The sequence below is a fragment of the Centroberyx gerrardi genome, chromosome 2 (assembly GCF_048128805.1).
Source record: "Centroberyx gerrardi isolate f3 chromosome 2, fCenGer3.hap1.cur.20231027, whole genome shotgun sequence".
NCBI lineage: Eukaryota > Metazoa > Chordata > Actinopteri > Beryciformes > Berycidae > Centroberyx > Centroberyx gerrardi.
The window spans coordinates 28,237,903-28,298,850 of NC_135998.1; the positions used below are offsets into that span (position 1 = coordinate 28,237,903).

The 60,948-nt window shown below is 41.7% G+C and overlaps 3 protein-coding genes across 5 annotated transcripts; 1 reads left to right on the top strand and 2 right to left on the bottom strand.

Annotated features, from left to right (window-relative positions):
* Positions 1–13,380: 13,380 nt before the first annotated feature.
* LOC139911161 (arrestin domain-containing protein 3) lies at positions 13,381–22,048 on the top strand. Its single transcript, XM_071898679.2, has 8 exons — positions 13,381–13,885; positions 16,375–16,456; positions 16,564–16,711; positions 16,821–16,923; positions 17,068–17,324; positions 18,386–18,539; positions 18,642–18,796; positions 20,938–22,048. The coding sequence occupies exons 1-8, from the start codon at positions 13,606–13,608 to the stop codon at positions 21,013–21,015; spliced, it is 1,257 nt and encodes a 418-aa protein (XP_071754780.1). The 5' UTR covers positions 13,381–13,605; the 3' UTR covers positions 21,016–22,048.
* A 5,818-nt stretch (positions 22,049–27,866) lies between these two features.
* Positions 27,867–39,702, bottom strand: LOC139911131 (myocyte-specific enhancer factor 2C). Of its 3 annotated transcripts, none has more exons than XM_071898643.2 (9): positions 39,549–39,702; positions 38,494–38,697; positions 32,727–32,870; positions 32,410–32,599; positions 32,266–32,310; positions 31,552–31,718; positions 31,147–31,276; positions 30,936–31,059; positions 27,867–30,856 (listed from the first exon to the last, which is right to left on the bottom strand). In XM_071898643.2, the coding sequence occupies exons 1-9, from the start codon at positions 39,600–39,602 to the stop codon at positions 30,517–30,519; spliced, it is 1,398 nt and encodes a 465-aa protein (XP_071754744.1). In that variant the 5' UTR covers positions 39,603–39,702; the 3' UTR covers positions 27,867–30,516. The 3 variants fall into 3 exon arrangements, with proteins under 3 accessions (XP_071754744.1, XP_071754736.1, XP_078143073.1); XM_071898635.2 differs by having other exon boundaries at positions 32,410–32,602; XM_078286947.1 differs by lacking the exon at positions 27,867–30,856 and having other exon boundaries at positions 30,932–31,059.
* Positions 39,703–54,008: 14,306 nt separating this feature from the next.
* Positions 54,009–57,578, bottom strand: cetn3 (centrin 3). Its single transcript, XM_071898555.2, has 5 exons — positions 57,468–57,578; positions 56,947–57,082; positions 56,409–56,523; positions 55,359–55,550; positions 54,009–54,818 (listed from the first exon to the last, which is right to left on the bottom strand). The coding sequence occupies exons 1-5, from the start codon at positions 57,482–57,484 to the stop codon at positions 54,775–54,777; spliced, it is 504 nt and encodes a 167-aa protein (XP_071754656.1). The 5' UTR covers positions 57,485–57,578; the 3' UTR covers positions 54,009–54,774.
* Positions 57,579–60,948: the final 3,370 nt, after the last annotated feature.

Consider the following 60,948-nt stretch of genomic DNA (forward strand, 5'->3'; position numbering starts at 1 on the left):
TTAATTTTATCTGGGTTCTTATTAGAGCACAAGATAATTAAAAATCACCCGTAGACCACTGCACTTTCTTTTTCTTTTTTCTTTTTCTTTTTAGAACATCTCAACCTTTAGGCTGGAAGTAGATGAAACTCACTTCTGGCTTCTTCTACATCCAGTTTCTCTAATTCCCTGCTCTTTGGGCAAAATGTGAGGCTCCGGCAGTGTTCATGTTATTTGTTTAATCAGAGTTACTAGTTATTACTGTTACTGTTATGCCATGTAGGGTTTTCAATATATAATATCTTGGATATTTCATACAAGGATGGTTGAAGATGAGACGATATGAAATCTGTCTGAAATTCCTGCATGTCTTGCTCTCTTAAATGTAAGCTGTCATTTTTATACGTCAGAATGTTTTGCATGATTCTGAACATATATGCAAGTGCATTTATGTATATTACTGAATACTGTATGAGTAGTTCATCTAATATGTCTGTTGCATGTGTGTCACATCCAGAACCCAGTGAGCTGTTGTTACACCGAGTCGTGTCACGTAAACTTTAGCTTTTCACAGTGAAGATCAAAGGGGGTGGGAGGAAGGGGGGGGGGGGACGACGACGAAGTATTCTCTGCACCAACTCATAATTTCCATAATTGTGCATATTCATTTTTCTATTTCCAGTTGCACCATTGTTGTTTGTTGATTGTTTGATTACTGCAATTGTAAAGGCACCAAAACTAGGACTTGATTCTGTAATTCCTGCTAAATATAAAACTTTATTTATACACAGATCCAAATGGGCCTCTGTGCTTGATATTTTCTTTTCTTTTTAGAGTCTTGTTCTTGAGGCAACTTTTATATTCCACAACACTTGTCCAATCCCAGCCTGCTTTATGTCCACATACACACTGTGATGCAAATATCCTGATACTGAAACACCTGCTGGCCAGGGGCTTCCCTTCCTAAAATGCTTCATTTGTCTGTGGTGGCACTCATTTTTCAAATGGCCATATTTACCACAAAAGAGACAGAGAGCAGTTCTGGGGGAGAGTCTCTGTCTCTATACAGTGGGGCTGAATAATAATGAACTGTCGGTTTGGTCCCTTGTTGCTGGGATGCTTGAGTTTGCATTTTCATCAGTTCAGTGGCTGCCTTACTCTTCTGCTCCTGCAGAACTCTTTCTGCATGATGTACAGCAGTGCATATTTGTTCCCATGCCATGATCTCGTACGTGGGATTGGTCAATTTTGTCACCTTTCCTAAGTCTGGGTTTAAAGAGTAACTAAACCCCATACCCAACCCATCTGTGGTGAAGCCTGACACCTAATGGTGAAAAGTAGCAATCTGCTATTGGCTGATCTTTGGTGATAGGTGATGTCACCTTCAGGTGGTGACATCACCTGGCACAAAGACCAGCCAATAGCATATTGCCAGTGCAGTACCCTACTTTTCACCATTAGGTGTCAGGCTTCACCACAGATTTGGGTTTGGGGTTTAGTTACTCTTAAAGCTCTCTAGAGCCCTGTCTATTTTTCTAGGTGTGCTATTCATAGGATCCATACCAGAGTGTTTATAAAACCCTTCAGAAAACATTTGCATGGATTCAGCAGCTGTTTCCTTTGGACCCAGAGTTAGGGCGAATATAGCATTCCAATCTGCTCTGACGCAAGAAGCTTGGGCTTTCAACAGCAACCAGTAGGACTGTGTGTACACATTGTTCTGCTTTATTTCGCAAGTTGTTCATTTGATACTGGCCTTTTTGACCATTCTCTACCACTAATCCACTTCCCAAACCCTCAGACACTTGCTTTTTCTCACTTTCTTTTGCTTTCATCTCTGTTCTTAGATGCTGACTGATCCATTTTACATGCATCAGTCTAACCACCAAGATAAAGTCCTCTGCCTGTACCACAACACAACCCTTTTTCCTCAATCTACTTCACACCAGATTCCTTATGTAAGATCACCATCTTACAGTTTTTCACAATTGTTTACACACTAAAACTGGAACTTGGGACACAATCACTAAAACCTGAAACTCATGTATCAAATCCCTAAACCAAGTCTGCAAACCTACAAGCACATTTTCTGCTTTTCACTCAGTTTGCAATTCTCGGTCACACTTTTTCCAAAACACTACGCACAACACTTGAATATGTGTTGGATATGTGAAGTGTTCTACATACAAAACACAATACAGTAGGAGAAAAACAGAAAAAAAAGGTTTTCTGTAAAAAAAAAAAAAAAAAAAAAAAGATTTTAAAAAATGAGGCTGTATCCTGCCTCCTGTTTGTGTCGGACACCTCATCTCCATCACAAGCCATGTTCACACAGGCTGGTCGTCTCTCAGTTCTGCAGAAGATCCAGAAACATGATGTGATTGGTTAGGGTACAAGAATATTTCTATTTTTCAATATGAAATGACACATTAATGTAACATTGGCCAACCATCACTGCACAGGCCTACTGATGTGTAGGACTACTACTTCTACTACTACTACAGTATACTACAGTATAAAGAACAGTAGCATGGTGCAGACAGGAGGTTACTTGCCTGTTCTCTTTCTGAATGTCTGGATGATGGAAGCAGCAGTGAAGCTCAGGTTGGGCTGGACTCTCCGCCCAGCCTCCCTCATGCTCAGTCCATGTGGACCACATGGTGAACCAAAGTGACCCGGATCTCATCTGAGATACAGTAACTGTTCTCCTTGCTCTTCTTTGTCCTCGTCCTCCTCTTCCTCCTCTTACTGTCACTCCTCTTCCTCTAGCTCTCACTGCAACATTGTTCTCAAAAACAAGAGAGCTCACCTGTGGCCTTTTTTATAGAGCTAAAGCTCTGATTTCTGAGTGAACAATTCAGATATTAGTGTTTATATGTGTGATGAGTGGATGTGAACAATTGGGATGGCAGTGCTTCCAAATGAACACATGTGATTTTAGTTTTTGAATGTTGTGCCTAAGGTAGTAGTAGTATTAGTAGTAGTATTTTTTTATTCAGTCATCACACAGTACAATAAGTATAAACATTATATACAATATACAATCTAATATACAATAAGTATAAACAGTCTACAGTATAAACAAAATCAACAATCTATGTATTAAGTAGTGACTGAAAAGGCACAGGCAGAAGCATAATGCTTATATATGTCTATCCTACATTCTTATCAATTTAAGCTACCCTCCAGAAATAAAAAATAATAATAAAATAATAATCATTCACACTTGTAACCCTCAAAAATAGCTTTATAAACCAGTCTTTTGAAAACCAAAAGCGAGTTACACATTCTTAAATTTATATTAGCATTGTTCCATAATTTAACCCCAACAATAGAAATACATGTCCTTTTAATCCCTTTTTTAGCTTTTTGTACGGTAACTTCTCTGGTAAAACTCTCGGTAAAACATCTCTCAAATCATATTTGCACTCCTGCATTGAAAAAAACCTTTGTACACAGTCTGGGAGTGACTTTGTTTTAACTCTAAACATTATTTGCATTATTTTATAATATACCAAATCATTAAATTTCATAGCATGGGATTTTATAAACAGTGGATTAGTGTGATCATAGTAACCAGCCTTATTAATAATACGTATGGCTCGTTTTTGTAGTAAGACTATTGAATTTATAGTCGTTTTAAAGGTCGACCCCCACAATTCCACACAGTAAGATATGTAAGGAAGTATAAGTGAGCAGTAAATTATATACAAGGCCTTATGATTTAATATATCCCTAGATTTATACAGGATTGCTATTGACTTTGAAATTTTTCCTTTAATATAGTCAATATGTTGTTTCCATGTTAATTTATGATCAATCACAACCCTTAGGAATTTTGGCTCAAAAACTCTTTCAATTTCAACATCACAGATTTTTAATTCAATATCCCCATCAATTTCTTTTCGATTTCCAAAAACCATAAATTTAGTTTTCTTAATATTGAGAGACAATTTATTAACATCAAACCAAGTTTTGAGAATTTCCAGGTCCCTTTCAGTAGCATACAAAAGTTCCTATAAATTTTTCCCAGAGCAAAATAAATTTGTATCGTCTGCAAAAATGACAAATTTTAACAATTCAGTGACATTGCAAATATCATTAATATAAAGTGTAAAAAGTTTTGGACCAATCACCGATCCCTGGGGTACTCCACAGACCTTCCTAAATCCTGACAGTGTCATTAATTTGCACACATTGCTGTCTATTTTCCAAATAGCTTTTCAGCCAAGAGTAAGCTATACCTCTTATCCCATACTTCTCCAATTTTCTCAATAATTGGCTGTGATCTATAGTATCAAAAGCCTTCTGTAGGTCAATATAAATACCAATAGAACACTCATCATTTTCAACTGCCTTTGTTATTTCTTCTACCATCTCCATTACTGCATAGGTAGTAGTTCTATTTTCCCTAAATCCATACTGGTGTTCACTCAATAATTCATATTTACCAATGAAGAGATCCAATTGTTTCACAAATAATTTCTCTAATATTTTTGAAAATTGAGGAAGAAGATATACCGGTCTATAATTGTCCATGTAGTGCTTATCTCCATTTTTAAATATTGGTATTACCTTTGCTGATTTCATATTATTAGGAAAAACACCTCTTTGAAAAGACTGATTACATATATGGGTCAGAGGTCTTACAATAGACTCAATGACTTCTTTAATAATTTATATCAGTTGATCTTTTGTTTTTGAATTTTCTTACGATTTCAATTATATCAGTTTCATTTACCCCACAAAGGAACATAGAACTGATATTACCATTAATCAAATTATCAAACAAATCTTTTTTGTCATCAGGCACAACAATTTTGTGCCTGAGAATGAGAGAACATTACACATTACTGTGTGTAGTGTTTTGGAAAAAGTGTGACTGAGAATTGCAAACTGAGTGAAAAGCAGAAAATGTGCTTGTAGGTTTGCAGACTTGGTTTAGGGATTTGATACATGAGTTTCAGGTTTTAGTGATTGTGTCCCAAGTTCCAGTTTTAGTGTGTAAATAATTGTGAAAAACTGTAATAATATGAAAACCAACATAAATCCAGACATAATTCGGAGACAGCTTGCACAAGCGTCCTGTGAACAGAGAATAGCAGGAGGAGGTTGAGGTGGTGGAGGGAGTTTTTACATCGACTTGGGTCAACAGCAGTAGTGGCATGACTGATCAGCAGTGTGGGCTGTCAGATTGTACATTGACTTGTTTGAATGTGATTGGTGATGAGAGTCAGCTGTTTGGATTGGACAGCTGGTAGCCAATCAGCTGATAGCATGCATGACTTCAGTGTCAAATAACAATGACCTATATTTAAGTCTACCCTTCTCATATATTCAACTAAATCATAATCACTTTTACTTTGTGATTCACTTAACCAAGACATGTAAGACATGTAATAGGCACTATCCAAGGCCTAATACACAATGTTTCTCTATCCAAGGGAAACACCGATCTGCAGACTGTCATTTAATAATAATTTTTGGCTTTGCATACCAGTTTCAGTTTGAGTTTTAGTATTTTTGGTAGGGGTGGTATTTTTTAGGTATAATGAGGTAAGTTCAGAACAGGTATTTTGTATATGTTTGCAACAAGTATTGTGTAATATGAACAATAAATAATGTATTATTTTGAAAATGTATGTACATTAGTGTTTCAATACATCCTCAACTGACTCAGAGTTTGGACCGGGACAGAACAGAACATTTACAGGTAGATCCACAGGATATCGCCATCTTGTGGCATTGTTGACATTCTGCAGAAATAGCCCAAAATTCATTGTCTGTTTTCCCTGAGTTTTACAACATTTCATCTTAGTTTTAGTTTACTATATTAACCTTGAAACACACACACACACACACACACACACACACACACACACACAGATGTCCTTATCCTTCAACTCATGAGTATATGTTGTTATATCTTTGTATATTGCAGTTGCAAGGAGAGTTGTACAGTCAGAGTAGAGATGGCAAAGCCTCAGAGAACAATTAGTGTGCACTAACCATACAGAGGCTCTTTGTCCACAACATCCACTCATCACACATCACAACTTTATCTCCTGGGAGAGAAAGGGAGGTGGTTACTTTCATGTTCTCAGAAGTGATAAACCTTGCAAAACATAATGTATCAATGTGAACCTTTTTTGAATATTTCAGTATAAAAAGTAGGAAAGTAAAAATATGTGCTTAATAAAAATAAATACAATAATAAGGCACACACACACACACACACACACACATTTGATTTCATTTGATTTCATTTCATCTGGGAAATATAGATGATAAAAACAATGAATGTACATATTTATTGTATATATGACTGCAAAGGATAACACAAGAAATTGTTACTTGAAACACTTCCATTGTGGTCCTCGATGGAAGACAAAATAACAATAACTCGATATAAAACACAATAAACAATCAAAAGATCACAATATATACATGGCACTAAATTGTCTTAACACTGGCTTCTTCTTCTTGTTCCAAAGAAATGTTCTCACTTTCTATTTGAACAGCTTTGGGAGGACAGCTCTTGATTTTCAGGGTCAGGCAGCTCCACAAACTGATACCAGAGCTTTTCATATGGGGGATGATGCAGCGCTTAATCAGGTTGTTAGCAGCTAGTGAACTGGGACATCACAACATCTGTTTGTCTGTTTGTGATGGAGTGTACCTATTGCTTTGTGCCTCAGTGTATCTCAACACAGACGGGTTGGGATACCCTCTCCTCTCAGCTGGCATGTCCCACATCACAGCTTTGGCCAGCAGGGGGAACTCCACGTTCATTTTGATCATCCACAGAACTGTAGCAGGTCAAAGAACAGTGGAGAGGGTTTTGCTTCATGGGAAGTCATTGGAGATGGTTTTCCATCCCAGTCTAAAACTATTGAAAAGCCTCAGGAAGTTGAAGCTGAGGTACTAAACCCAAAGCCTCCTTTCGCCCCTAAGGAATACAAAAGCCTGAATGAAATCCTGTTATAGCTCAAATCCGGATGGGAGAGGTGAAGTCTAATTCCTCCAAGTGTGGTAGTTGTATGAGCATCATCCAGTGTACAAACTGATGAAGAAGCACAATTAATGATATGAAATATGAACAATGAAATGATGAAAAATTAACAATGATGAAAAATGAAATATGAAAAATGAAATGATATATCAAATGCCTTGAGTGGCTGGTCCTGTCCTACCTGAAATCCTTTGGCTCCTATGCTGGGATCATGTTTGTTGATTTCAGCCCAGCATTCAATACAGTCGTCCCACAGCTACATCATTGATATTTGCAGTTGGCATGTAAATACCCAAGAACTAAATCTGATCCCTATCCTTGTCGTTCTGTTGTTTTGGAAACATACAGTGCTGTTTGATACTGTACAGTAACGTCAAAGGCATGTTCAAGCCAGTTTTCTCTATAGGCACTCACCCTAGTTTAATAGCACAACTAGAAGGGCACTCGGAGAGCGCAGACCTCCGCCAAGGTTCGTGCTATTATTGCTTGTTCGTGAGTCGGATCCGGATCCGCTCCAAAATTGAATGGGTTCTTCCTTGGCCCATGCTACACCCTTCCACGAAGTTTCATGAAAATCGGGCCAGTAGTTTTTCTGTAATCCTGCTAACAGACAAACAAACAGACAAACAAACAAACAAACAAACGGCACCGAAAACATAACCTCCTTGGCGGAGGTAATAATTATATCAGATCCAGTGTGTTGGTAAATTACTACAAAAGCAGATTCATAAACAGGGAGCTGACATTAAATATACTGTATAGCTATCAAGACATTTTCAAATTTGACCTTTAGCTAGTTTGCCAGTAAGCAGCAATACAAATTGCACACTGTGAAACAGGAACAATTGCAAAACCATGTTGGTTCTCATTAACTTAAAAACAATTTACAAGAATAATGTTCTCCATGATGTTTTGCATATATTGAATTAGTTCAATTGAATTAATTTGAAGACGAAGTCCTTACAGCACTGGAGTCCAGTTGTGATGCGACTAGTTACAATTACTCACGTTGCTAAAACTGAATCACTTTTCCGTGTAATTGTACTTTTTGGGGTATTTTTTTAAATCAGTAATTTTACTTTCCACAACATTCTTGTTTTTCTTGATTTTGCTTTTTGCTTTTGCATTTTTATTGAGCAATCATTGCTTTGGCGTTTTGCCCTCGATGTAGACTGCGGCATTTTGTATTTCTTCTACCTTCTTATATTTACTCCAAACAAACCGCTGTTGTTGCTTCAGTAAACATGAAACGCATCACTTCCTGTGCAGCAGAGGATTTTCCCCGGCAAAGAGGGACCCGCTCTTTGGTGTTTAGGACAACAAATGTAAAGGCTTTCATGAAGGTTGAATCACTATTGTATGGTATCAATCAGTGATAGAGAGAAGCAAAATTGACATTTATTTACATGGAAAAGTTACAGATTATTACTTTAAGTCTTGACTGAAGAATTGTACTTAAATCCCATCAATTACAGAATACAAATTTTGTAGGCTCTTGATAAGAATTGTATCCGAAACTAGGTCTACTTGAGTAGGATATTTTGGTACTTTCTACTAGTCTTTGCCCTACAGGGAACCTATGTGAGTTAGATGACTACTATGAAAAACAGGTAAGAGGACAGCTCCGTTATATCTTGCTCTAAAGTCAGACAATATATAGGATGTGGAAGAGACACATAGAGACACACCACAAACACTGATGTTCTTTGTTGTCAATTTCCCCATGTTGCAAGCCCACGCACTTCTCACAGTCCACGTGATTTCTTGGTCTGACTGATTCAAGTTCAGAAGGACAGGGGTCATGAAAGGGATGCTGGATGTCATGTCACCCATCTAATGTTGATGAAATACACTGATACTGTAATTCTGTGTGTCGTCTGCGTTCTCAGCAGCAGAACGGTCTGAGGTCGGTGGGACGGTCCTGCAGTGCGCCAGGTTCATTTCATTCCAACCAAGCACTAAACCAGCTGTTCTCACTTGATTACCTCTTTGGTTGAAGGTGTGCAAATCAGTGAAATGAGCTGCTGTAGTGTGTTTGGTTGGAATTAAAACCTGCAGACTCTTGGGCCTCAATGGCACATGGTTGAGAACCTGCTTCTGCTCCTCAATCTTCCCTCTCAATTCTTCTTCTCTGTTTTATTCCTCCCTCATCCCCTCCAGCTCACCTCTTCCTTTTCCGTCCTACTCCTCCTCCACAATCCTCCCTCTCCACCCTCCTCACTCTTATCCCTCCCTCTCCCTCTTCTATCACCCCGTTGCATCTTCATCCTGCTCCTCCTCCTCCTCCTCCACAGTATTCCTTTTCCAAACCTGCTTCTCCTCCTTCAACCTTCTCTCTCTATCCTCCTCACTCTTGTCTCTCCATGCTTCAGGCTTCTCCTCCTAATTCTTCCCTGTCCATCCACCTTCTCACTCATCCTTGTCCTTCCTGCTCCTCTGGAAGCGTGAGAAGGACACTGAGGAGGAGGAGGAGGAGGAGCAGGATGGAGAAAGAGTTTGGTTTGGTCTATAGCGGCTTTATGCCCTGGGCTTGCTCTCTGGGGAAGGAGGTAAGGAAAAGAAATAAATCCTTTCTAAATCAACACTGTTAAGAGGTAGTTAAAATGTTCAGCATGCCAGCAAAAAGACAGCAAACAACTGATTTTTAGTAAAATCAAGAAACGTAAGTTGACTTGTGTACGGCATTTGGTTTGATAGCTAAGTCATGTTTTAACAGCTTTAATTTACCAGCTCTCTATCTAAGAGTCGTAGTATGTATGTAGGGGATACTCGTTTCAAATGGTAGTCCAAAACAATGGTAGTCCAACCAAAAATGTAATTGGGCAGGTTCATTCCACAAAGCTGGTACAAAAAAAACGTGTTGAGCCAAGCCTCTCCCCCTCACTTCTGTAACGACGGCTCCGCCCCTGAGACTCACGTGTCGTCTGCTGCCTCAGCCGGTTGACTTTCCCTGAAACCAGAACAGACCAGATCAGAAACTGACAGGTTTGTTTCCCGAACAACAAAGTGAAACATTATACTTGTAATGTCCCAAACATTTCAGTCTCCTGAGTAATATCCATTCAGCAGGGGTTTGGATAAATGAGGTTAGAGAGCCATAATGAACTTTATCTCATCTTGATTTTGCTGCTACATGGCGACCCGGGCCACAGTTTGAGGACTGCTGGCCTACAGAACCAGATTTCCCCTTAAACAATGAGAGTAAGGCAAATAATCACACTTATTTGACTTTATTGACTGAGCACTCAAAGGAAAATTCCACCCTCAGATACTCTGACACTGTTAGATATCATCAGTCTGTGATGTTCAATGCATTCCAGGAGTTTGTGATGAAGTGTTTTCTTTTTTTCCTCTTTCTTCCTCATCTTCCTCTACTTCAGCATGAACATGGCCAGGTGAGATTCTCATGATTTTTCATCCCCACAGTGGCTGCTCCGCTCTGCCATATCAGTGACTGAACATGCTGATATTTGCACTCCCACCACTCCTCCCCTAACCTCACACAGTTCACACAGTCTGCAGTCGACATAGAAAAATTAGAACATGAAAAACAGCTGGTCCATGGGGTAAAGCTAATGGCTGTGAGGAGGTGTACAGACCAACTCTGTGACATTATGTGTTCTCTCTGCCATTATCTCAGTCTGTTGTCCCTCTATCACCCAAAACCTCAGTTCCAGTCCCAAGAAAAACCCCGGCAAAAGAACATGTTGCCCTTACCTCAGAGAAGTGTTTTTCAGATTTACCGTGGAGCAACTGAGAAATCAACTAAGTCAACATCAAGACCTACTTTTTTTTTTTGTATCCCATATCTTTATTGATTTTGAACATGGTACATCACCTTTCCAAAATGAGTTGGTTGCATCATTCAAGTCTCCCTCGAAACAACTTCCCTCCCTCCCACCCGCCCCCCCATGAACTCTGAGCCATCGGTATAGATCAAAACAATGATGATAGTTTACAAAATGATAATAATAATAATGAACATAAATTACTTATATACATATACACATATATCCACATGCATAAATGCATACATATATGCCTGCATATCAATTAGAGAGAAAAAATAAATAGATAAATAAATTTCAAAAAAAAAAGGGAAGAAAAAAGGGTGTACAGTCTCACTTGGTAAATTTCAAATTTACGAAGTTAGGATATCAGGTCTTGATTCCAAAAATGTAAGAAATGAATCCCATATTTTATGAAAAATATGACTTTTTTGTTTGATTGTGTAAGTAAGCCTTTCAATCGCTATGCAAGAAGAAAGCTCATTAATCCAAAGGTTCAAAGATGGACAGCAAACACTTTTCCAGTGTCTGGCAATAAGACGTTTCGCTTGTATTAAGCAAAGGTTAACCAACTTACTTTCATGAGTTCTTAGGGACAATGCTTCTGGAATAAGACCAAGAATACAAATCTCTGGGCGTATAGGGATTTCTTTGTGAATGATGGTGGAAATTGTGTCGATTATTCCTTTCCAAAAGTCTTGACATCAAGACCTACTTCAGTTTTCCTACAGAAAGTAATAGAGAGTTGGTGACACTTCCCATTTCGCATTTTTCAGTGCCTTCAATACAACACATGCCCACCTTTATGGCTCTATATCAAATGTCTTTTGGACTACTTTACCAATAGGTCCCTGTACAGTAGGTTAGCCAAATATCAGCCTGTCTCTTGAGAAGTACTGGTGCTCCCCAGGATACAGGAATAATCCCCTTCTAATTCACATTAAGCCCTGCTGAAAGTAACGCAGTGGTAACCTGCAGAAATACTGATGATTCATCCTGTTGTAGAATACATCTCTCATGACAAACAGCTTCAATGTAAGCAAAGCAAAGGAACATACAATGTAGATTTTCAGGAAGAAGAGCATAGAAACAAACCTCTTATAGGTATAAAGGAGTCTATACGGACAAAGAATACAGTTTTGTCTATAAAACACACAAATAAAACTCTTCTTCCTAAGGAAACTGAGACCATTTGATGTCAAAATTCTCCCATGCGTGCATTCAACCAAAATATTCAGGCTGCTGTTTTGCTTAATGCTGTAATATGTTGGAGAGGCAGCCTTACTAGATAAGATACAGTTAGTAAAATTAGGACAGAAGATGGTTCATCCTTGGAGAAACCCCAGACTCCCTGAGAGTTGTGATGGGGAGATGATAAAGGGGAAAACAAACACTATCATAGACAATGTGGACCCTTCCCAATGTATTTAGGGACTGTAAAGTGTCAGTTATGACGCTGTCTTTGCCAAATGCCCCACTGAACTTTTGGGTATCCCCATTACTGTCATTACATACTGCAATGATTCATTTCCTGAGCTTTTGCGTAGTCTAGAGTGATTTCACACTCTTGCATGTTACATTGTGGCTGTGTCTATCTTTGGTAATAGTAACTTCCTTACTAGTCAAATGAGGTTAAGTAAAGTTCTTTTTGTGTTTTTCATCCCTCAAATTCAAACTGATTATGACCCTTAAACTTACCTTAAACTTTATGTCCCAGTCATGGGCATTTTCCCAAAAGTCTAGTCTGGGCAAATACATGTTCATACTGACAATGGGAAGTGATATAGGAGTGGTGAGTTGTGAAATTGTGCGATGTTAAGGTTCAGTGCTGCCAAAGTTAGGATTAGACTGACAAGGGGCACAGGTAGCCTAAGTGTTGAATTGGTTATTAGGTTTATAGAGTGTGCTTTACAAGACAACTAGCATTTTTTTTTTGCAATTTGCAAATCCTTTTTGCATTAATAATTGAAAAACAATGACATTTTTAGACAAAACTTTATCTTTATTCGCCAACACAAAAAGTAGATGTCAAAGTATAGCAAATGCTGAGAAATACTACATGCATCAGTAAAAATTTAACATACTGTATATAGGCCTATGCATCTAATAAAGTCCTTGCATCTAATATCATTTGCCACCAATACTTCCAAACCCGACATCCACCAAATCTCTGGGGACAAAGTGGAATAATGACTGATGACTGACAGGTTATTATTATTTGCTGATGTGATAAATTATTGGACGTATAGGCTACCAACCGGCTTAGAAGCAACATTGCCTCTTTTGAAGATATGGCTTCCAAATACATTTCTGGCATTTTTTTTTTTTTTGCTTGATCTTTACTCTCCATTATAAATATTATTATATTTATAAATAATATTATAAATAAAAACTACAAGATAAATCTCTGACTCAATTAGGCACACTTTGCCATACCCAACTAACGCACATAACATCACAGAGCGACTAAATCATGTATTTCTGATTATTTCTAATAGGCCATGGCTTCAGCTCTCATTCACCAGAGGGCTGGACTCCACGCACATGCTCAGTGAGGTTGTTTTTGCGCACCGACTCTTTAAGACAGGAGCGCCTGGGAACCAGACCGCACTACAGACCGGGGAGGCTGAGCAGGAGAAGTGTGATGAAGCGACTATCAGCTGCGTCTGAACCCGAGAAGAAGCCCCAGATGAGACACCGCCGACGGAGCCACTGACCCAGCTGTGCGCTGGGCAGCCGGGGGGCGAGGCGCATGCCTTTGTGCCCTACAGGTCCTTCCGTAACTTCGCCTTTGTAGACACTTTTTTTTTTTTTTTAAAAGCCATCATGGTACTGGGCAAAGTGAGGGCCGTGGCGATCTACTTTGACAGTTTGAATGAGAACAACATGCCGGTGTTCTCCGGCGGCGACTCGGTCTCGGGGCGGGTGGTGGTGGAGGTGACGGGGGACGTGCGAGTGAAAAGCCTCAACATAACCGCCCGAGGAGTCGCCAAGGTCCGATGGACCGAGTCCCGTAACGCCGGAGCAAACACTGCCTACACTCAAAACTACACCGAGGAGGTGGAATACTTGCACCATTACGACACCTTAATAGGAGAGGAGAGAGGTAAGGGCCAATTACCACCATGCACATTTTACTGTGGCAAAAACAGTGGTCAAATTGTTGCTGTCGCAGTGTTTGAAGTGATGCAAGTCAGATGATTAGACTACTTCATTTTGATAGAAGCTGATTAGTCTACTGGTTAGTTTGTTAGAGAACTTTTCCTTATGTGGTGGCATATGAAGTCTGCATACACTGCTATGTCTGTGTTCCTGCATATAAAACAGCGCCTCAAAACATGAGACCGTCCAGGATAGTGGTGCTGATGCGACAGCTGATCCTCCATGCTATAGATAGGTGCTCTTCTTTCACCGCAAATGAAACTGCAAAATGCGACACATTGTCGACAAGGCATTTTATTTACATGTAATATTACTTCTGAGTAATCATTACAAAAGTGACAGCCGTCGTGTGAGTTAATATAGCCAGTAGCCTCTGTTGACATCACTGTTGCCTCTAGAAAAGTAGCAATCAATATGTAAAAAGCTCAAAGTAATGGGCCAAAATACACTTTAACCAAAGCGTTTTAAGTCCAAATATATAATTTTGATGGTTACTGCTGTGGTAGAAGCATTTTTCACTGATGACATCCTGAAGTAGGCTAGTTCAGGCAACTCCCTTTGTTAGAAGCGGTTCAAACCTGTTCAGAAACTGGCAGCCAGAGAGGGAGGGAGGGGAGGGAGGACCAGCCACTCTCTCTCTCTCTCTCTCTCTCTCTCTCTCTCTCTCTCCCTCTCTCTCCCTCTCTCTCCCCCTCTCTCTCTCTGTGATCAGGCCGGATTGTTATGTGTCTACAATAACATCACACCTCCTGGGAAAAAGTGACAGTCCACTTTTCCAAACTTTCCCAATGTTCTGCTGCCATTGTAGTCCCTGAAACATTTGCAAAGCATCCCATGCCTTCAAACCACTGTTGATGGAAACAAATGTCACTTGAGATGGATACAACCACCTCAGTCAGTGACTAACAGACACGTTTAGGCAGACTATGTGCTTCTCTTGGTGAACAAACATTCTTTCGAGATAAGACATCAAGACTATGAAGAAGATTGTCCTCAACAAGCACTTCGGCAATATGAATGTTATCTATTTAAAACTTGTTACTGTTTTCTCTTAGTTTTTCTAGCTACAGACTGAGCATGAACCATATATATTATATTAATGTTTTGTTTATTCAGGGGTGTTCGATCATAGTAATGTTGGGGTCACAGGTGTAGATTTTATTTTTGTCATGTTTTTTAATAAGGTGAAATCATATGGACAATAGATTTCTGTTCTTCTGGACATCAGGCTGGACAATCTTGCTTCACTTTCTGAATTTGTTAAATCTTCTGACTGTAATTGTACTAAAACAAAAGAATGAAAATATTATATTGATTGTGATTGTATGTGATTCTAATGTGCAAATGCTGATGACGGTTAATGATTAAACACAAGTGAATGTACCTGATCTTTTGTCTGTCTTCATTTATTCTAAGTCTCTGCTATTTTGTGAGAATTGCCTTTCTACCTGTCGTTCAGTGTTTTGAGTGTGCAACACCCTTCCTCTCTCTTCCTCCATCCTCCAATGCCACAGACCACATGGCCATACAAATGTGGGCAGGGGCTTGTCAGGAGCGCACCAATGGCAGCCCGAGCAGTAATTTATGTCGCCTTTCCTCCAATGGGAGGCCGAGTTGTAGTGCATGCGTTGGAGTATCCAGCTGAAGGAGGCTGCTCATTCTGGTTCATACCGGTCTGCTCCTGCTTTCTCTATGTTGCCGGTTACTTGACAGCACGCACACTCACACACACACACACACACACGTACACACACTGACTCACACGCTAGCTGTTTATGACAGCTCTGGCACCAGACACATATGCACACGCACACGCAGACAGACACAAACACACCACAGATGCAAGATGAAATAGAGCGAGTGCTGAGGTGGCAGGAAGCTGAAGTTCAGCAGGGTTGAGCTCCATTTAAATGTTAAATGCAAACAATAACAGTCGAAATGAGGAAGTAGAACGAGGTCATGTTCTTTTCTGTCTCAGGGTGTGCCGCTTTATGGCAGCTCTGTACTCGTCTGCTCTCTGAACTGACGCCAATTTGCAGTGTAATTACGCTGTGTATTGTTTTAATAATCAGTACAAAAAAAAGTTTATAAATCCAAGTGCGAGTGCTTGTTTTGTTTGACCCGAGATGAATAGTTTTTGATATGATTATTCGAGTTACAAATTCTACAGTTGTCTGTATTCCACAAAGCTCGATGATTTTTCTATTTCTATTTCTAAGTATTGTGTCCTTCCCAAGTGTTTTTGCATACGAATGCCACAGACTGAATGTCGTGTTTTCAGGCAAAAGCAGCATTATTGTGTTGTATTGGTGTGTACAAGCCCCTAAGTTGGAAATCAGTCATTAGGGGCGAAGTGGTCTCAAGGAATAAGGCTGGTCTGACTGAACCGTCCTGTACGTGTGTATAGAAAGTGTGTGTTCTCCTGTCTTTCAGACGAGGACTGTCCGGAGGAAGGCCTGACCGTTCTCCATACAGGCTTGCACGAATTTGCTTTCAGCTTCAACCTGCCACAGATGTAAGTCGTAGCTGACACACACACACACAAACACAGACCACCCCGACCGCTCACTTCCTTAAAACCCTAATGCCCCTCCGTCCTCCCCCCCTCTTGTCCTCTATTAGGGCCCTGGCCACTTCCTTTGAAGGGAAGCATGGTAGTGTGAGGTACTGGGTCAAAGCGGAACTGCACCGTCCGTGGCTGCTCCCTGTTAAAGTGAAGAAGGAGTTCATTGTCTTCGAACACATCGACATCAACACACCGTTGCTGCTGGTAAGGGCAAGGCGCATGATTATGTGTTTTAGGGACTGAACGTAACATTTTCAGCTTGTTCTGATGGTAGTTAAAGGGGTTAATCTGATCGGTACCGATATCTGAACAGGCACCACAGGCTGGTACCAAGGAGAAGACCCTGTGCTGCTGGTTCTGTGCTTCAGGCCCGATCTCGCTCAGCGCCAAGATAGAGCGAAAGGGCTACACACCAGGTAAGACGAACGCACCTCTCCTTCTCATTCTCCTAACTCTCTTTCCGGTCCTTCGTGGCCCTGATCCGCTCTTCTCCGGTCTGCCGATCTGCAGCCGTCCTCTCCGTCTGACAGACCCGCTCGCTTCTCTCCCCCGTTTCCAAGGTGAGTCCATCCAAATCTTTGCCGAAGTGGAGAACTGTTCGTCCCGCGTCGTGGTGCCCAAGGCCGCGCTGTACCAGACCCAGACCTTCTTCGCCAAAGGCAAGGGCAAGCAGATCCAGCAGCTGGTGTCCAACCTGCGAGGGGACTCTTTGCCCCAGGGCAAGAGTCAGAGCTGGGAGGGCAAGCTGCTCAAGATTCCCCCAGTATCCCCCTCCATCCTGGACTGTCCCATCATCCGAGTAGAATATGCCCTCGTGGTGAGTACAAGTAATTTTGCAACGATTAAAAGAACCATTCGGCCATCTTACCTGTTACGCGCTGAGAACACAGACACCAAAATCATCCATGGGTCCGCGATAGATCGTTGGCTCTGGTGCTTCGTGCTAACACTTTAGCATGAACTATGTTGAGTGATAGTAGTGTTATCTCCAAAGTGAGAAAATTTGAATTCTAAAGGTAAATGGTACACAAGTTTGATGTGATACGTAAGTGGAGATAAAATGAATACAAAATATGATCTAAAAATCCTGCTGTTTTGAAGTAGCAGGGAATATTTTCTGTGTTTCCATGGGAGGTGAAGGTGGAGGGTGATGGGAGACTGTGTACAGCTAAATATCACTCTCACTCCAAAAATAAACCTGCTACATCAGCTATATTGAATTCATATTTCATTTTTAAAATGTATGAATCTACAAGCCATATAATAAAAAACAAACAACTTTTTATTACTAAAAGGTCAGTCTTCTTAAGATAATGCTAGTAACTTACTATGACTCAACATAGGGTACATAGGCTATGTTCTCATCACTTAACAGCTAAGATGACAGGTTATTGTAAGGGGAACGTACAGAGGCAGTTACCTATCCTTTACCTATCTATTTTATTGTGACAACATACAGCAGGGAGAGAACATAGGCTACAGAATGATGCATGCTGGGATTTTAACCCATGCAGCTGCTGGTGCGCTAACGGCACGAACCACAAAATCATACTGTGCCTTCAACCGTCTGCGTCATTCCCAAAGCAGGCTATCTGAAAGAGTTCGAGTGTCTTCTAGACATGCTGCCAGATTGGTTTGATAGGTTACCTGCCTTGTCTAATGCAGCGTAGGTCATGCATGTGTGAAAATACTCAGTTACCCCAGGTGCTGAATGTGAATGATATGAACAAGTCGAAGTCTCTCTACTCAGTGACCTGGATGTCACATTGTATCAGTGAAAAGATCTGCCCAGTAACAACTTTTTTTCTTTTCTCTCCCTTTCCATCCTCCTTCCAAATATTCTCTCTCTTCTTCTCTCTCTCCGCTCGCTTCCTTCAGGTGTACGTGGACGTCCCGGGGGGGTTGAATTTGTCTCTGTCGTTGCCACTGGTGATCGGGACTATACCTCTCCACGCCTGCTCCAGTCGGACCTCTAGCATTAGCAGCAACTGCAGCAATTTGAGCTGGTTGGGCCTGCCAGAGAGACCTGAGGGTACGTAGACACACACGCTTGCCTCGTCAGTATCAAGCGCACGCACACACGCACACAGGAAGATCCATTTCTCTAATTTGCACCTCATGATTGTTTTTGCAGCACCCCCAAGCTACAGTGATCTGGCAGTATCAGAGGCGCACAGGCAGGATTGCCTGCAGGGCTGTGATAGGTCTGACGGGGAGGGAGAGGACCAGGGATCTCTGCTAACATACATCACAGAGTTCAGATATCTGCCCCCGCCACTCTACTCAGAGGTACAGTTGACGCACATGCACACACGCAAACACACACATTCATACGCAGCCATATTCTGACACTAGAGTTACAAAAATAATTAAGCTGTAGATGTAATTAAGCTGGGATGTAGTGGAGGGTAAACCCACTTAAACTAATTTTTATCTACCTATTTATTTGCACTTTACCACCTTTTTAGGCTGATATAAATCTTTATGAGGTAAAATTAGAATATGCCTAATAGTGTCTTTTAAAGGATAATTCTGGCCACAGTGAATGTTCAGCCCATTTTCCATTGCGCCCTCTCTCCCTTCTAAAAATTCCTGTGGATTTTATGATGTTATCAGAGAAACGGATATCATGTTACTTATCTCCCTTCCTCTAGATGTCATTTGCTTTCATTCAAATCCAACAAGTATGATAAAAAAAGCATTACAACAATGTCATGTTGTGAATGAAAAGTAGTTCCTGTCCAAACACATTTGAACATTTGAATTTAGAAAGCCCTCACTGGATTAACAGGGCAAGCGTGTGCGTGTCTATGACGTTAGGTGGAAATGTAAACATGAGAACAAGGAAGTGAGCAAAACGCTGAAGCAGCATAGCTGTATCATCAGAACAATGTCAGATACAGAAAATAAAAAAATCTAAAAAATACCTCTCCAAATACCTCTCTGTGACCAGTTTCACCCAAAACAATTTTTGCTCAGACTTCTTGTTTCTATCAGTCCTGCCTTGGACAGCACTTCTGACCAGTTGCTAACGTCCTCCAGGGTCACGTCCCGCCTCATTTCAAGCCTCTCAGCTGAAGAAGAGAGTTTCTCCACCTGAAAGTGGCTCCTATGAAATGGATTAGGATGTGGTGGTTATGGATAAGGTGCTGAGTATCAAGTCTTACTCTTCAATATGTAGACGCACAAATCAGTCGGACCTAATGATGATAGAAAGCTTGTTTCTTATCCACTACAAGACCCATTTAAAAATGTAGAATATAGGTAAAGGTCAACATAGGTAAAACAGGTAGGACATCTACGAATCCCTCTAGCTTCAGGTTATCACAATAAACCACAGGAATTTCATTGGGGATAGAGGGCACTCTAGACAATGGTCTTAACATTCACCATGCAAAAATGATCCTTTTTAGGGAAAAACATAAATAAATGCTTTTTACATCCCTCCACCATGGTACAGTATGTCATCATGGTGTCTGTATGTGGAGACACATTCTTGTGAACACAATAACTGAAGAACAATACATGACAGAAACTTCATACTTACACCTCAGGTCCCCCCTATAGAGTAGATGATCTGATTAGATTTTGGAGCAACTTGCTGCAAAAATGTGCATATTAGGGGAGAGCGGGGCATGTTGTCACACTTTTTACTCAGTGGTGTATTTCTCCGCAGGGCCTTACTACTGAGATACAATATGTATTTTTCTAGCTAGATTAAGGTCTTGTCTAAAAAATGGCATTTTTACATTTTGAATAATTTACTGGAAGAAAAAGTTATTACTGATGAAATACCACTTGACAGCTTACCCCATTTCAGGGCATGTTGTCGCACATGACGGGGTATGTTGTCACATAGACAAGCATGCTGTTTGCAAGTACCAAAATCTAATTTATTCAGAAAAGAATGACGGTAAAGCTATTTCTAATCAAAAAAAGGATTTGGATAGTTATGACAACATGCCCCGAAATCAATGTGACAACATGCCCCACCCAAGCATTCCTGACAAAGGTCCCTTCCCTGAGCACAGAGCTTCACTAAACCATTCAAATTTATTATCAGGTTATAGCTGACCCTTGCTTTTATGCGTCACAGTGCATAATTATTTTGATTCCTTTAGAAGAGAAAAATGAGAAGAAAAACACTAAGATTTTCATTATTTACTTTTCAGCTATACAAATTGCTTTTATGTGTTTTGACTTGGACTGTTGTAATCAACATAGGTAAACTCTTATTAAGAAAGTAAACATTTTTGTAATTGGACTTTTGACTCTAAAATATTTAGTTTCAGAAATAAAGCTACTGAGACTTACCCACGTGACAACTTACCCCGCTCTCCCCTAATGAGGAAAACTGCCGTGCAGCTATTCAGCCAGCCAACCTATAAAATGCTGATGTGTGTGTGTGTGTGTGTGTGTGTGTCGCTCAGGTTGACCCTTACCCCGACCCTGTGGACGTGTGTGGGGCCGAGGACGTCAGGAGACCCGACACGTGTCCGTCCCGCTGAAGAGAGCTCGGCAGTTCAGAAGGCGTCCATCCACTGGCGCTGGCTCCAGACACCGTCACCCTCAGCTCAGGCCCGCATAGCCAACTTCTCACCAGATTATATATCATGATGAATAAGGGGAGATACTGACTGACCCAGGAATGTCAGCTGGGAGAGTATCGGGTGACCTAGGCACGGAGCGGGGATTGCGCGCCGTGCCGGATTCCGACCTAGGATTGCTACCCTGTGCTCAAGAAGAAGTCCTTCTCTTTCTCTTTGACAGTTCTGCCACCATCCAACGAGTATGGAGAGGGACAAAAAAAGACAAGAAGGTAACTCACTGTTGGAGAATTGACACAGCGGTCATAAGAAGCATCCTCCTGCCTCAAAGTGAATTTTGCGCACACCTACCTTTCTTACTGTTTTTTTTTTTCTATTCGTGGTTTTATATCGCAGATCGCCACAGGCCTATACGCTCGATTCTGTCCACTGATGTATACGATATCGTACTCTTTAATCGAAATGGCACATTTATAACGGGGACGAACGCCGGCGTCCGCTAAATGACAGGTTGCGGTGAGCTCGTGATTCTTTTTCCGACCGCGGCGCTAGAGGCACCACTACGACGAACTCGGCCTCAGGTGGAGATCGCGTCGTCTCCTCGCCGGTCTTCCTGTGAGCTAAACTGAAATCCACTGCGAGGTAAAACATGAGAGGAGACAGCAGTGGAGGAGAGTGAACAAGTGCAGATCCTTCAGTCCTAGAAATACGTGTGCGATGCTGATCGGAGGCCTAATGTAAACGACAAGCCACTTCACAACCTTAAGCGCTTAAAGCACAGCTCTACTTGCGTGTGTGTGTGTGTGTGTGTGTGTGTGAGTGCGTGTATGTGTGTGTGAGTTAATATGACCAGGTATATGCCCAGACAGGGTATATTGAAAAGCACAACTGTGACCAACCAAGACGAAATACCACAAGTCTCCCGTTGGTTTCTGAACTGTAGAGACGGCTCTTTGTGGCCTGAACTCTAAAAAAAAAGAAAAAAAAAGAAAAAGCTCCTCTTGCTGTAGATTTTCCAGAGGCAGACGTTTAAAAAAGCTCTCGAAAAAAGAATGGCAAATGACAAAAGATAAATGTTTACAGATGAATAAATTGAGAATGTTGTTCAAAGATGACTTCTTCCTCCTCTAACTTCAGAATACCAAGTGCAATATATTTTTGTATTTGTGAGTTTTTTGCACTAGTTTTTCATATACTTTGTCGCTGTTATTTCCATTTCTGTGCATTACAACATTGTTCCGATCTTAATGCTGTCATGATCTACTTTTGATAAAATAAAGGTTTATTTTATAAATAACTCACTGCTATGTTTTGTGTGTTTATTGTTGAATATGAAGTCATGCCACAGGAGCACGAGTGTGATATCTGCTGCTTTTCGGGGGGGGGTTAAATGAAACTGTAACAGTATCCATCTGGCCCTTGTCTACCCAGTCAGTTTCAGTCCTCTCTCTGTCTGCAGCAGCTGCCTCTTCCTCTTCTTCCCCCCCCCCCCCCCCCCCCCCCCCCTCACTCTCTCTCTCCATGCTGATAACTCAAGCTAGACTGGATAAGAGAGCCATTCCCTTTATAGTGAGTGCAGCACACACACACACACGCACACACAGTCACAACGGCTCATCCGAGTAGGACTTGGCCCATACCTTCCAGGTCACGTTTCTGTCTGCTGCTCCAGAGACTCCTTGGCTTCCAGACCTTTACGCATGCAGTGGACCAGATGTACGACAGAGCTCACATGAGCTGCTGACCTACTTCCCCTCTGCGGACTGGAGAACTGAACGTATCAAGGGAAAAATTATAATTTATCGTTTCTTTTAGTAATGCTATTTTCACTCCAGCTGGTATTTATATAGGGGAAATGGCTTCCATGTGACATGCACAGTCTCTCAGAGCAGTTTTATGCACTTTATTGGAGAAGGAACAAGAATGGGACGTAACCAGACCAGCATTGTGTGTGTGTGTGTGTGTGTTTATAGGTTAAACAGGGATTTGTCATATGTGGTATGGGGTCAAGGCGTCCTCACAGAACAGCCCATCAGCACATTTTAATCACTTAATGAAGATAACCGTATCCAGTTTTTGCCGGAACGGAGCGAATTGAAAAATCTTAATTATCAACTGTTTTTTGTCTTGCACGTTAATTAACCTACTGTTTATATTCTAATAGACGTTTGACTTAATTACTGATCTGTCATATCATTACTGAAACAGCGTCTGTGTTCCGTCAGATAAGTACATTGTCACTCTTACAGTCCCGTGAGAGTATTTCTATTAACATGAAAACGAAGCGTGCCTTTAGGGTTTGAACTCCGTGTACGTCTCCTGGCTCTGAGTCATGATTACACTACTCTCTCCCGTATCCACACACACACTATACACACACACACTATACACACACACAAAACCTCCCACACACACAACCGATGAGAGGTCACATGAATAATGTTTTGGCTCTCTCTATACTGGAGCTGCGTCTGTCCAACTGATAAACAGAAACTGGTTTGGACTGGATGAAGAAATGAAGCCAAAGAGGGTAGACTGTGTGTGCGTGTGTGTGTGTGTGTGTTTGTGTGTGCGACAGACAGACAGACAGACAGACAGATAGGCCTCACGCAGTGTTTTAGAAGACCTGGACGTGTTGTCATGAAAGATAAAGCTTTGTGCTTTTTACCACCGGCTGGGAGAGGTATCAGTTCAGTCTTGGCTTGCTGGTTTGTGTGTTTTTGCTGGTATGGGAGACATTCTGTTGATCCACAGGACGGTCGGACTGTGCTGTGAGAATAAAAGGGATACACAGAGGCGGCTAGATATGACCTTACCACATCAGATATATAGGTCAGGTTTACCAAACTTAAGTGCATTACACAGACAGCTGTAAGTACACTGTATGCTATGACACAGTGCACTTAAAAGTGTTTCATGTTACGAAACCAAACCCCTTAATGTTATCCCTGAAATGTCCTTAATTTCTCATTACATAAACATTAACTGTCCATTCAAAATAACATAGCTTTAAAAAAGTTAGTATCATGGGTTTTTAATGGATTTGTTAATGAGTTCCTGTCTCCCTGAATTTTACACTAAATTAGAAAAAAAGTCAAACATTAAGGGGTGTTTAAGGTGGTTTTGATGGGCTCTCCTCCATTAATAACTCCCTTCATTAATTTCAAGGGGATTTTGCATGAATTAAGGGGTGAATTCATGGAAATGTAAGGGTATTTTAAAGGATTACTGGTTCGTAGAGTGTTGCATATGCATTAAATAGAGTATCTCATGCTTTTCTGACACACACACACACACACACACACACACACACATACTTTGCAGGCGCCTGGGATGAGGGCCAACTTACGGTGTGTCCTTGACGACTTCTAAACAGAGCTCAGGTTTGGCTGCTCAGGCTGTGTGTGGATTGGACGTTTCCAAATCATAAATCAGAGAGTTTATTTTACCTACAAAATGTCACACAATATAACATCAAGGCTTTTCCATTAGGAACATAGTTAGAAAAAAAGTTCAATGGCTATCCACTGCTGATGGTATCCACTGTGCATTTGATCAAAAAAAAAAAAAAAAAAAAAAAGTATGTAGAAAAAGTAAATAGTGTCTGAGAAGTGAGAGGGGTGGAGCAAACATTCGGGTCAGGAGTGAGAAAAACAGAAGGACACACACACACACACACACACACACACACACACACACACACACTTCAGCATACACACACAAAGAGGGGCAATGAGAGAAAGATGTACCTATAGGGCACCTATGTGTTTATATATAGGTGTGTATGTGTGTATGTATGTATATTTCTCTGTTTTTCCGTCCTGTTTACTTGACTCAGTATGCTACCTCTCTGTTTGAATAAGCAGTAAGGTTTGATATGGAGGAGTGGAGGATTGGGATATCAGATTACAGTAAAGGTAAAATGTTTGACTTTCTTTTGTTTAAAATAAATAGCATTCAATCCTCATGTCTACCATGTGAACAAAAAATATGTTAAAATATTTGCACTATTGTTTAACATACTGTGTTATAGAAAATACTACACAATAAATAAGTAGTAACTGTACCATGTACAGTTTAACTAAATCCCATAAACTATAGATTAATATGAATTATAGAGTAAAAGCGTAAAAAAGTGTTACCAAAAGAAACTTACAGTTTTTTACAATTGGTTACAAACTTTTCTCAATACTGAGTCCACTTTTTCCAAACTCTTCACACTGTTGTCTGTACCAACACGCAGCTTGGCACAACAGTTCATTTCACACCCAAAATGCACCAAAACTACCAAAACACTGCACACTTGTGTCAAAATCAAATAATTCTGCCAAAACACCAGCACTAGTTTTCTCCACCAGCAACACTTTGTCACTCATAACACAATTACCTAAAAAACACTAACAACAGGTAGCATTACAGTAGGTGCGTCATTTTATGGCAATCTTTGATGTAGTAAATCATTTTGTGCGCTCTAGTTTTTTGTTGTGTGTATATATATTTTTTGTTGTTATTGTTAATTGTATAAGACATGTGTACATGTCTTATTTTACAGTAAACAAAGTTCCCATTACAAAATACAGTAAGAATGGTACCTCTTTATAGAATGTACTACAGTATACTACAGGAACAAGTCATAGGAATGCAACAGGAAAACAGGAAAAGCTTCAATGTGCTTTTTTTTTTTTTTGCCATAAAGTTATTCCAATAATAAACTAGAGTAAATGAAAATTGCTGTAAGGAAAACAAAAGTCAATACTGTAATAGTTTGCTCAAAAAACAAAACATACAAATCATGTTACTGTAAATTTAAGTTTTGAAAAGAGTATGTAAGCATTTGCAAAATGGGCTGTAGATACACATGGTTTTGCTGGTGGTTGACTTTGAGTGAGAAAAGAATTCAAGAATTTTGAAAGCTGTGGTCACTGAGTGTCTTTTGTGTTAAAGCAATGCATTTTGTGTTAAAGCAAGGCAAGAGTCAGTCACAGTTTGGTCCGCAGAGACTTCTGTTGTGCTAACAGTGTGAAGAGTTTTGAAAAAGTGAGTCTAGCATTGAGACATGCTTGTAACCAATAACTGTAATAAACACGTCGTCCCCCATGATTGATGCAGGCACCCCTAGCCAATCAACATGCGTCCAAGTCCAAGTTTAAACCAAATCAGTTATGACCTTTTAATGTTTCGATTTTGACCTTTAATTATAGCGTCTCCATCAGGAACAGAACATAGAAAGTGCATCATCTCTCATTTCATCAAAGTCAGACCAGTGGTGTGATTTATATTTGGATACATGTGGTGTGATGTCATGTTTGGAGTTACAAGTTTTGACCATTAATTATAGCACCCCCTTCAGGCCAATCAGTGGAATTTCTTATGTCAATATCAGGCAGGACAATAAAAAATGCTTTCAGTATGGCCTTCTCCAGTAGAGTTCAGTGTGTGTGTGTGTGTGTGTGTGTGTGTGTGCGTGACTGATCAGTATCACAGTGTTGGAGTGTGAACGTGACCAAGTGAAGGGGAGGAGGGCGAGACTAACGATACACTTGAGAGACAACAATGGAGAGAGGTGGAGCACAGGGTTTCCACAGGCTATGGCGCCCTCTGGCTGTGTTTTTCTCATCAGTTTTGCCAGCCATGTGTTTATGAACCTCCACCTCCACCTCAACCTGCTCTACAGGCTCCACCACCGCCTCGTCCATATCCACCCGACTGCTACGTCCTGGTCCTACCACATTTTCCTCATCTCCTCCTATCTATAACCAAACACAAATACCAGCAGCAGGGAGGTAAGAGTTGTTTCCCTCTGTCTGAAGAGGGTTAAAGAAAGACAGTATTAGGCTGAAGCAGTAAGCCAAGTGAAGTCAAATAAACGACAGTATAAGTATAAGTTATAATTTGTAATGACTCAAACACTGACAATTCTTTTGAGATTCTGATCTGAAAAACCATTGAGGTTATATTCCCTTTACTAATGTCCCAGACCAGTGTTCAATAATGAAAAACAAATGAAGTCCTAACATATTACTTCATAAGCAACTTCTTCTTGTTGTAATGTTTAAGAATCAACAATTTGCATATTAGCATGTCGGTAATTATGCATGTGTGTGTGTGTGTGTGTGTGTGTGTGTGCGTGTACATACATATTATTTTGTGAAAACTTGTAAGTTTGCATGTATGCATATGCATACTATGTGTGTGTGTGTGTGTGTGTGTGTGTGTGTGTGTGTGTGTGTGTGTTTGTGCTGGCACAGATGTGGGCATGTGCAGCGGACTTGGATGTACATGTGTGTGTGTGTCCAGGTCTTCTCCTGTACTGTACATGCACATATATGTGGGCACAACTGCTCATGTACATGTATGTTTTCAAAAATTTAAGATGCATGTGAATATTCATTTTCTTTTCTGTCCAAAATATAAAATATAATAAAAAATGATTGAGATAAGAATTGCTCCACTCATAACAGGTCAGTAATGCCAATGCATAACCATAGTTCTACTGGACGACAGCTACGCATTCAGAAATGTATATTAATACGATTATTGTTGCACTTAGTTCCTCGCCCAGCTGTGGAACATACAGTGGCTTGATAACTGGAACTCTGGCTCCATCTTCTGGATGCTGTTTGAAACCTTCCTCTGACTACTGGACTACTTAGAAATGGATCAGAATCTCTCCACACTGACAGCATTAGGGCATGAAGACAACATGCAAATTAGGAAATATTTCCTCAAGTAATATATATGCCTAAATTGTGCTGATATGAGGCAATAGAAAAGTGAAGACAGCCAGGCAATGACCACAAAGCACACAGACGTATGTAACAGAGCCCGTATATTTTTGTTAAGTTTTTTTCTGCAAAATACAAATACCACATTTCTGAGTGAGGGAACTGACCGTGACGACAGAGGTGCGCTTCTCGTGAGGAACATTGTCTTCAAGTGGCGACAAAGGCCCGCTTATGCCGCTTAGAATCTCTTACACTCAGAACATTTGACTCATGGTTATTACAAGTACTAAGATGTTCAGTACAGCGTGTTCGAGTTCATGTAAAGAGGGGGAATACAGCCCAGGGCTTACCATCACGTAATGAAAAGAAAAATACATTTACAGAGGACATTCGTTCATGTCTCTAATAAGTAAAATAAAATTTAAAAAAAACAACAATTTTGTAATTATCCATTGTGGGTTATCATGTACATTGGAGCATTTGAGGTACAAGTAGATTGCAGATTTGACAAAGTCCAGGCAAATTACTAATAAAGGATCAAAATAAAATACAATGAAACAGGGTATTTCAGACAGTGGTGAGCAGAATTGCAACATACCTTTGGTTAGTCTACATCCCCCCCTTTTGTGTTAGCGTCCTAACTCCACCCTGCAGCTACTCCCAGCTCCCCTACCCATCTAACCTGAATCAGGTGTGTTCAATCCGGGCCGGAACTCAACGAGCCCGGTGACCTACGGCCATAGTGACCTATACAGAGGAAAAGGAGTGTAGAACAAAACATATTTGGGCTCTGCCCTTTGCAAATAGACATCATTTTGTAATTGCTACATGGCAAACTAAAACAGCAGTGCCTTTTCAAGCCAGAACAGCTCCGATAAGTAATCGTTCCAGGGGTTTTTAATAGTGAATTTTGCCACTGGATATACACACATGGATTGTGGCTGAGGGTTTGAGCTCCAAATATACAGTTTTTTACCCAAAATATTCAAATCTGAACAACCCCCAGCCACCTCTGATGTCTGTGAGATTTACAAAAGCCCTACGTGACTATAGCTCATCATCCCCCATTTCTGTGCTTTTACTAAATTGACTGGATTCTTCTCTTGTGGCTGGCTGGTGTCAGCCTCAGATGGCGAGATCAGAGGTCGAACAGTAGAAGGCACAGGTTACTCATGATGATATGTGTGCGGATGTTCATAATGCCCTTGGAGAGGTACGGCAAGAACAGACACCAGTTTTAATAATCATCACAAAGTCATTACAGGAGGTGTCAGAACTGCGTGGCATGCAAGTGGTGCCTGGAAGGTGCAATACGTTCCCATTAGTGTACAATAGAAAGGTTATCTGTGTGATTCTCAGTGTAATGTCATCTGTTCTGAGCAAAGGGACTGACACCAGCCGACACAGCCTTTTTTTTTTTTTTTTTTTTTTTTTTGAGGAGATGGGGGGGGGGCTTTTTAACTTACATTACTTTACATAACACAATTGACTTAAAATGTCCCTGAATGTTGAATAGAAAATCATGTGCACCTGCACTTACTGTCTCTTACTGCTTTTTATTTATATTATCTTATTAAATAGAGCTATAGGCAATCTTATTTCACAGACATTCAAAAATATCCATTGCATTATTTGATATAATAAGGTAGGAATAAGCTTTTTAAAAACGTAACACTATAAAGAAAAAACAACAACACTAGTTTGTGCAGCAAAGCATCACCGTCCCGTCGGATATGGCTTTTAGGAGTGCAATCCTAACTCGCTGCCTCTGACTGCTAAATCTCGCAAAGCTACCGGCACACACACCGGCTCTTTCTACGCAACAAAGTCGCAAATGCTTCGTTTTTTCATAGGAAAATAAAGTTAATCGCGTCGTTTATCTGGATTGCATTAGCCAAAAAAACCTCAGAGTTCGCTAAAAAAATGTCTCCGAGAAGTATTCGCGAACTCTCGATAAGCTTCTTCACGTCAAGTGAAATCTTTGATTTGTCCTCCTCTATGCAACCTGTTGCAAATGACTTTCTTCTCATCTCTCACTCTAACACTCCATCTCTTACTCTTTCCGTTACCTCTCTTTCATCTCTCACCAGGAACTATCCCGCCTCCTCTTTCTCTGTTACCTGCTCGCTCTCTTTCTCTTTCATTTTGCCACGCACCGCCTTCCACAGTTCCATATTATATGTGCTTTTCCTTATTTCTATGTGCACAAATATGTTGAACCTGCAACATGGCATGTGTTGTGGCTCCTAAGATCCACTGGGCCATCAAGCTATTTAACTCACCAGTAGCTTCGCCATACAGAGTACCAGACTTCTTTACTTTTAGCTTTGTTAGTTTACATACATATGCACATATATAAATGCGCATGTAACATATTTGTTTACTTATACCCCCCTGAACACACACACAAAACAAGCAATACATGTACACCACCAAACTCATATCTCCAGCCAATTCAGTACAAGGTTAATCTCAAATGACATCCTGATCTCCAAGTAGTCATTACTAGTGTACTAGCTACATGTTGTATACACAGTGCTACATCACTGTATGCACATTAAACATGCCATCAGAGACTCGCATTGTTTCACTCCATCCCCACTCACGTACATGCTACCATTATACTTATAGCACCCCCACTCAGTACAAGAAGAATATGATAATAATAACACTATAAGGTAACTCTACTAACATCCCCCTCCCTTTCTGTGGCTGTAGACCTCGGGGGCGGGACCCATCATGTCGCCCAGCCTTCCGATAGGCGCATCCGCTTGACCGACGGGCTGTGGCGCTCCTCCTGACCGGACAGGGGTCGCAGGAGGAAGCCGTCGTTGCCGCGGTGATCCTCGCGGTCGCTGCCGTCGTACGAGCTCCCGCAGCTGGACGCGCTGTCGCCCGGGGAGCGGCCCGCCTCGTTCGGACCCCGGCCGGCGGAGTAGCCCACCGTGGTGATGCCCCCGAGCCCCGCGCCGACCATGCCGACGCTCCGGTCTCTTGGGGGGGAGGCCGGCTCGGACTTGATGTGGAGGTTCTGATGGCCGGAGGCGAGGTTGAGGTTGGAGTTCTGGCACAGGTTTCTGGGAAGAGGAGAGAGGCGTGTTAGAGAAGAAAGAGGCAGAAGTCTGGAGACACATGCACACAGATGACGCTGCTCACCCCATGTGTCCTAGTGCTGAGTGTTGTAGATTCTGTATCTGTTGCTGCTGCCAGCTTGTTACTGATCCAAGACCGGAGCCTCCAAACCCAGACAGAGAGGACAGGTCACCGCCAAGGGAGTACTCTGAAGAAAACACATGTGTACAATTGGTAACCTGTAACCAAACACAGGACTATAAAGCTTCGGTTGAGGCTGAGTTGTGTACCCCACCTGTGCCATAAGAAGTGGAGAGTGTTGAAGGATACCCGCCCATCCCCTGCCCGGGCAGAGTCGGGGCCGCGATGGAGACCACAGGGGTAGTCAGCGTCTGAGCCGTCTGGGAGTGATTTATTCTCTGGTTCTACACACAGGAGGAAAAGGTGAATGCATCAGGATTCACACAATAACACAAACATGGAGAAAGCTATAAGACTGAGGGAATAAACAAAAAATATGACTAAACTATTCACATCACTCATAGGAATTACTCACCAACATAAGGTCAAAATCCTCACACTGGAGTGTAGCATTAATGAAAGCATAAGCTAATGTTAGTCCATGTATACTTAACTAATGGACTGGGGGGGGGGGGAGCCAGATAAAATCAATATGAAGAACAGTGGTGAAAATACTCACAATGGTCGGCATGTTGTTGCTCTTGTTAGAGGGGGGCAGTAGTGTTCGCAGGTCCGGCTTGCGGCTCATGGTCATGGGAGGAGGACTCTTGTCCTGCATGCTTTTAGAAATGCCCACCGGAGACATCAGCCCCGGGGAACTGCAGTGGTTACTGTAGCTGCCATTTCCTAGGAAAGAACAGAGATGGAGGTCATTTTTTTTTTACATAGTTTTCCTTCATAGTTTAACACAAATTCACCACAGATGTCAACCTGAAACTAGAGTAATTAAAATGATATTGCTTTTCAACCTGTGAAACACTTGTGAGTTGCCCATGGGAACATCACAGTACGCAACATCCTTCTTTCACAGTCTAAACATAGTCTAAACAAAAAGTGGGTTCACTAGTTAATATTCAGTGATTTCATCCAGTTATAGCTGTGTTTTCTTTTAAATTTTGAATAGCTAAAGCATGCAATTATTTTAAACAATGATTGATGCTGTAGTGGAAGGTTTCTGTTGATAATACTGCAATTTTTACTTTCCCTCACCACTATTTTTAGCAAGATAAGAGCTACTATTTTGCTAACACAAATGAATAACAGTATAATAACAGTTGGGTTTTTTTTTACCAATTGGCCACACAGCCCTCTAATTCTCTGTAACTGGTTCCCTGACAAAGGTATATGAGTATCTCTGGTCTAGTGTATAAATATGAATAAATCCAAGTCTTACCCACACTGGAGACCACAGTGTTAGTCAGCTCTGAACCCATCAAACCTACAGAGGGAGACAGACAGACACATGTTATCCAACAACAGTTATCCAAAAGTCAAATCTGTTGTAATTATGTGGAATTGTACACATACAAACACATACCTGCATTCCCAGTGCTGGGGGGTCGGTGAGGGGACATGCTGCTCCTCTGCAGAGACGGGTGCGTGTGTGTGATGGGCAGCAGGTTGTGGTTACCCAGAGCGCCCCCTACACCAGGGTGAGAGTACAGCAGTCCGCCGGGATTGCCGCCTGGGATGGACACTCCCATGTCGTAGTTAGACGGAGGTAGGGCCTGCTGGATGAGGATACACATGCAGAAGAGGCTCTAGGTCAGATAGTTAACACCAGTCAGACGACGTGAACGGGAAGATGGAAGGACATAAAGCAAAACCGCCACTACAAGGCCGATGTCAACTTACACAAATTCTCTGTCTGCTGATCATCAGATCGATGTCTTCGTTGATTTTGCGGTATTTGTCGTCTGACTCTGGGCTCTGGCCAGCAGAGTCGTCCGCCTCGATGTCCGGGCTGTCGCAGCCGTTTAAACCCTTCTTACGCAGCGTCTGGAGAGAGAGCGAGGAACAAGAGACACGAACAGTTAATGATGACAATGACACACTTGAAACTCAGTTGTATCTGTATAATTAAGCTTGGATTTGTCATTTCTAATATACTACAGTGCACAGTGTATAGAACACTGAAGTCCTTTTGAAACTTTCTGAGGCTGAATTACAGCTAAAAGAGAGCAATTCCTATTTCAAACACAAGGGGGCGCCATCTGAGCAAAATACCCCCACAGTGAGATTGCACAGTATCTCATCCGCTAACGTCTTGAGTGAAACGCCACTGAATGTTGCGTAAAACAAGTAGTGAATCACTCCTGTAAGCCTGTAGGTATCTGTTTTACTAGAATAGAGTTCAAAAAGAATGATAGGCATTAGAAGAATCGGAGGAATACAGGGTAACAATGTCAGGATGCCTCCTAAACGAGGTCGGGAGCTTCATCTCTATTGGTGAAGCCGCTCTCCGCTCTCGTAACAGGCTGTAAAAGGGGAGAGCGCAGGTATCGGATGATGTTGTGTATGTGTGTTGTACAGTATGTGGTTTGGCTCTCCCCGGGCCCGCTTCAGCACTTCACAGCCCATTAGACCGGTCTATCGCCGGACCGCTGCTGCAGTATCTCTCTCTCTCACACACACACACACACTACTGGAAGGGATGTGCACACAAGGAAACGCACAAACACAGAACTCAGCAGCTGGCCCGGCACAGCTATCCCACTCATCCCAGTCATGTCCACCTGTTTTGCTATAGGACGGGGGGTAGAGGGGTAGGGGGGGTAGGGGTTGGGGGGGTGGGGGGTGGAGGGGGCCACCACCAATACCAGCCGGGGTACAGAGAGATGGCCGTAGAAGGCTATTTTTTGCTCCCGCGCTCCCCAGCGCTCCTCGTCACTCCCCATCCCTCCCTCGCAATCTGTCAATCTGGCCCATCTATTAAAACATAAAACCGACAGCGCTAGCCTACTTTTCTGCCACTTCAAACACACACACACACACACACACACACAAGCACACACACACACACACACACACTAAATGACATTACTATCCAATCCCCTACTCTTTCCTTTTCCACTAGACCGAGTAACCTTGATGCAGCCGGGAGTGTGTGAGTGTCAAAGTGTGTGTGTTGGGGTGTGTGTGAGGGGGCCGGGGGGAGGTTAGCAGGTGGTTTCAACAGCTGACTGAAGGTACTCAGGCGAGAGACAGAGAGAGAGACAGCTGAGTGAGAGACAGAAGGATGGGAGGGGGGGGGGGGGGGGGGGGGGGGATGATGAATGCCATCATACCAGCACCCCTCCCTAATCCGCCTACACCTCTACCCACACGTTTCTTCCTTTCCAAGTCTTTTTTTTTTCCAATTTCAGTTCCTTCTTTTCTGTGGGTGGTCTCCCCCTCGTCTTCGCCACCACTTCCACATCAATGCTGTGACGATGCTATGAGTGCATGTGGGTATATAGTGTGTGTGTGTGTGTGTGTGCGTGTAGTTGCTCTGATACTGTGTGTGTGTGTGCCAGGGAATATGACATGCAGCTCTTACACCATCCCACCACTCCTGCGCAGGCAGCAGATGGGACACTGGTCCGACATTAGAGAGTAACTACATGATACCTAAAGAAGAAATAAGCTTTTTGCCCTAACGGACACATTTTATTCCATCAAGTAAGCAAAAAAGTGTCCTGATAACATCTATTGAACTATTAAAAAAGTACGTTCTGATTGATTTCTCATCAGTCATTTGTCTCTAAGTATGAAATTGTAATGCGTCTACTATTAATCAACCTACTTCAGTTTTCCCAACTGATTTTGTTAAGCAGAAAATACACTTTTTTACAACTGTATCCTTCAGAAGTGACCAAGCAGTGTGTTGTCTGGTACTATATGTTCAACCAATGTCAACCATTACATTCGATACAATCCATCGGTAGGGATGGGATTTTACTCACATATCAATTCATACCATTACAACTATTTTTGCAGGAAGATTCTTCTTCTTCTTCTTCTTTTTATTATGACATCTGTGATCAGTTTTGGTTGAAAACGTTGTGAAACAGTAAACCAAAGAGCGAGAGCAGAGCATGTTTTCACCCTGATAGTGGGAAAGCATACTGTAAATGAAAGCATATGAGACACGAGCCTGTGGAAGGTCTCTGCTCTTTCCACCATGACACTTGGTCCAGTCTAAGTTGGACTGGTTCATGCTGAGGAGAGGGAAGGGTGCGGGGTGTAGGGAAGTAAAGACTCGATTACTCAGACTTCAGTTGCTTCTCTTCCGTTTGCTATTCTTAATTTTCCTCCAGTGGCTCACAAGTCTACATACACACTCACTCATTCACAGGCAAACCGCACTCACACACACACACACACACGCACACAGCCCGTCATGGCTATTCTTAGCTGTGCTCGGCGCTATTTTTAGTCCACTACCGGTTTCCAGCCATTTAACAGGGAGGGATCACAGCCAACACAAAGGGAACTGGAGTTACTCTGGGAGCATATGTGAGTGTGTGTGTGTGTGTGTGTGTATGTGTGTGTGTGCGGTGGTGTGTGTGTGCTCCACCTTATTGAAAATTTCATCTGTTTCTAATCTAAAACAGTGCTGAGCCACAGACACACACACACACGCACACACACACACCGTAAAGCAGACCAAAGCGAAATAAGGTTAGCAGAGGAAGAGTGAGGAATGCAGAACTCAGCATTATAAATAGCTACAAAGATCCCAGGCAAAACGTACAAAATACAACAAGCTGTTACTTCGCTGGCCTGCAGCCTGTAAAACACACACACACACACACACACACACACACGCCAACCCCCCACGTTAGAAAAAAGATGACCAAAACAAAGAAGCCTCTCTTCTACTAAATTCCTGTCTGGCAGATATTTCAATGGTAGCGAGCGCTTTTTCACTGCCATGTACTGTCATACAGCTCCTGCTGCCCCAACCCCCATTCCTCACTCAGTTTCCCCTTTTCTGCTATTCCTCCATCCGCAGTGACTGAAAACTTATGATCTCACATCTCGGCAAAAAAGTTAAATTATAACGGAAGCACGGGCAAATATGCTAAAACAAACTTTCCTCTCCGCTGTTTGTATCGACATCCTCCAATGAGCTGTGCTTGCTCCAGTCACACTGGCACTGCCGGCGCGACCTTGGCATAGCCGCCGCGCCATGTTGCGCCATGTATTGTTGCCTACCGTGAGAGATTACACATGTCTCTGAGAGCCTTATAGCCCTCTCGCCCTCCAATCAGAGTGTGGGAAGGTGCGGCACGGTCGTGTCGGCTAAGGATCAAATGTTATCGGCTGTCGGCTGACACAAGAATCATGTCGGCAAAACGCTGCAAAAGCCATGTAATAACAACACCGAAGTCATGGTCCATAAGGATAGAACACACCTATGAGAGTAGATTATGTACTATTGAATTTGTCAACCTTTATATAGCTTTTGTATCCCATTTAATATTTAAGAGCCACAGATCCTGCAAACAGTAAACCAAGGTTGAGATGTCAGAGAGAGAAGACGTAGATCAGCTAAGAGGAGGAAAGTGTGTGTGTATGTGTGTGTGTGTGTGTGTGTGTGTGTGTGTGTGGGTGTGTGTGAGCAAAAGGACAGAGAGGGCATGGAAACATTCATTCAGCTGGACTCCTGAACAGCCCAGCGCAAGGATCAGACTTTCCCCTCCTCAATCTGTTTTCTCTTTATCCACCGCTTAACCCGGCCGCTCTGTAATTCAGCTCAGAGCGAGGACAGAGGTGAAAGGACGCGAGGGCGCATAAAAGGACGAGAGGAAAGGAAGCGAGGAGCGTCGGCCGCGTGGGGAAAGGAAGGAGGGCGACGGAGGAGGAGAAATGTCCAAGTGAAATAAAAGGAAGGAGCAGCTGGGTTGTGCGCTGCAGAGATGAGAGGGCGAGCCTGGACAGATTACAGTAACGAGGGGAAATGGGATTGCGATAGATTACGGAGGATTACAGCGAGCCTGGTCCTGGTCCTGGCCCGGGTGGGCTGAGAGGCCATGTGGTGGGCCCCGTGGAAGGAAAGCCCAGGTGCACACACAGAGACACATGTCCACACACTCACACTCACAGGTTCGCAACAGCAGTGCCATGCCAGAGCGTCATTCTCCTCTTAACCACAATACTGTTGTGTTTAGTGTGATCGGATACAAGAAGCTCATCCCGGTTCTCACTGTTCTCATCAAACCAGAAAAATAGTCTCAGGTCCTATAGACCCAGTATAGAGAGAACATCTTTCTCTTTTTCTAGTCTGCACTTCTTTGGGTGTGCGCTCTATACTATTTTTTATCATTTTTCATCTACTTCATCCTCTCTTTATTGGCTTTTTTCATCATCTTTTTATCATCTTTCTATTGTCTTTTTATCGTTTTTATCTTATTTTATTTTAACCTTACTGTTTATTGTGGTCTTCATCTTACGATTGTACCACTATTTACTTGAATGTTGCTCTTTTCCACCCCTGTCCTCCTATCTGAATTGAATCTCTGTTTATCATTGTTTCATTGCTTTTTAAATTCAAATTTTGAGTATTCTGCTTTTATTTTGTCTGTCAAAGCACTTTGTAAACTCTGTTTTTAAAGGTGCTATATAAATAAAGTTATTATTATTATTATTTTTGACAGGTGCCTCTGGACCAAGCAGTCTCTCCGTGAATCCCAATGGGATGGGAGGCAAGAAACCTGTGAAACCACCATCCTGCTTTCTCCCTCCCTCCTTTAACTCAGACCCACAGCAGATGCTCTGTCAGTGTGACAGAGCCACAATCCTGTCTCCTCTTTGACCACTTAGCTATGACCTCTGTGACACGGTGCGCTTAGCATGTGTGCGTGTGTGTGTGTGTGTGTGACTGTGCATGTGTCTTCATATGCATACACTTGCTATTGTGTTCTTCTAACACCATTACATAATTCAAGCCAGACCAAGGTCCAGTCAAGCACACATTGGTCTGTGTTAGCCAAGCTGGAATACAGTGCATGACCACACACACACACACACACACACACACACACACACACACACACACACACACACACACACACACACAACAACAAGCTTTGGTGGTTTCCCTATGATTCCAGACTTTTCGGTAACCCTGCATTATACACTGCTTAAACTATGTTGTTCCTTGTGTGTGCATGCCTGTGTGTGTGTGTGTGTGTGTGTGTGTGTGTGTTACAGGAGGTCATTCCTGCCCACCGCAATAGTCACCTACAATGACTCCCCTCTGTGCCGGGAGAGGAGACTCCTCCTCTGAATGCACAATGCACATTTTGTATTTAAAGTGTACATAAATAAGAATATAATATAATAATATGTCTTACAGTTACATATTCTAAAGCAGGAGTGAAAGGCCCAGGTCAGGGATTTCCTCCTACTCCTCCTCCCCCACATATATAATAGTAGTTATAGTTATAGTAGCTTTTGTATATATATATATATATATATTTGTAATTCCATGTTCTGACTTTTACCTACCTCATTGTGTGTGTTTTTTGTCATTTATGTAAATTGCTGTTGCAACACTGGAATTTCCCTTCGGGGATAAATAAAGTACTCTATCTATCTTTCTATCTATCTATCTATGTGTGTGTGTATTACTTACGTCCACAATGTCTGAGTTGGTCCTGCTCTCATGGGGCTCGTTGTACTCGGTGTATTTGAGCAGGACTTTGTCCATGTCTGTGCTGGCGTACTGGAAGAGCTTGTTGGTGCTGTTGAAGATGATCAGGGCGATCTCACAGTCGCACAACACGCTCAGCTCATACGCTTTCTTCATCAGACCAAACTTACGCTTGGTGAACGTAACCTAGGGAAAAGAGACATAGTGCAGAGAAAAGAGAGGGAGAGAGGGAAAAAGGAAACAGAAAGTCAATATAAAAAAACTCAATATTGATGTATTTATATGCTGTTTGCTTCTGATGCTATGTGCATCTTATATGGCTTAAAGATAAAGCCTTTCTCTCTCATTTTCTCTCTCTCTCTCTCTCTCTCTCTCTCTCTCACACACACACACACACAGAAGCCTCAGCATGCCATAATGTGGTCCAAGGAAAGCTTGTGACGAGGTTAGTCCTGCCCTCCTCTGGGGGTCAGGAAGCATATGTGCCTGCATTTCCTGTCATAACAGGAAGAGAGGAACCGCTCCCCCAGCCTGGGGCTTGTGTGAGTGTGTGTGTGCGTGCAAGTGTTTATATGTGTGCACTTGTGTGTGACAATGCAGGCATGGGCAAGTTGAGTACTGTTGATAATGAGCCCTCGTTGCTCCGTGCAAATGTCGTAATTTCTTTTGCATTGTTTATGGTCAGATCGCTAAAGTGATGTTTAGAATAATATGCTTTCACACATGGGAAATGATGTGATTATGTGATCTGTTGGTAGCACTTGAGGTCTTAGTCTTGGTGTATTTTTCAAAATACTAAAATACACATACGCACATTTTGAACACAGACACACAAACTAACACACACAGACACAGCTTGTGAGGATCTTATGACAGTATGATATCACATTTGGCACTAAACCCAGTGTGTGATTGAGGAACTATAGTGTGTGTGTGGGTGTGTGTGAGAGAGAGAGAGAGAGAGAGAGAGAGAGAGAGAGAGAGAGAGAGAATGAGTTAAGTGTGTGTGTATGTGTCTGTGTATGTTGCATGCTTACCTGTCTGTTCCGTTCATCCATAATCCGCGCTATCTGAATCTTTTTCCTCCCCATCTTCACTATTCGCTGCTTCCCCTCTGATGCGCAAACTTTTTTCTCCTCTGGCTCCTTTGATGGACTTTCAAATCCTCACAGCGGTCTCTCTCCTTTGCACTTTTCAATCCCCCAAATGGCAGTTACTCCTTTGACAGACAGAAACAAAACATGATCATTAGGTTAAATGCAGAAAATGCATCAACTCACATATTTGTGACGCACACACACACACACACACACACACACACACAGTAGCTAATGCGGAGGGATAACAGGAAGAGGATAAACTGGTTTTAAGATTCTGTGTCAGACTGAAAAGTCGGTAATGTCAACAGCTGCCCATTTCCACGGCGATGAAATATACAAATGATGACTGATTGCAAAACCTAACCTCAACCAGGGAGTTCAAACCCAACATGTAGAAACACCACATCCAATTATTAAAAAAGGGATTGCCGTCCCAGTATCGTGTATTACGCAGGGTTACCACCATGCAGTACAGACATAACATCGTCTCTTTGAATGCCCCTCCACTCACTACCACTGGACCCCCCCACCCCCACCCATAAACCCGGTTTCCTCAGGGTGTCGCCCACTATCCCCTCGGGAGGAAGCGAAACAAAAGGGGCATGTCAGAATGCAAATGATAAGGCACACTGACCTGCCGCGCAGTTGAACGTCAGTCCCTTATGTGTGTGTGTGTGTGTGTGTGTGTGTGTGTTATCATGTGTGAATGACTATGGGGTGTATGATGAATTTTTGGACCACGTGGAAAACACCAACGCACACAAATGAGACACACACACACACCTCTATGACACCCTTTTATCCTTGCTTTAACATTTCTAATGCACTTCTATAGACCAGCGATTCTCAACCTTTTTCACATCAAGGACCCCTAATTTAGTCCACATTAGAGCCACGGACCCCCATTTGATGAGATTTTGTCTGTCTGACCCAAATCTGAGAATATTTTTATTGTCAGATATGATTTTGTCCAGAATTCCATGCCTATCTGTATTGTAGGTAGAGAGATAACAGTGAAACTATGATCAAAACAGTCATTATTCTACATTCTCTAATTGTGTTAACTTCTTGTAAATGAAATAATGGTGAAGTTTAACGATTCATCAATTTGCTGGGGACCCCCTGGAACCCCCTCAAGGACCCCCGTTGGACCCCGGACCCCACGTTGAGAACCACTGCTATAGACAAACATACAATCAGCAAAGTACGCTCCAGAAGTAAAATCTGAGTTAGAGCATGGACTCTTGGTGGGAGGAAGGGGGGAAATGAAAAGGATAGAGAGGAAGAAGAGAGGGTGGAGAAAGCAGGCCTACTATCCTCCTGAGGAGAGGAACGTGACATCGTCTATTCCTAGTGCGATTCTCGACAAAAATCTAGTTAGAATCGGTCCCGGAGGGTTTGAAACACAGGCTGAGAAGTAAAAGAGAGCACCGAGAAGGGGGAGAAGATGTGGCATATTGTGCATTAAGTGTGTGTGTGTGTGTGTGTGCACGCGCGTGAGAGAGAAAGAGTGTGAGACGTGCTCAGTGCCATGTGAGCATTACCTGCGTCTTGCTGCTAAAGCGGAGCTTAAGAGCCTAGGTCACAGAGTCAGCTGGATGTTCACACACACCGAGACAGACGCACACAAACACAGGACACACACACACATGCACACGCACACACACACACACACATCGGGTTTCCTTGCCAGCTTTCTGCTGTCATCAAAGCAGGGTGAGGAAAGGTGCGCTGCTTTCAGGAGGTGGGAGCCCACAGGCACAGAGGATGAGAATGGAAGAATGAATGGAGGATGAAGAAGATGAGGAAGGTGTGAGCACTGAACAAAAGGGAGAGGTGTCAATTGTTGAGAAAATGACTGCGGTACTCCCCTTAAGTCAACACCGTTCCTCATATTCAATCGTGTTCTTCCACATAAAGATGATTTACACTCATCTTGTGTGACTTCAATCTGCTTTTCCTTGTTATTTTATTTTCATTGTTTCCCAGGAATGTATGAGCTGGCAGCTTAGCTGAGATGGAGCCTGGCTGTAATTGATGTGTTTTGCCACAACAAACCAGCCACTTTGATTGAGCGGAGCAAGATGATACTATCAAAATCTTCCGTGCCCCGTTAGAATGAGATATAATCAAGTGTAAATCCAATTATAGCAAGCACCGACATGCCAACCCGGAGAGCATAACATGAATATCTAGTGTCTGAGTCACTCTGCCTGTGAGACTCTGCCTCTCTCTTTCAGGAAAACACAGTGCATGGTGTAAATTTAGAGCAATCGCAGACGAGCAAACTCAGCATCTTGTGAAAAGAGGGAATTTTAGGCCGATTGATGACTTCTGTTTTTGAGAGAAGTTGGCATCTAGTGTGTGTGTGTGTGTGTGTGTGTGCGCGTGTGGTACCGCTGTATGCTTCATGTCTAGGTATGATCTAGCTTGATCTCCTCCAGGATGACAGCAAATCTCCACCCAGCTCGCCCTCCACCCTCCCACGCACACAAACTTCCCTGCTATTTATAGACTCCACGTAAACCAGAAGGACTCCAAAAATAAAGGAATGAACTTTTTACCCCAAACAACAAGAGGACTGGTTTCTGGTTCACAGACAGAAAGACTGTTGAACGGAGGAATAGATGGAGAACAGCCATCTCACACAGTCCTCAATTGCCCTTTCTTTCTCTCTCTCTCTCTCTCTCTCTCTCTCTCCTTTTCCAATTATTTTCCAACATGCTGAACTTCAGAGAGTGTGTGTGCGGGTATGCGTCAATGTGTGAATGAGTGTGTGTGTGTGTGTGCGCCTGTGTGTGTACGTGCTGTACATTTGTGTGCATGTGTGTTTATGTGTGTGTGTGTGTGTCTACACAGCAGAGTGCAATAGCTAGTGGGTGACATGTGGCAATGCCCTTGTATTCCTTGGCAGGACACCCTACATGTCTCTGTGTCTGAGAGCCAGGGAAGGTGGGGGTGGTTAGAGGTTGGGTGGGGGTGGGGGGTGGGGGGGGGGGGGGAGGGGGGTCAGGGATAATGGGCTCCCCAAGCAGAGAGCCTGAGGCGGACAGACAGGAGGTAGATCGACAGCTGGGAGGGGTTGAGAATTGTTCCGTGTGATTTCAGAGAGCCTAATTCACATCTTTCTAAGAAATACCTGGAATTGGATTTAAACCAAAATAAAGAAACAAAGCTGGCAAAATCGGCTTATTTCCAGCTGAACAAACATTATAAAAGCTAGTATAAGTATAAGAAAAGGGACACCAAGAAGTGAATTGTTAAGGGACATGCAGTCCAACTGTGTTTAGCAAAGCAGATAGGACACAGATTGCACTATTAACCCTGTTCTGGATTAATCTAAGAGTGGACAGAGCGGAAAAAATAAGACCTCTAATAGCTGTTTTTAAGACGTCTACTTTTTAAGGCCTTTAGATAACACTTTTTGAGACTGTTTTTTTATTATATATGAGTGGATAACCAGCACATATATAATCCCAGTCAGCTATAAAACAATTTGTGATGCATAATTGTGGCTAAAAGGAATACAGAGAATCCTCATGATAATAGGCTACTATAGGTACAAAAGTCAACATTTTCAAACAAACTCTCTATTGCTGTATGAGCACATGACAATCTATAAATACCTCGGTAACATACATACTGGTTTTCTGATTACCAGCAGCTACATGGTGTACTGTATAGTCTCAGTCCACACAAAGACCCCCTCTGTCTGAGTCCCTCTGACTGGAGGCTATATATTGTGAACCGCCTATATTACTGTGGAGACAAGGATGAACATCATGAACTGCAGAGCATTTGGACAAGCCAGTGCAGACTATAGCCAACTGTCCTCTGAGCTTTATGGATATATGTGTTTTCATGTTCAGTACATGCTTGTAAACACAGAAGTCTCCTAGAGTCTTCTCACCACACTTGACTGTCCAATTACCTGTAAGCTGTGTGCTGTCATGATAGAGAGATGTGCTAGTGGTATACTAGCCATGAAGGGATGCATGATGCGAGACAAATGGCAGAGCAACGTGACAAAATATTATTCAAAGCATACATCACAATGAGAGCCACATATGAGAGACAGGCCAAATGACTGGCCCCACTGACAGTCTAGGATCTGGGTAACCCGATCTCTAATAGATGTGGTTTGGTTAGGGATACCCCTCTATATCTAGTGGGTGAGTCACTTTATGGCACAGAGGAGCGCACCACATGCTCAACATAAGTGAATGATATCAAACTTGCATTTGCAATATCTCCATATCTGTTCCTAGAGCCAAAAGAGCGAAATTTAGCCTATCTCCTTTCTCTGTATCACAAAGCTGTGATGAGCCGGGCCACCAAGTGTGTTCAAACTGAGCGGGAGTTGAAATTGAAAGCCAATCCTGACTTTCCCTGATTGGACACCACTCCAAATTCAGTGACATAGGGCAGAAAATCTAAGATAAGAAAATAACCAATTTTGTCTTTTTTTTTTTTTTTTCCTTTTTATCTCTTACACTCCCATTAGCCTTGAACACCAGAATTTTTTTGACAACTCTTTAACAAAAGTCAAAAATAGAACCAAAATGACCATTGTGTCATTTTGAATAGGACACCATGTTAAAAAGTACTGACAGGTCTGCAATTTAGAAGAAAAAAAAAAAACAGTTTTGACAGCATGTGGGTTCACATCCATACAAAGCATGCTATATAACACTGCCATCAGCAACAACTGTCTTCGCAAAAAGGGCTTTTCCCGCTTTATAACATTATCCCCCAGCTTTATCACGGTCCACCCCGCGCGCATTATGGGCTTTTCTCTTACCAAGTCCTGCTGTAGAAAACTTCAAAAGTAACACATCCGTACTTTCACTCCTCATGCGGCATGACGGTCTCTGACAGCGGATATTTCCCCGAGTGTTTTCACCAGTGTCTGCCGGGTGAAATGGGACTGGTCCGCTCGTCGCGCGCACAAAACCCGTTAAAAATCAAGCGCGGCTCCGACTCCGAGCTACCCCATAGCCTTCAAGCCGGCCGAGAAAAGAAGATAAAAAAAAAAGTGTTTCGTCTCTCGGTCAGGTCTGGAAATAAAGATACAGAGACCGAGACGCTCTCCGGGTGTTACTTCTGTCTGTCTGATGTGAAGAGTGAGCCAGGACGAGAGACTGTCCGGGGAGAGGAAGGGAAGAGGGATTATGCCTGTCCCGCTCGTGTTTGTTTCCCGTTTGTTTGTCAGTCAAGAGCCTGTCCTCTCAAGCCCATGCCCTGGACAACACATATTGTTTTTTTTAATAAATCAACAGCCCGTTGTTGGTAGGCTACGACGGGTGTGATTTAACTTACCTCAACCTCAATCAGTTGCGTGTATCCTTGATCAAACTTCAACTTTAATTCCTCTGTTTTGCAGCTTTGTCGTCCTCCGCTCCTGTCCGTCTCCGTCCAGCGGTTCAGTCCATCGGTGATTCCCCTTGAGCACCCGGTTGTCAGGCTTAAGCACCTGGAAATCAGGAGGTGGCATCATCATGGACACACGCACGCACGCGCACACACACGCACGCACACACAAAGAGAGAGAGAAAGAGATTACTTAACAAATGTAGTAAACAAATATAGGCTACCATCATATACCATGTGGACAAGGAACACACATTATTTTGTGTTGGTCAGAGCCCAATAAATAATAGTAATAATCCTATTTGTGCTCAAAGTCCACTGGTGCCTCGCAGTGGAGACTGTTGGAAGTGCAGCTATTTACTGAATCCGATACAGGAGTTATGTCATTTTACTTCACAAATGTCATACTATCGCAATTGCTTCAGTCGATTCCAATGAAACCGGCGCGTGGGCGTGTGCGTGGGCGCGCGCGCGCGTGTGTGTATGAGAGAGAGACAGATAAAGGCAGACAAGGGAAGAAAAGGAAGTAGTACAAGTAGAGGGAAAAGATGAGGCAAAGACAAAACATGAGTTGAGAAATCACTGCATGTTTCCCACTGGAATAACTAGAGTGCTCAGAGCCTTAGAACTGTGATCTATAATAAATGGGTATGTAGGAAATATGAAGAGTCCAAAATACTATATGTCAATTTTAAATCATTACCTGTTACAAATCATTACAAGTTCATCATTCAATATCTCTAAGATATTGAGGATTCAGTGTGTCATTTTGCCAAACAAGGGTTTAAAGTTACGTACTTCCCTTGAGAAAATGACATAATTTGAGCAGTTATATTCTAGTAGGAGTCACTTTTTCAAATGGTGGATTTTGCTACAAAGCTACTCACATGAGTACCTTTGTGATGCCTAAACTCTTATTTCTCTGATGGACCAGAGCCATGGAGGGATATCATGTTAACTGTGTTTATTAATTTAGGAGTTACTATAATGTTCATTCTCACTTACAGCAGGCAGGTCACACAGCACTCCCAAACCCACATACTGTACAATGACACAACATGACATACATGATTTTCCTCTTATATAAGGCTGATGAGAAATCCATCAATCCATGAGCAACAAAACTCTGTAATTCCAGTATAATTTCTAAACTATGAAAAGGGATTATGTTATTTTATTATTATACTTTTTATGTTATTACAAAGAAAATTCTCAAGTTCATAAACAAAGCAATAATTATTATACTCTGTGATACACCTAAATCAATTCTACTCTGTTCAGTCTATTCTCCTCTATTCACAGGTGATCAATCACTAGATTATCAGTACAATATCTTGCATGGTAAAATCTATTTCATCTAGTTTGGCAAAATTAGTGAAAAAACTAATCAACAGAGAAGTGACATTTGCACACATAACCATATTGTAATCTGTAATTTTCACTAATGCCAAAAAAACACATAGACAAAACTGTTGTGAGAAACCATAAACTCTTAAGCTGCTCTTTGTGTACCAAGGCTGTAATTACTGTTTTGTTGCACATTTACATTTTATGAGAACATACTGGGTCTTTGGCATTGTAAAATGCAGAACTGTCAATTTATACCTTTTAATTTATCAGCAGCAACACTATTATAGGAATATATTGTCACAAAGTAATAACTGCATTTATCTACGGAGCAACAAGTGAGTATGTTTTGTGCCTTGCCAATGACAGTTGTAATACATAAAATGGCGAAAATTGTCTTATAGGTCTTGATTCCAACCTCAGTGTCATTTCATGCTGTTTGATCAAACATTACACAAAGGCTAATATGGCAAAGGTCAATGGAAAATGCTAAATGCATTGTTATTTTCAGCAATGGCCTCTTGTTGTCAGCTTGTCAAACACTCTGATTTGGACAGTTTTATCAAAAAAAAAACCCAAAATAGAGATTAACATTCATACAAAAATCTCTTATTACTGGTTAGCTGTTGGTGTGTTTTTCAACTCTTAAGTCGACTGCGTTTCGACTACTGTGTGAGTGTCTCTCTATACTGATTGATTCCTGCAGCTGTGGCTCTATATCTCAGCTTGAGAATGTGTTGGGACAGGACAGGGTTTAGCATAGCACTGACCCTCTGCCAACCACCCACAGAGGTGAGTGAGATCAGAGAACTGCACTGGAGGACTTCACGGAGAAGTACATTTCTTTTGTGTTTCTTTAATACTTCCAACACAAATGGTCCTTTCTCCTTTCCCTCATGTATTCTGCCTATTGCTCCATTGACATATTTATCAATCACTATGCTAAAATCATATATTACATCCCCTGTTCTCTCCAGCAGTATTCAAGGTTCAAAAAAAGTAATCTAAAGATTGAATGTACCCATGCGTGCAAGCAGCATCCATCCCCATCCATCCTCATACACTCATGCACAACATTCCTCCTTGTACAGTGCGGCGCGCTCACCAGTGCTTGTTCTGTCTTCACCTGGAAGGTTAGCCACCAGCTCCAGCTGTGGGTTGGCTCACTCAATCCCTTGTATCAAACAAGAAAGGATGAAAAAGAGCAAGAAAAGGTATAAAGCCAGACCAGCTGGCTTAGAGGAGGAAACCCAGAACTGGGCTGTGCTTGGATCTGAGTTCAGTTCCACACTGAGGAGAGCTAGGCTACACTCAGCCCTCATTAGCCCTGGTGCGCAAACACCGCCCCCCCCAACACACACACATACACACACACACACTCATCTCTCGCTTTATCTCTCTCTCTCTCTCTCTTTTACGCATACGCTCACAATCGTACACTCATACCCTGTGACCTCCTGTGTCCGAGCTGGCTGAGTGCATGTCTGGGGAAAGAGCCTATGGTCACCTGTCGTTGTCACTCCCGGTATATTTAGCTCTGAGGTGTCAGTGATGCTGCCTGTGTGTGTGTGTGTGTGTGTGTGTGCTTGAGTGTGTGAGTGTGTGTGTGCGGGAGAGAAAGAGGTGTTGCTGACACTCAGGGCCTCCATGGGCCTTGGTGTAAGAGCCCAGGATTACTGCTCCAAAGACCTATGGCTCTACACATTACAGAGAGAGAGAGAGATCAAACCTGCATGCATGTCCTAGATATCAGCACACTGAGCATCTGCTTGGCTGAGGATTACGCTCACCTGTCCACTCCTGTCAGCTCCTCGCATATAGGAAGGAAAGGAGACCAACAGTCTTGGTTGGGTTTGATGACCTATGAATCCATAGAATGTCCTCAAGACTGCGTAGAAACATGGCGGACTCATAGCAAAGACTATCCCTGACCAAAGACAACAAACACAGGCAGGACGTCGGTCACAGCAGCAGGCATGAGCACTCGCACATAAACCATCACCGAACCTTATGGGAAATGACACTTATATAGATTTGATGGCTTCTCGGCACTGTCGGCTTTCGTCTGCCGCTCCCGCCAGCTCACCAGGAACCGCCGTCCTACATAGATCAGTCAGGTTCAGTCCAACAAACTTGTGACGGAGAGGGACCAGTTGGAGTGTAAAGGATAATTCAACCCCAACATAAACTTTGTGCATGAGCTCCCTCTTGTTATAAATCACTGCGACTGAGACTTAGGTGGGTTGTTAGTCAGCATTCATACTGAGAGGAATGTGTAAAATCTCTCAGTGTGTTAAGTTTACTAAATTTCGCCTCAGTTGGTTTGCGTCCATCCTTCATCTCCTCCCGAAGAGGAAATATTCTGTTCCTGCATTTACCTCTCTCTTTTTTTCCCCTCCGTCTAGCTGTTTAGACTCCTGTCCGCACCATTTAGGCCGGAGGAAGAGAGGAAAGGATGAGGGAATGAAAGGAGGTGGAAAGGAGGAGAGAAGGATAACACGGTGATTGTTTGTATTGCGCCCTCTCTTCAGGAAGCCAACAAAATATAGAACTGAAATTGAATTATGGCGGATTTAACCTGTCAGAAAAAAATCATTCCAGTTCTGGCCTGTTGTAGAGCATGAAACAGACCTTCAACCATCATCCAACTGAAGCAAACTTGTAATTTTCCTCTCTTTGGTTAGGTAATCTGTTTTAACAATTCACCAACCTAGGTTTAGGGCTGAGCACAGTACCATCCCTACTACTTGTAAATTATATTGTAATGGCTTTGGATAGTAATCAACATTCAGGTTTATAGATTGATGACAAATTTACTTTTAGACCCATTTTAGACACATTGACAGCTTGACAAAAAAGCCTAGCTATTGGTACATAAACATGGCTTGTTCGCCCATGTTCTGTAGACAGCAGATTGTTGAAGCTTTCTCTGTTTCAGACTAGTGATGCAAACTATAGACATACAGAGGTCTCCACTCTTAAACCCCCTAGATGCTGTCTACCATTAGGATCTTAGATTTATTTGGTGCTCATCACTGTATTTTATATCAGAATGAGAGAAGAGATCAGCATGGCTTCTGTTTCTTTATAAAGATCTTGTCCAAAATGTACTATCATATTTTACGTCTCTTATTGACCGGAGAGTTGGAATTGATCAAAGCTTCTCTCAGGACTAGCCGGGGCTCCACGTTCTCCAGGTTAGCACTGACACGGAAAAGACTGCTTTTTAAATTTTGTGCTCCATAAACCTGGAAACAATTACAGCATACCCTGAAGCTTAATGCTTGCAACGGGTGAATTCAGGAATTTGATGAAGCGCCTGATTAACTTTAAATGTGAATGTTATAATTACTGTTTTGCAGATGTTTTAATTTATGATTGTAAATATTGTTTGTGTTTCTCTCTATGCAGGTAATCTCGACACTCCTGAAAAAGAGGACCAGTGTTCCTCGATGTGTTTTCTGAGTATTAAATAAAACTTTAATGAAATGCATCCTGTGTCCTGTGGTTGCAGAAATGTTAGAGGCAATGCCAGAGTAGATGACTTGCAGCTTTATCCCTCGGGCTTGTAAGTGCTCAGGGTTTCAGTCTCTTTATCTCACTTCTATCTACACTGTGTATGCGTGTGCACATGTGCATGTATGTGTCCGTACGTAATGTTTAATACCGTGCGTCTGTGTGTGTTTGCCTGTGTGCATCCATGCGTACTGTATGCGTAGGCAGGTGGTGGATGGGAGGTGGAGGAGGTGTTGGAGAAACATAAACAAGCAACGGCAGAACCAATAAGCTCACTCTGAAGAGAACCAGATGTGTGTGGAGAAAGATCCTGAAAATATTATTACTGGAAGGGAGAGGTCTTCAACCCTTCCTCTTCTTCTTCCTCCTCTTTACCTTCACTTCTGCAAGCTTTTAGGCTTTTCTTCTCGCTTCACTTTTTCTCATCTATCGACCCGTTACAAAGTGGAAGCAGAGTTAGTACTTTGTACTTTGGATTGAATCAGAGGCAATAGGAGATGTTTTTACTCAAGAAGCATAGTATAATTTGCCAACTTGTAATGGTGTGAATATGATATTTTGATATTATCCTGTAGGGCTTTTGCTGAAACTGAACTTCAGAGTAGAGGCTAACAGTAGTGTCCAGTTCCACTGAAAACAGCAGCCCACCTCAATCAATGGCAGATTTCCGATCTGCAGATTAACATACAAACTTATTGCTCAAAACTATTGAAGATGAGACTTTTATGGCACGGCTGCTCATAGATTATTATCCAAAATCTATTTATTTAAAGAACTAATTATGTAGGAGTTTTGCCTAATATGTAATACTAAGACTATGGTGTGTTTAGAAAGGGAATGGGTGGATTTTTTTCTTTGAGTTTACCAAGTGTTGGGTAAGGTCCGCTACAGCGTGGCGTGGCTGGGTGAGGTTGGGCTCTACAGCGGATAAGGTTACTGTGAAAGCCATGAGCGTGTGTAAACTAATCCATCCTCACCCAACTGCCAGGCATAGTCCACAATCCACAGCATGTCTCTAGGCATTCCCTGTTCACGTCTGTGTCCAGTCCCCTTGTGTACCTTCTCCATGAGGGAACTTGAAAGTTTCAACTTTTAAACACGGTCTTGGACGTACACATACACAAAAACAGTCTTGGGTGATGGCGTGTGTGTGTTTATCATGTACAGTGCCCGATCATATGTGTGTAGGTCTGTGACCCCTCTTCTACTGGCAGGGACATGTATTCAGTATGTGGTGTGGAATGTACATTTAGATAGTTCTTCTCAATTTATAATAATATAGCCTAATACAATAATAATGACCTTTATTTATAGAGCAATGAACAAAACACAGCTACAAAGTGCTTTACAAGAAAAATAAAAATGTGAACAATAAATAAAGAAGAAAAAATAATAGAATACAATCTGAAATATTTACTATAGAATTCAAATCAATGATGAGCAATGATCAGCCACTCACTGTGGCCATGGGGTGGGATGCGGATTGAGGTCATTCTTCAGGGGCATCGAGGGTCACGGCTCCCCACCTGGACAATCCTGTCGCACCTCCAGCTGACAAAAGATCATAAACACTCAAAATCTTCTTTCTCTGCCATAACTGCTCCAGGAAACTTCAATCATCAGTTGCAGTATTCCCAGTTGACAAATTGCAAACAAAGAGAAGTTGACATTATAATGACCAATCATCCAAATGATCATACCGTAGGTGTCATTGGTTGATGAGTTGTAGTGTTTTCCCATTCCTAGTGTCAGGAGCATCATCCATTGGGATAGCTGTTGGTCCATGTGAGTCACCTTAATGCCATTACGGAGCGAACCAAACCTGGCAGTAAACAGCCCAACAGCCTCCCTTGTCTCACTCGGGGTCAGAGGCTAAGTGTTATCACATGGTCGGCATAGCTCACCTAATGACTGACAGGTGGACACAAGAGCTGAACTCTGACCCCTGGTTTCCAAGGAGACATGTTAGAGGCACCCCCCACCATGCAAACATGCACATATAAAGACAGATAATTGGCTTCACACATATACAGTACACAGTATCAGCTGGAAGTCAACAGAGCTTTATAATCATACACGTGGTTTTAGGTATTCCCAGTTTTACAGTGTTTAAATTCAATAACATGTCATGAAACCTCACAGAATTCCGCGACTGTATTTCCGTCTCATCTTTCAGCAGGCTTTTCCTTCACATCTTTTCACAATGACCTTATCCTATTCTTACTATGACAAACACACTCTACCCCTCCTTTAACCACTCATTCCCCCTTCTCTTCTTTCTCTTCAAGAGAAGCATTTCAAAAGACAAGTAATTGCCCTGTAATTGAGTGATCAGCTATTGGAGGACAATGATGTATTGTAAAGCCATTTTGTTTATGACCTTGTTAGTGGGTTTTTCACTCTGGCAGGGTGCTGGAGCCAAATGTTTGGCCTTTTGTCTCTACATTACCAACCTATTCACACTGGATACACACGCTGGATATTCATTAATAGGATGGCTGACAAAAGGAGTGTTGTACCACCTTCTTCACTGCATTGACTGCAGTAGTTACAATCCAGTGCAAAAGTAAATAGAATTCACAAATTCAAAGCTACTCCAATGTAGAAACATCAGTAAACCTGCCTCATCCCATTAGCCCATCTAAATCAGGACCCTAAGCTAACCTATGCTATTACCCCTAACCATAGAGCAATCAGACCCTGGGTAGGGCCGCCAGACAGATGTATTTTTAGAATTCTCATCAACACAGATGATTACTGGCAATACAAAAGAGAGTGTGCGAGAGAGAGAGAGAGAGAGAGAGAGAGAGAGAGAGAGAGTATGAAAAGTCATACAGTAGGTTATGGGTATGTGGAAACCACAGGGGGGCGACTTTGAGGTTGTAACTGGGGAGGAACTGGGCCGGTTTATTTCTGGAGCATGTGTTGCTCTGGTCCAGGGACTAACAGCTGAGCATGTGCCAGTGCAAGGGCAAGACATGATGTCTGCTCCTACAGTAATGGTCAGATGCAGGTCCCGATAATCAACATCAATGCTGACCTTCAGCCCGCTCTCAGAATGGAGCACACACTGCAATATAATGTCAGCGGTGTGTGCACGTATACGAGTACGATGGTGTCTTTCGGCCTTATCTAATTACATCACTTTCATTTGTCTCCCTAAGAAACGTCAGACCTCTAATTACACAGGAGAAAACCATGTTGAGTCCTCTACTCTGTCATCGTATGATTGGCTGGAGTTATTACCAAAGCAAACTGGGTTAGCTAACCACAGTCCTCTTAATCATCTGAGCAGCAGGCTGGGTCTGGGACAGATGAAAAGTAAACCATGCAGTGTTTTCATCTAACCAACTCAGAACCGTAGGCCTTCATCTAAATCAATATGTATAGGTTTGAGCAGAGCTAAATGACAGGGAGCTTTGTGGCATCCGCCTAAGAGGTTTTGCGGTCAGTATTATGTATCTTTGCAGTGAGTGCAGTGTCACAGTGGCCTTGACTAACTGCCTCTATTATTTCATTGCAACACATATGCCACATATGATCTTTTTAAAGAGCACTGTCCAAGTCTATACCTTTAAGATGTTTTTTTGTCTGTTATTCATTCATTCATTAAAATATGAGGCATCAAATATAATCATTTAATAGACAGCAGCCCCCTTTCCTATCACTATAAAGCCCTGAAATGCAAAGAGCAGAACAATTAAAATGGTCCCTTTGATTGATTGATGGTATTGGACAATTTGCTGTTGTTCATGTCACATTGCCATGGTTCCCAACTGAATCTGTTCATTTTTGTGTGGCAATGAGGACTTTTGTAATTCATGCCAATAAAGCAACTTGGCATTTGAATTAAATCAAGATTCTGTGGAAACATTCAGTGCAGCTCAGCTTCCATCTACCCAAAAAAACTGAGCATTCAGATTTGGGTTAATGTACAACTTATAGTCATGTGTCTTGTAATAACAGCAGAGGAAATGTAATCAGATTAATTTTCTGAGCAGCTTAGTTCCACAGTGCATTATGCTGAAAGTGGAGTCGTGAGTGACACACGCCCTCTGGTGGAAAGCTAAGGCACAGCAGGAAGTACAAGCTATGAATCAGGATGTCAAGGAGAATCAAATTGGAAATAGCAAGAATAAATAGTAAATGACAAGAGTTAATATGCTGGCAAACCAATTTATTTTTTGTATAAAATAAATAGCACATTCCAACCTTCATATAATGTTAAGTAAAATTTCACTGTAACCAATTTAAAAAAAAATGTACAAAATGTGCATTCTTGGAATGGAATATCAGGAGTTTCTTTCCTGCCAAAGAATATACAGACAGACAGAATCACAGACTCAACTTTAGAAAAATGAAGATTAAATATTTTCCTACAGTCAATGGGATGTGACAGGAAGATTGACGGCGAGAGTGAATACAAGAGATTTAGACCAACAACTAGACCAACATCATCAAACTCATCAAAGCCTGAAATGACCTTATAAAACAACAAGACTTAAGCACTTTGGGATGAATTTGCAATACATAGTCTACAGACAAAATAACATGTAACATCAACAACACATAAAGCAGGTTTGATTGAAAGACCAGTGTGATCTTCACAGCATTACTGGGATTCATAGAACAGAAGAGGAGTTTGCAAGTTAACACTTGATCTTACAGGACTGACTCGGGGCGAGCAATTAGGCCAGACGGTCCAATAATTTTATGCAAGTAATTGATCAAGTATGAACTATGGGGCCAATAAGGCATTTCAGTCCACTTAAGGTGCATGTGAGAGGAAGTTGTTAATCTGTGTTGAGACTTGTTCTTAACGTTGGCATGTTCACCTTCATGCAGCACCTGATAGATGCTCACTGGCTCAGCTTCTCACAAGTATGGACAACCCATCCATCACAAAATACCCCAGCATGCAGTCTTTCAATCAAGAGTCTCCAGTCATTATGGCGAGGAACTCCGCTTGATTTACTGGAAGATAAAAACATAAGTGAATTAAGTTCAGTAAGAAAATAATGTTGGCCATGTGCTTGTTTGAACATAGTTCAAGAAAGTGCTACTGAAAAAACAAGTTATGTTTCTCAAGGAAACTAAAGGGTCTATTTCCCTGCTTTTGAGAGGAGCTGCTACTTGATACCCTTGACTTCCAGCAGTTGAGCTAAGATAACCGTTCCCATTGTAGGAGATTCACATGACTGCGCATGCAACCGAAAACAACTGGCTGTAGTGAAGATTTGAGCTGAATAATGGCGTCTTTTCCATGCTGCTACAAAGGTGTGCTGGCAACCTCTGGGTGTGTTATATGGACTAACAAACTTCACCTGTGTTTCAACTGGCATGAGGGTGACTAAATAATGACTGAATTTTCTTTTTTGGGTGAACTACTTTAAACAAATATTAAATTTAAATAGTTTACAGAGTATCTGTACAAAACTATCACGCGGTCTGAAACTTTGCCGTCAGGTCAGAGGCACAAGCAGGCTCTATGTAAATATACTAGTGATCACTTACTCTCGCCATCTCCGTCAGTGTCAAACTCATCAATCATGCTGCGTAGCTCCTCATCAGTAATGTTCTCTCCAAGTTCTCGAGCTACTCGTCTCAGGTTCCTCAGACTGATCTTGCCTGATTCATCATCATCAAATAGCTTAAAGGCCTTCATGATCTCCTCTTTTGGGTCTCGCTCCAGTATGCGGTCTGTAACTGGAAGTTGAGAGAGAATACAATGCACACATATTTACAGTCAAGGTGAAGTCCTAAAAAAGTTATTTGTGCATTTGGGACCACGGCAATTTTGAAAACAGGATCCAACCATAGCATCTGCTGGCAAAAAATGACATTGCAGGCAATGAAGAGCACATTGTGGGAGCCTTCACATAGTGGAGAATGAATTAACAATGTTCCATTGTGACAACTTTAGCTAATGTCAACACCAATTATATCAGCTTACTCCTTCTAAAACATTGGTTGTTAGCTAATAGCTACCACAGCAAGTAAGATAAATACCTCAAATTATGTTTTTTATGCCATTTCAAACCATTACTTGCGCTGCCTTTTCAGTTAGTTGTTGTTGGCCTACAACCAAACTGATAAGAAAGGACTAATAAAACATAATACAAACCAGCTGAATTTAGTTCATTTCCCTTGCATTTTAAGAAAAAGTGGCAGATTTAAAGAAAAGATAACAGGATTTTTCCAGAGTCTAAAACCCACAATACTGGCTCAGGCCTCCAAACACAACGCAACAGCATGAAGTTCAGAGTGGGAGACTGACAGTCATGTACAGTTCTGTTTTGACTGATTTGTGTCTTGCTTGTGTATATACAGTTGTGCAAGTTATTTATGTAGTTTGTGTACAGTTATGTACAGTTCTGTTTTGATTGTGGTTGATTTGTGATGATTTGCAATCAAGCTGTAAATAAAGAGAGCTGCATATAAAAACTGTAGCCTACATCCTTCCCCTCCCATCAGCCACTACCACCTTCACAATCAAAACGTCTGCAATAAACTCTGCATACAAATACAATAAATATTCAATCTAAGAAATGACATAAAACTTACCTACTTCGTTGAAGTCATCAAATGTTATTTTGCCATTTCCTTCCCTGTCATAGTCCTTGAGAATCTTCAGAACATCCACTTTCTTCACTTCAAAGCCAAGTGCACGCATTGCCACCTATAACAGATTTGTTGGCATTTTTAAATAGTGTTGTGAAATTCAATGGCATGGTTTAAGAATTAATAATCTCTAAATCAATTAATTTATAAATATCCATTGGATACATTTTAGAATAGCTCCATGTTTATCTGTGATTCAGGTGATTCTAAGCTGGGTAGTTAAGCCAGTTGACAAAACACAGAAATTTAAGTTATGTGCTGTGAGCAATTACTGATAATGCATGAAATTAAAACTATCTTAACCACACATTTCGCTATAAATGGCATTATATAACTTGCACATATCACACTTTGAACAGCCAATACTTTGGACTGTTATTTGATTTCATTTGAATTACTTGAGATATTTGATTACTGTGATTTAACTGTAGAATGGCGTATAAGCATTTGGCACTGAGCACACTGGTGTGTCGGTGGTTACCTTAAGTTCATGGTAGTCAATTTCTTTATCTTTATCAGTGTCAAACAACTCGAAAGCCTCTTTGATTTCATGTTTCTGCTCCTCGGTGAGCTCTCTCCTCTTCTTGCGCTTGGTTTTGTCTGCCGCAAGTTCAGTTCTGGAAAGATTAGGCACCAGTTAAATAGGAATTACTACATTTACAGATGCACTTTAGACAAATCAAGTGTGCTGACATTGCTGCGCAGTGCAGTGGCTGGCTAGCTGGCAACGTGACCAGCTAGATAGATAGCTCAAACAACAGTTTTTCAGTGCGTCACCTATAACGTGTAAATAACGCTAATGACAGTTTTGCTGCCTGCAGCTATGCTAACAATCCAGTTAACCTTGCGTGCATTGATGACACAAGCTGTGGACGCTAACAGTTAGCTAACGTTAATTAAGTTAGCTAACATTGGCTTTTGCTAGATGTCAGTTGCATTCACCGTTCAAACGAAAAAATGTACCAGAAAATGGATTTGCGTAGCTGATACGCATGAGTTTACCTTAGAGATAGACTCATTTTGACTGACTTCAGAGACTTTTAAACAAACTGCTGCTGTCGGTAAACACAAAAATCACTCTTCACCACCGGACTACACAACAACAAATCCGTTTATCCGCGGCCGCGCTCACACAGCGGCTTCCTATTGGTCGCTGGTCACCAAGCAGCAGTAAAGTCTTCTCTGATTGGTCTTCGTCACAGCTATGCAATCGGTTCTCATTCACATTCACACTTCCTTCCTAAATCTACAGGTGAACATAGCGAGTGGTTCATATAAATAATGAAATCCTACATGATAGAGATATGTGCATGGGACTGAAGCAACAAGATTTTGTGATAGTGCTCGTTTTCTTTAGGAATTCCTATTAAGCCGGGTCACTGAGAGTCCCTCGGCATGGTGATGACGTGACTAATGCCAGTGAGGGCGCTGCTGTGTTCACTAAAGCTCACTGCTGTTGTTCAAGTCCCAGAGATAGGCCTGCAAAAGCCAAAAAAACAAGCATAAAGAGTTTCCGTTACATTGGTTAGTAATTGAAAAGCTATATAGAGCATCAATATTTTGAAGAAGCTTGCTCTTAAAAAATGATATTGTGTGAGGTTATTTTTATTTGCAAGAACATACAGTTAACAAGGTAAAAACACACATTAAGTTTGTCATCACTCACTTGAATAAATGAAAATGATTTTACTGTGATGTCCACAAAAGGGTTTTGTGATACTGAAAAGTATTTTTATTTTGAGAAGGCATTTTCTTTTTTTATATATAAAAACGTATTTATAGAGTATTGTGATCTACAGGTCATTTAATGGCATGCTATTTTATTTTATGACAGTAGGTGGCGTAACATCACTGGAACTGGGTACACGAGTACCAATCCTGTTCTCCAAATGTTTGGAGAAAGGACACGTACTGACTTCTGTTGTCACACAAAACCACTTAAAATCAATACAGAAAGTTATAAAGTAATGTTTGTGTGAAGTATGTAAGCTACATGTTTGATAACTAATAAGTTCAATAGTGGTTGCCTCGTGCCCCCCGTAATGGCGTTTTGGGCCACATTAATTTCTTTGTTCTTTTATGCTAATAGGGGCTCCTGGACATTTACAAGACTATTGTCTACAGTATGGTAATGTGTAGAAGCTTACGGGTGTATGAAAATGTATTTTACGATAACAATGTAGTGAAAAATTACCAGAGGCTTAATTCAATGTAACTCCAGTTAGCCTAAGATAATGTGTTTAGCCTCGTTTAGGTTTGTATTTGTCTGCTTTGTTCTAGTGGTCATCGGCGTCCCGATACTTACCAGGTTTCCATTGGTCAAGTATATTTTACTGGTTTAGCTTATTCAACTCGGGCCAGTTTGTTGTTATGTAATGTTGCTATAGAAATATGTTAACATTTATCTCAAGTGCTAAACGTAGTCTTTCTGTTATTAATATAGAATAGTCTGTATAAATATGGTAAACTAATTACAGAGGTGGGGACTCGAGTCACATGACTTGGATTCAAGTCAGGCTCGAGTCACAGTTTGAATTGCTTGAGACTTGAATTGATGCATGAAGAGAAGACTTGAGACTTGACTTGACTTGGGTTCTGGTGACTTGGGACTTGACTTTGACTTGTACTTTGATGACTTGAAAAGGTTCTAAAGTCTTGACAAAAGATTTTGTGTTTGTGTAAATGACTTACGGGCCCTACAGCCATCAGCCGTCAGCCATCGAAGGAATGATTCCTAACCAGCACTGAAAGATGCTCCAGTGCTCGCATTGCGTTGCGTCCGATGGCCAAGCGGAAAAATCGCCGAAGTTCAGTTCTCGATGGCTGACGCACGCGTTCTCCCTCATTGAAATAAAGTTGAATTTATTGTTTTCTGGTGAATTCATTCAAAAGTCAACGCGCTCTGTGGAGCAGGGAGAACGTCACGTTGGCGCAGCGCTGATGGCAACGCGACGCGGCGCTGGTAGTGGAGCTCTAACGTTAGATTGAAAGTGATGAGATTTGTTCCACCAGACGACTGAATTTACATTATGTTTTCTGAATTTGTATGGAATGATTGAATGTATTGAAGTTGAAACTGTTTCTAGAAATCAAACTCATGATGCTCTTACCAAGTTTTTATCCTATTAAAACCATATTGCATTGAAAAGTCCTAGATATTTACTTTTCTTTAAGATATTTGATACTGGACTCTTGATTTGTTCTGACTTGACTTGCTGTTCTACATTTAGACTTGAGACTTGAGCCTCAAAACTTGAGACTGACTTGGGACTCGAGCAAAGTTGACTTGGTCACACTTTTGACTATTTACAATAATAGTACATTATTTTTATAAAAAAGCTTGGCTGCTTTAAGACTGCTGTATTTGGTATAAAGAGAAAACGACTTGTAGATAGATTAGGAAATAGAAACTGTGACATGTATTGAACTAAAAAATGTTTTTATTTTTGTAACCGTACAAAACTGTATTTAGTTTTGATAAATGTAAAAGAGACTTTATTAGGCATAGCCTATACCTCAGTATGTTTTTATTTTCTTTAAAGGAGGGGTATCTTTTACTTTTTCAGCAATTTTATATAATTACCTGGTGTCTATAAAATACATCTGTGAAGTTTTTTTCAGTAAAAATCGTTTAGCTATATCTTTAGCTATTCACTTTCCAGTGCTTGTTTCCCACCTACAAGAGAATAGGTCGTTTTACATAAGCAGCTTCTTATGCTAATGAGCTACTGCTCTGATTGGCTGGCCATTCTGGAAGGCCCGCCCCCTCCTCCTTTGGAGAGAGCAAGCAAACAAGAAGACATTAGAATAATGGCTGCCGCTCCAAGACCATACATGTTCGAGCCCGAATCCAGAGAATGAAGAGGAGTGCAGGTCACAGCAAGATGTTTCAGAATAGTAAGTTGATGCCGTGTTGGTTAACTGTAAACTGTCGCACCTTCATACGTTAGCTTTATGATGAGTCTAATGTCAATTAGCATACATAGGCCTAGTTATGTATGCTAATTGTTTGCTAATATGAATTAGCACATAGTTATGTTAGCTACATAGTTATATATGCTAAGGAATAGGCAATCTAAAGTTAGCAATTTATTTGAATGAATAATGCTGTATCTATATTTACTGACTACAGTGGCTGGCAGATCCATATTGCAACATATTGGAACCAGCTTTATAGTCTGTGCACTATTCTGACAGGTGTACTTGTGGCAACTGTCAGAAGATGCCCACAGAAGCAGAGAACGTTTGCTGCAGAGAGATTCCAAAGGTTCAGTTGCTGTGCAGGTTGAGTAGTAGTATCAGCTATAGATATGCAATGTTTAAACACTCTTTCAAGATAAAAATGTGTCCAGGTATCCACGTAAAAATACAGTAGGTTAAGGTCTTCCCAGATAAATAAAAAATAAACAGGAAGTACATTGAATACAAAACTGTAAGTTTATTAATGCTACATAAGTGCACAAGTGCTCACTTGTGCACTTTT

Excerpts from the sequence above, each read along its gene's own strand:
- LOC139911161 (XM_071898679.2), top strand. The coding sequence starts at position 13,606 with ATGGTACTGGGCAAAGTGAGGGCCGTGGCGATCTACTTTGACAGTTTG. Across the intron at positions 16,712-16,820 it reads TCAACACACCGTTGCTGCTG|GCACCACAGGCTGGTACCAA; the intron begins GTAAGGGCAAGG and ends ATATCTGAACAG. Across the intron at positions 18,797-20,937 it reads CCCCGCCACTCTACTCAGAG|GTTGACCCTTACCCCGACCC; the intron begins GTACAGTTGACG and ends TGTGTCGCTCAG.
- LOC139911131 (XM_071898635.2), bottom strand. The coding sequence starts at position 39,602 with ATGGGGAGGAAAAAGATTCAGATAGCGCGGATTATGGATGAACGGAAC. Across the intron at positions 31,719-32,265 it reads CACTGTGGTCTCCAGTGTGG|GAAATGGCAGCTACAGTAAC; the intron begins GTAAGACTTGGA and ends GTTCTTTCCTAG. Across the intron at positions 31,060-31,146 it reads CTCCACTTCTTATGGCACAG|AGTACTCCCTTGGCGGTGAC; the intron begins GTGGGGTACACA and ends TGTTTTCTTCAG.
- cetn3 (XM_071898555.2), bottom strand. Across the intron at positions 56,524-56,946 it reads TTGACTACCATGAACTTAAG|GTGGCAATGCGTGCACTTGG; the intron begins GTAACCACCGAC and ends AATCTGTTATAG. Across the intron at positions 55,551-56,408 it reads TGATGACTTCAACGAAGTAG|TTACAGACCGCATACTGGAG; the intron begins GTAAGTTTTATG and ends CTCAACTTCCAG.